The following is a 72,089-nucleotide window of genomic DNA, read 5'->3' as shown; positions in this document are numbered from 1 at the left end:
CCAGGCTAGATGGAAGATACGACCACTGACCTCCATTAAAAAGGCTGGACGGCGCATCCCCGCTCTGCGAGGCGGGCGCTTGTGAAGCCACCGGAAGGTGCCCTTTTTGTCCCGGAAGCCGGCGTCTTCTGTGCGTCTCAGTCGCGCAATTCAAATATTCTCGGGTGGCAGCTGTTGTTATGATCGTTTTTATGTTTTATTTTTTCAAACTATGCGATTACGCGTCGCTTTAGACGCCGACGAACGCTACACGAAAGATGACAGACGCCGTGCCGACACCGTCCGAATACGGCGGAGTGCTGCAACGTACAAAATGCGTAAAAAGTAATGCAACTTCGAGGTACTTACGCGTGAAATGTCTTCCCTGACGACTTTTCCGGTCGATTCGTACAGTTTACTGCGCTACAAGCAGGTATTTCTTTTAAAAAAAGAAGAGAAAAGCTCTTTTCCGGGACAAAAACGGCGGCTTCCGGTGGCTTCACGCCCGCGTGCTGGATGGATGGATGCTATGAGCGTCCCCTTTATAACGGGGCGGTGACATGTCTGCCACCAGGCTCGAAGGATAAAAAAAGAAAAAAAAGAAAAAAAAACTTCCTTGTTTCATGTTGTCCTAATGCCTTATCTACATTGATTAAATCTATGTTATTATAACAAAAAATACAAATTCACAGTCCATCTCTCTGCCTCTTAAGGCAGAATAACCTTTTTTCCCCCAATTATTTATTTTTGTACTTTATCTCTACTTTTCTGCCACCAATACTCTAACCGTCTCTTACTTATTTCTATCGCGGGCGTGTTCAGCTTTCCATTGTTGTCCCTAAAACCCAAGGCTTCATGTAGACTCGTGCCCACACGTATACCTGGGTGAATATCGCCACATTCAATCAGTACATGTTCCATCGTTTCCTTAGTTCCCCCGCAGCATGTACATAGTTCTTCTTCGTTACTGAACCTCGCTTTATAACTACGCGTTCTCAGGCAGCCCGACCTTGCTTCAAACAGTAAAGCGCTTCCCCTTGAATTATCATAAAACCTTTCCCTCCTTATTTCGTTTTTTTCCTTTTCGGTAGTTACTCAGAGCCGGCTTCTTTTCCATCGCTGTCATCCAATAAGTCCTCTCCGCCTCTCTGACCTTCCGCTTAATGCTCCTTGTTGTCATATCGCCCGCACTGCCAGCCGTATATTTACTGGTGAGCCTCCTAGTTCTTTTTCTCCACTGCGTGTCAACGCTTTTTCTATACAAATACCTGAAAACCTTCTCTGCCCATCTACTCTTCTTCATTTTCCTCAGCCTCTCTTCGAATCTCATTTTGCTCTGCGCTTCCCTCACTTCAAAGCCTGTCCATCCCATATCACCCTTCACCGCCTCATTTGTCGTCTTCCCGTGAGCGCCCAAGGCGAGGCGGCCCACCGTCCTTTGATTTACATCCATTCCTGATTGCACCTCTGACTTCATGCACACCACTGAGTTCCCAAATGTAAGCCCCGGAACCATCACACCCTTCCACAGCCCTCGAAGCACCTCGTACCTATTGTATCCCCATAAAGCTCTGTGCTTCATAATTGCAGCATTCCTCTTTCCCTTTGCTACCGATGCTTTCTCTTGTACCTCCATATATCTATCCCCCTCATTTACCCATACTCCGAGGTACTTGTACTCGCTTACCCTCGGTATTTTTTGGCCCTGTATTAAGACCGTATGGTCTCCGTGATCATTGAATATCATCAATCCACATTTTGTTGCACTAAATCCTAGTCCTAGAGCCTCACACTCCCTTCCGCATATATCTGCCAGTCGCTGTATATCATCTTGACTGTCCGCAAATAAGACAATATCATCAGCATAAAATAGACCTGGAAGCTTCTGCTCAACCATCGCTCCGACCTGTTTGTGTGACAAATTAAATCCAATGTTGCTACCTTCTAGCGCTTTTTCCATCCTCGCCATGTACAGCATGAATAACAGCAGGGACAAAGGGCATCCCTGTCTCAGCCCCTTGCTAATTTCAACGCTGTCCTTGCTACTTATTCCTTCCCATTCTATACAAACTGTATTTTCTCGGTATATTTCTCTTAAAAGCTGTACACAGTCGTCACCTAAGCCCACTTCCTTCAATATATCCCACAAAATTTCCTGATTAACGTTGTCATACGCCCCGGTGATATCTAGATAAGCTACGTATAAGGGCCTGTTTTCTATTTTAGATATTTCTATACACTGGGTAAGAACAAACAGATTATCGTCTAACCGCCTGTCGATTCGAAATCCATTCTGAAGTTCTCCCAAAATATCATTTTGTTCTACCCACGCTTCTATTTTTAATTTTACTGCCTGCATCGCCAACCTGTATAGCACCGATGTAATTGTTAGGGGTCTATACGAGCGAATGTTATCTTTTTCTCCCTTGCCTTTATAGATTAAGTTCATTCTACTTTTTCGCCAACTGTCTGGTATTTCCCTCTCCTGTAAGCACTTTTCTACGGCTTTCAGCAGTGCTTCTTTAGTGTTATGTCCGAGTTCGTTAATGAGGCTGACGGGAACCCCATCTAAGCCCGGAGTAGTGCGCTTAGGAATTTTTCCTTCGGTCTTCTTCCAATTGAAATTCTCTAGTACTACATCTTCGTCGGTTGCTCTCCTTTGCGTACTTTTACTCACCGGGGGAATCCCCTGGGGGACCTTTTTAAACGAATCGGCTGTTATCTTTCGAATGTAACCTAGCGCTTCATATCCTTCGAATTTATTTCCTCCTTCATCTACCATATGTGGTTGCATTGTGACAGACTTCCTACCCAGCGCTTTTAGGTGGCTCCAAAATATCCTAGGCGCGGCCTTCTTCTTTTCGCGAATCTCTGTCATCCAGCGTTCACTTTCACCTTTAATTTTTGCCTCGACTAATTTCTGCACAATGGATTTTTGCTCTAAATATATTTCCCATATTTGGTTAACTTCGTCCTGTGGCCGCTTCTCCTTTTTTGCCTGTCTGTGCTCCCGTGATGCCTGACGTCGCATCTCGATCGCTTCCCGGATTTCTTTGTTCCACCAACTTTTTGGCTTTTTCTTTCCTTTCCAACAAATAGTTTTCTTCTCTATTTCCATTTCTTTCGTGATTACATGTAGCAGCTCACTATACTTCCAGTCTTTGCCTGGTAGTTCGTCTACTTTTTCCTCGACTCTTGCGGCTATATTTGTTATTTGTTTGTCATTTAGATACGAGCTGCCAAACTTTGATTCTATGTTCTTATTTTCAGTTTTATATCCCATTTGTAATATTATGCGTTTATGATCACTACCCAAGCTGTTAATGCCTTCTTCGTCTATTCTCATGTCTCTAAGTTTGTCATATATTCCTTCTGTCATGAGACAGTAATCAATGCTCGATTGCCTGTTTCCGACTTCCCACGTGATCTGCCCCTCACACTTAGGCCCCACGTTAACTATCTCAAGACTATGTTGCTCGCAGAGATCTAGCAATAACTTGCCATTGGTGTCTGAATATCCGTCAAGGTCATGAATGTGAGCGTTCATGTCCCCTAGAAGGATTATTTCGGCATCATGACCAAATTCTTTAATATCGGTGCTTATGCATTTCACTATCTCAAGATTCTTTTCTCTGCAGTTATTCCCCGTCCACAAGTAAGCTACACCTAGCCACGTTTTCTTTCCACCTACTGTGCCCGAAACCCATATGTGCTCTGAACACGTTTGTTTCACTCTCTCCCATTTTGTTCTGCTATGAATTAGCATTCCAACCCCCCCACCTCTCCTTTCTGATGTGATCCTGTTACATCCTTCCCAAACATAATTTTCAATATGTGGTGGCTCTTCCAAGTCTCTAAGGTGTGTTTCTGTAACCGCATAAACACCTATCTGTTCCTTGTTTAACTGTCTCTCAATCTCTAACCATTTTGCCTTTTTTCTGCCACCCTGCATGTTAATGTAACTAATTGCAACACGCGCCTTCTCCCTTCTTTTACCTTTTCTCTGTTTTTTCGCTATACTACCTGTCAAAGAGTCCCCCTGGTTGTTTTCCTCATTACAAGCTACCTTGGGCACCGAAGGGCCCGCGTGCCCCCCAAAAAAGCTACTGCGCGTCCTGCAAGACGCCAACCCACCTCATGGCCAAGCCTCCTATCGAAGTGTATTCCGTCTCTTCGAAAACCACCCCACCTGTGCACCTCTCTGTTTATTTCCACTACCTCGATGCCTTTCTCTCGACTAATTCGCCATATCTCTTTGTTTGCGACGACAACCGCTCTTTGCAAGCTGATATTTCGCACTGGTACTTCCGGTATTGTGCATACCACTATCTGCACCTGAGGGGAAATGGCGCGCATGTCATCGACCCCTTTCGCCAATGTGGTCGCTAGTTCGGCTGATTCTTCATTCAAGACGTCGTTTAGACCTCCCGCGATTATCACGAGGTTACGTCCATTAGACTTAGTTGCGAGTTCTGCGCTAGCTTGTCTCATCACTGATCCCAGCCTATGTCCCGGGAACTTCCCTATTAAAACTCGTTTGTCGCCTCTCACCCTTTCCTCGATTGCTTCTGCGCATGTAGCTAAATTCGAGTCCCCGGCGATTATCACGTGATCCGACTTTTCTGCTGGACTCTCCCGCACCTGGCCACTGCCCCCGTTACTAGCGCGTGCTACTGCTGTTGTTTTGTCCCCTCCCGTTCCCAAGACTACTTCGCGGAAAGTGGGTCCTGTGACCCTTGCACCTGTCTTTTCCAAACCTGTTTCCCCCTTCGCGCCTACCACTGTCGGGGTCGATGCCCCATTGTTGCCGCTGTCGCTTGCTACCTTTGCTGGCATGGCTACCTTTGCTAATCCCTCCTCGGCTGACTTAAGCCTTTCCGCCATAGCCATCGTTTTTTCCCGCTCTGTCGCTACCGCTTTCTCCAGCTCGGAGATTCTCACCATGAGCTCATTCTGGGCGGCCATCATTATTTCCATTTTCGCCTCTAACTCGCATTGCTTACACTTGGCGTCAGCTGTCTCTGTCGTCTCATCCTCACAAACCTCTATTTTCCGCCCCATTCCGCATCCTGAACACTTTACGGTCTTTTTGACCATGGCTATAGATCGTTCACACGGTGGATTAGATACACTTAAAGCCAAATGATATCACAAAACTCCGCAAGTACGTTACACGTCAAAGCACCTGTGCACCTTTCAGCCACGTGGTGGCCGAACAAACAAATATTAAAAAAAAAAAACACCCGAGGCGACTGTCACACCACTTTGTACCAACAGTACAAAGTTGTAAGCTCTATTAAGCTGCAATCTAGTGGATTAACTAAAAAAAACCAAGCTCGAATCATGCAAAAAAAAAAAAAACACTTATCTGACGCTGTCATTCCGGAGCCCACGAAAAACACGTCCGTCCTCTAGCAGCACCAAACACAGCCCACTAGGAGTAGAGTGCCTCGATGCGCGCGCCCCCGCTTAGAGTGGTGTCAGCTTTTGAAAGGGCAGGTGCCGCCTCCTCGGCCTTGGCGGCAGCGTGGCCGCCATTTTGAATCCCCCGCCCGGTGACTTGTGCGTGGCGCGCGTGCTGTTATTAGGTCGGTGCTCGTTTCTCTCCAGTTTTATGCGCTCGCTACTGTCACCATGGCCGGGTGTTGCGTGCCGCAGTGCACCAATCATTCCAGAAACGCTGGGAGCTGTATGGTTTAGAAGATACGAGGTTTCTTTGGACAGTAAAAATCAAACGTGACAAGCGGCATCCGAAGAACACATTATGCACTTGCAGCGTAAGTTTCCGGCCGGTATTTCGAATGCACATGCAAGGATAACTTATGCCGGTGTTAACCTTGCGTAATAAATGGACACACTGATATCAGCTACATGCTTAAAATGCTTTGGTTCACGTGTGCATGAATCCTGCATTTTTCTTCGCAAACATTCTTTACTTGGTTGGTCCTGTAGCTGCCTTTGATTTTTGCTTTCGCTATTGTTGTGTTGTGAAATGTATCATGGAATACATTATGCGTGTTTGTCTGCAGATCAGATCCTTCTTTTTTCCTAATAATAATTATTTGTGAGAATTTCACTATATACGGCACCTCACAAATAATAATAATTATTTGTGAGGTGCCGTATATAGTGGAAGGCTCCCGAAATTTTGACCATATGTTGTTCTTTAACGTACACCTAAATCTAAGTACGCGGGCCACTGTCATTTCACCTCCATCGAAATGGGGCCGCTGATTCCATCCCGCAACCTTCGGGTCACCAGTCAAGCACCATAACTAAAACCACGGCTGGTTCTTGCTTTTTATATTCCTTTCCGTGTTTCAAGTACGCCTTCTGTGCTGGTCTGATCGTCGGCGTCCCGTAGACGCGGGACGCCGACGGTCAAATTTCGCGCTCGATGAGGCATTTAAGTCTTTCGCCTTAAAAAATACGTCCGCCATGGTGGTATAGTGGTGACGGAGCTCGGCTGCTGACCCGAAAGTCACGGATTCGATCCCGGCCGCGGCGGTCGCATTTAGGTGGAGGCGAAATGCTAGGGGCCCGTGTACTTTGCGATGTCAGTGCAGGTTACAGAACACCAGATGGTCAAAATTCATGGAGCCCTCCACTACGGCGTGCCTCATAATCATATCGTGGTTCTGGCAAGTAAAACCCTAGATATTATTACTTAAAGATACAAATAAACGACGCCGTGAATCTGCCGCACAAAGTGTAAAACAGTATTGGAAACACTCAATAATATGTGCATGCAATTGGGCATGCGAGAGAATCTGCAGATACAGAAAAAGAAACTGCAGATACAAAAAGAAGAGCAAAAACGCACTAATACTGCGCGCATGCAAAGTTTTACGGCATACTACTCAACGACGCATTCATCGTTTTGATAAGGACTCAAGGTGCAACTCGAGTGCCGATACAATAGCGACTACATATTGTGAGGAAGAAATGTCAGCAATAATAATGATAAAGAAGCTTTCGTTTCATTTTAGCAGGATATTCGCACCATACTGCCCCTCGGCCCCTTATTCTGTGTACAATATGTGAGATGCCATTTATAATAAAAGAGTAAATTGTTTGCAAACTTAGCAAAATGAGCCACCTTAATCGCGCTTAGGTAGCTTCGCAACACTAAATTGTGTGTGTTCAGATACATATACTGCTGCTGCTGCTGGCATGTATACAAATACTTTAAACGATTATTTGTGTATTTGGAATGCAGAGCTTACGAGAAAATTAAGTAAGAATTTAGACTTTGTCGTTTCCGGCGTAAGGAGGAGGATTCGTTTTCAACATAACACAGTTTACGTCTACTTCTAGCGCATAACACATGCACAGGCCGTCAGCTTACACGAATTACATGCTTCCTTAATAAACATTTAGGCAACAACAGCAATAAAAGCTGCCCAAGGTTCAAAAAGGAAAAGAAAAAGAGAAAGCTCATAAGCGTGCACTTATTTCCGGACGTATCCGCGCAACGCAAGCGCTTTGTGTAGCGCGTTTCGCATGCTGCCGAGCTGCGGCGGGATTCGCAATGGCGGCCGTCGTAGCAGACGACGCGCCTGTCCTCACCCTCAGCGGAGCGCGCGGGCATCAAGGCACCCTAACTAGGAGGAGCTGGATGCGCCATCCAGCTCCTCCTAGTGGAGATCAGTGGATACGACGCGCGTAGCGTCCCTCTTCGCGTTCCACGACGCGAGGTCGGTAGCATGCCCAACGAACGCCAACGGAACGCGATCATGCAAGTGCTCCGGCTTCGCATCGCCTCATGGTCCTCCTACGGTACCCCCCCCCCCTATCTTGCCTCGCGGCGCAGCGGCGCCGACGCAGGCAGCGTCGCGAGGCAGCGTCGCGGCAGCGTCTTGATTGAAAAAACCGACCGCTCGCGCTGCACAACCGTTCACTGACCACCCCGTATATATAGGCACTGGATTTTGACCTCCAGGGTAGTGCGTTTCTGCGATTTCTCCTGTGCGTGATTAAACAATGAAAATTCACAGCGTACATGTAAAATTACAGTGAGCTGCAAGTCGTCATAACTCTCATCGAACCTTTAGTATAAACGCGCCCGATCTCACGTCGGTGATGATGTACTGGGCAGAATTCACGGAAGATTCACGGTTTACCGATGAACCTCCGCAGCTTCGCCCACTCATCATAATTCACTCCGTGGATATGCTGTGATTTTTTTTTATTTGGCCGAACTTGTGGCCGGGAAACTGAAAGTCAAACTACAGCAATACGCTGATAGCGGCGAACAGAGCATCGACCGTCGAAAAAACTGAGAAGCGGTCAAGCGCGTCGGCTTTTATACAGGCGCTATCGAACTTTCCAGCAATATCGCTGGTGGCGGCATTATCTCTCGACAAAGCTAGAACATTCACGGACGGCGCGCAATCTTAACAAAACGATCTACTACAATCGAGAAACTTCTCGAACACTGCTTTGCGGGCAGCGTCGATCGTTGATAAACGTCCTTGCTGGTCAAACCCGAATAATTGAAAATAAAACAAGAAGTGGGTGTGGCATTGCCCCCCTCTGAAAAAGCATCGTCCCGATGCTTGTGAAAGAACAAAGAAGAGAGAAAAAACACAAGTGCATACATAAATAAATTACAATAACAAAGGAAAAGTAGAGTCCCCAGGTTCGCTAACGCGCAAAAAACGGCTTAAGGCGCACGACATGGACGACTTCAGGTTGTGCGCGGCGTCGCTGGGAGTTCGTAATGCCGCCCGGGATGACATCGTAGTCAAGTGCGCCGAGGCGTCGAAAAACCTTGTATGGCCCGAAGTATCGCTGAAGGAGTTTTTCGCTAATCCCACGTCGGCGTATCGGTGTCCAAACCCAAACACGGTCGCCGGGCTGGTATTCCAGGAAGCGTCGTCGAAGATTATAGTGACGGCTGTCGGCCCTCTGCTGGGTCTTGATGCGCAGGCGGGCGAGCTGTCGAGCTTCTTCGGCGCGTTGTAAGTAAGCGGCAGCGTCGAGGTTTTCTTCGTCGGTGACATTCGGTAGCATGGCGTCGAGCGTCGTCGCCGGGCTCCTTCCGTAGACCAACTTGTACGGCGTCATGTGCGTTGTTTCTTGGACGGCCGTGCTGTAAGCGAAGGTCACGTACGGAAGGACGGCGTCCCACGTCTTGTGCTCAACGTCGAGGTACGTGGCCAGCATGTCGGCGATGGTCTTATTTAGACGCCCGGTGAGGCCATTGGTCTGCGGGTGGTAGGCGGTGGTGCGTCGGTGGCTCGTCTCGCTGTATTTGAAGATCGCCTGAGTTAAGTCCGCAGTAAAGGCGGTACCTCTGTCTGTGATGAGGACCTCTGGGGCGTCATGACGCAAGACGACGTTCTCCACGAAGAACTTGGCTACCTCGGCGGCGCTGCATTTGGGCAAGGCCTTTGTCTCGGCGTAGCGGGTGAGGCAGTCACTTGCTACGACGATCCACTTGTTGCCGAAAGTCGACGTCGGGAACGGCCCCAGTAGGTCCATCCCGATTTGCTGGAACGGCCGGTGAGGTGGTTCGATTGGCTGCAGAAGTCCCGCTGGCCTAGTCGGCGGTGTGGCAGTCCTCGATTGAATACCTTCGGAACAACGGCGTTCTTGCACTCGAGGTACTCAATAAGGCCCCCCAGTTCCGCGTCGGCCCGTTGCCTTTCGGCGAAGTCGTCAGCACTTATAGTTTCGAGGTAGCAGTCATTGTCGTCGTCTTGCGGCGTCCGTCGACGGGGGCACGAGACAGGCAGTCGGCGTCAGAGTGTTTTCGTCCGGACGGTAATATCGAATTCTTGAAGCCTCAGACTCCATCGTGCGAGACGACCTGAAGGGTCCTTCAAGTTAGCTAGCCAACATAAGGCGTGATGGTCACTGACAACTTTGAAGGGCCTGCCATAGAGGTAGGGGGAAACTTTGACGTAGCCCAGAGAATGGCAAGGCATTCTTTTTCTGTTGTGGAATAGTTTGCTTCTGCCTTGGATAGTGACCGGCTAGCATAACTGATAACCCTTTCAAGCCCGTCAGTCTTTTGCACAAGGACGGCACCGAGTCCTACGCTGCTTGCATCGGTGTGTGTTTCTGTATCGGCGCAATCGTTGAAATGCGCAAGTATGGGTGGCGTCTGCAGGCGTCGTTTAAGTTCTTGAAAGACTTGCACTTGCGCCGTTTCCCACCTGAATTCCACGTTATTCTTCGTGAGAAGCGTCAGTGGTTCGGCGATCCGTGAAAAGTTTTTGACGAAGCGTCTGTAATAGGCACATAAGCCGAGAAATCGGCGCACGGCCTTCTTGTCGGTGGGTGGCGCGAAGTCGGCGATGGCAGATGTGTTCCGCGGGTCTGGGCGCACTCCAGACTTGCTGATCACATGACCCAGAAAGAAGAGCTCGTCGTACGCGAATCGGCACTTTTCTGGCTTCAGGGTCAGTCCAGAGGCCTTGATTGCTTGAAGTACTGCCTCAAGCTGCCGGAGATGTTCGTCGAAGGTCGAGGAAAACACGACGACGTCGTCCAAATACACAAGGCACGTCTGCCACTTCAATCCGGCCAGTACGGTGTCTATGACACGCTGGAACGTCGCAGGTGCCGAGCAAAGACCGAAAGGCATGACCTTGAACTCAAAGAGGCCGTCGGGTGTTATAAAGGCAGTCTTTTCTCGGTCTCTCTCGTCGACTTCGATTTGCCAGTAGCCGGTCTTGAGGTCCATCGACGAAAAGTACGTCGCGTTGTGAAGTCGATCCAGGGTTTCGTCTATTCGTGGGAGGGGGCACACGTCCTTCTTCGTGATTTTGTTCAGGCGCCGATAATCAACGCAGAAGCGCAGTGTCCCGTCCTTCTTCTTCACTAACACCACGGGTGACGCCCACGGACTCTTGGACGGCTGGATGATGTTGTCGCACAGCATCTCGTCGACTTGTTTCTTAATCGCGTCGCGCTCTCGAGTAGAAACTCTGTAGGGGCTCTGACGGAGTGGTCGAGAATTTTCTTCTTTTATAATGCGGTGCTTCGCAAGGGGCGTTTGCGGGACCCGCGATGATGACGAGAAACAGTCCTTGTATTGCAGGAGCAGGGTTTTGAGCTGGTCTTGCTTGGCCTTCGGAAGGCTCGGGTTGACGTCAAAATCCGGTTCGGGACCTCTATTCGTTGAAGCAGGTTAGGCAGCATCTAAGAGGGCGAAAGCATCGCTGGCGGCTACACATTCGTCGATGTAGGCAACCGTCGTACCAAAGTTGAGGTGCCTATATTCGTCGCTGAAGTTTGTCAGCACTACCTTTGCTTTACCGTCACGCAGCTCGGCTATACATCGTGCGACGCAAATTTGACGGTTAAGGAGTAGGTGCTGATCGCCCTCGATGACGCCTTCAAGGTTCGCAGGTTTTTCGGTGCCGACGGAAATAATGACGCTGGAGCGCGGCGGAATGGTCACCTGCTCTTCTATCACATTCAATGCATGGTTGCCTGGCATCACGTGGGGCGGGAGCGCTTTGTCTGAGTTCAGTGTTATCGACTCAGACCTCAGGTCGATGACGGCGCCGTGGTCACTTAGGAAGTCCATTCCAAGTATCACATTCCTGGAGCTGTTTTGTAGGATTACAAAGCTCGCAGGATAAGTCCGGTTATTGATGGTGACTCGCGCCGTGCATACACCAATCGGCGTTATCAGATGGCCTCCAGCGGTCCGGATCTCAGGACCTTCCCAAGCAGTCCTAACTTTCTTCAACTGTGCTGCGAACGGCCCACTGATGACGGAATAGTCGGCTCCAGTATCGACGAGAGCGGAGACGTTGTGGCCGTCGATCAGAACGTCGAGGTCGCTAGTCCGCCGTCTTGCGTTGCGGTTACGTCGCGGCGTTGGATCACGGCTACGTCGGTTTGCACCGCTGCTTCCGCGGTGCGTCGTCAGGTCTGCTTCCGGTCGCAAGGTTTCGTCTTCAGGACGTCGTTCAGCGTGCGGCGGGGGCTCGGAACTTCGTCGCGGCGTCGTCGTCGACGGCGGAGGATCTTCAGCATTTCGTCGTTCAGCAACCGCACCTCCATCGGTTGCTGCCCTTAGTTTTCCGGATACGGGCTAGGCTACCGGCCCCGGTTTGGGCCAGTGTACTGCCGGCGGTGCGGTGACATGTAACGGCCGGGCGCCGGCGAGCGGGAATGTCGTCGTTCTTGCCTCTGTGTTCCGGTGAGGTAGTCGTCGATGTCGCGAGGCCGTTCGCCTGGCTGCGGGCGCGGCGCGTTGACGGCGAATCCGCATAGCCCCATCTGATGGTACTGGCAGCGGCGGTACGTGTGGCCTGCCTCCCCGCAGTGGTAGCAGAGCGGGCGGTTGTCAGGGGCGCGAAAGACATCGGTCTTCCTCGGGGTATAGCGCTGGCCGACAGGTGGGCGGTAGGGCGTCGGTGGCGGCGGTGGCGTCTGGCCGACAGGTGGACGGTAGGGCGTCGGTGGCGGCAGCGGTGTCTGGCGACGGTACTGCGGTGGTGCGACGGCTTGGCGTCGGCGTGGAGGAGCAGCATGACGTTGGGCTGCAGCAGCATAGCTCATAGCTTGCGGCTGCGGCTCTACTAGCTGAGGCGCACCGAGTGAATGCTGGATCTCCTGGCGCACGACGTCGGCGATGGAATCTACTTGAGGTTGCGACGAAGGTAGAAGTTTTCGCAGCTCCTCTTGCACGATTCCTCGAATCGTCTCACGCAGGTCGGCGGATCCTAGTGCTTGAACGTCGGCGTAGCTTGTGGTCGAGAAGCTGTGGTTGTATTGCCGTGTTCGCATCTCAAGCGCTTTCTCGATTGTTGTTGCTTCGGAGACAAATTCTTGGACGGTATTCGGCGGATTCTTCATAAGTCCAGCGAAGAGCTGTTCCTTTACTCCTCGCAAGAGGAAACGAACCTTCTTTTCTTCAGGCATGTTGGGGTCAGCGAGGCGGAACAGCCGGGTCATTTCTTCCGCGAAGATGGTCACGTTTTCGTTCGGGAGCTGAACCCGTGTCTCCAGCAAGGTTGCAGCCCTTTCCTTTCGGACGACGCTCGTGAACGTCTCCAAAAAAGCACTGCGAAAGAGATCCCAGGCTCGAAGTGTGGACTCCCGGTTCTCGAGCCATGTCCTTGCTGCTTCTTCCAGGTAGAAGTACACGTGGCGCAGCTTGTCGTCGGCGTTCCAGTTGTTAAATGTTGCGACCCTTTCGAACGTCTCCAGCCAGGTTTCGGGGTCTTCACATGGAGAACCACGAAATGTTGGCGGCTCCCTGGGCGGCTGCATCACTATCGCGGCAGCGTTCGCTGCGGCCGTCATCGTGCCTGTTGTTCTTGTCGCCGTGGCTTTTGTCTTGTCTGATAGGGGTCCGAATTGGGGGGGTAGTCCTTTCAGTCTGCGGCTGGCTTGACTGTCGCTGATGTTGTCGGTGTCTTCTTCTCGGCGAGGGCTCGGCTCACGGCTGGATGAGGGCGTTCGGTACATGGACCGGGGAGCACCTCCACCAGATGTCACGTGGTCGTGACGTAGATGAAGGCAGTATACAGCGTATCCGAGATGAAACTTTTTATTTGGCCGAACTTGTGGTCGGGAAACTGAAAGTCAAACTACAGCAATACGCTGATAGCGGCGAACAGAGCATCGACCGTCGAAAAAACTGAGAAGCGGTCAAGCGCGTCGGCTTTTATACAGGCGCTATCGAACTTTCCAGCAATATCGCTGGTGGCGGCATTATCTCTCGACAAAGCTAGAACATTCACGGACGGCGCGCAATCTTAACAAAACGATCTACTACAATCGAGAAGCTTCTCGAACACTGCTTTGCGGGCAGCGTCGATCGTTGATAAACGTCCTTGCTGGTCAAACCCGAATAATTCAAAATAAAACAAGAAGTGGGCGTGGCAATATTCCGGTGGTCATCTATGGATGCGAGTTGTGGACTTCGCAAGTGTTGGAAAGCAAGCCGGAGAATCATTTCGGAATATCGCGCTGGTGTTGAGTTTTGAGTATCCCCTGAACTGCAAAACGAGTCGGAACTACGTGATGAAAGATAAATCACCAGTGTTCATTCGAAGCGAAGGACGCGAAACTAATCATTTCTTATATTGGTCACGTTATTAGAGCTATCGGTTCAGTGATGCGAAGATTAATGTTATCCAAATTGGAAGGTTACAGAAAATGGGTTCGCCCTTGTGCAAGATGCTTAGATTGACGCCACATCGGCAGGACAGCAGCATGCACACCCATAGTGTCATCAGACATCGTAAGCGGCTCAGTAGCAGCCTCACTTTAAAAAGTGTCCTCTCTCGCTAGGTGACCGAAAGCGCTAGCTATTTTTTTCCTCGCAATGTCCATCTCTCCATGCATGTCACTGCCCCCCCAAAAAACGTGAAGTAACCGTAACAGACGGCCCGCCATTCGTGAACACATAAGGAAAACGAAATAAATACTTAAAAGTGAAATGTCACGTATTTCTCGCTTTCCTAAATTCAAAAAGGCTGATTCATTAAGAGCGGGAATATCATCATCATCACCATCATCATCATTTTCAGCCTATTTTGGCCCACTGAAGGACCAAGCTCTGTAACAATCTCCAGCTACACCCCATCCTGTACGAGCTGATTGCATTTTATCCTTGCCAAGTTCTTAATTTCGTCACTTCATCTAACTGTCTAGCCTACTCGACGGCATTTCCCATCCCTCGGTAGCCATTCTGTTGCTCTTTCTATCCAGCGTTTGTTCTACGCATTACGTGGCGAGCCCAGGTCCATTTCTTTCGCTTGATGACAACTAGAATATCCGCTAGCCCTGTTTTTTCCTTGATCCATTCTGCCGTCCTCCGGTCTCTTTGTGTTACTCCTACCATTTTGCGTTCCACTGCATGCCGTGTCATCCTCAACTTTTTCTCTAGACTTCCTTTTTGTTAGCCTCCATGTTTCAACCCCATACGCTAGTATACTTTTCACTTTAATGACCGCGGCATATTTCCTGTCAATATTTGGGAGTGCCTGCCGAATGCCCTCCAGCCGAGTTTTATTCGACAGTGAATTTCCTTTCGTGATTAGGTTGCCCTGTTAGTAATAGTCCTAGTATACATATTGTCACGCTGCAGGAGTTTGCTGGAGCCAAGAAGAGAAGGTAGAAGGACGCGCGAGGAGCGAGCCGCTGTGGGGCGGACCGTCCTCTCCCTTGCGCTGTACTACGCATCGCTCACATTGTAAATAAATCCACTCCATCGTTACAGTTTTGGTGGAAGTGCTGGGTACGTCACACTGGACGACCGAGCTGCACCGCCCCCTCGACGCAGTAAACGATTGGCCGGGCTACCACCGGGAGACGCTCCCATGAATGACATGGACGGAGGTTACGACGCTCGCGAAAGAATCGCACAAGAGAGCGCTCGCCCAAGAAAGGCGGCTGCGCACTTTATCGGGAGCCGCGCACGTTCACAGGAAGAGCGGATGAGGACTTCAATATCTTGTTGAGGCACTATCAGAGGGTGAGCCGTCTCAATGAAGAGAGCACCTCTGCACAACTCGCACGTTGTCCTATACCTTGCCGGAACTGCAATTTTGTGGTTCTACCACAACGAGGGTGCACTAACAACTTGGGTGAACTACGTCGACGAGATAAAGAGGTGCTTCGATGATTCACTCTCTAAAGAAAAAGGCCGAGCTGACACTTTCACGGCGAGCACAGTTACCTAGAGACGTGTACGACCTACATGGAAGAGATCCTGAAGCTTTGCGGAATAGTAAATCCAAACATGTCAGACGAGGATAAGGTGGGACACTTACTGAAGGGAATTGCCGAAGATGTTTAAAATTTTCTTATCTCTAAGGAAGATGTTACGACGCCGTTCGACTTGGGGCGTAACTGTCGTGCGTTTGAAGCTCTAAAAACACGGCGGATACTTCCGAAGTTTGGCCGAATGGACAACGTCACGACCGTAGCAAGTGTAGACGTCTCTTCCTCTGTCGACCTCGCCGCTATGATACGACGAGTTTTCCGGGACGAACTGGTCCACTTTCGAGACGGAGATGTCAACCGCGTGTGTCACCAATGTTCATAGGATGAGCGCTATTTGGAAGTACTGGTCTCCTGGTCGCGACCTGCATACGCCAGCCGCCAACTTTGCGATGACGCTCATATTGTCACGTGGTCGTGACGTTCATGAAGGCAGCAGTCGGCGTGTTAGACTAAACTTTTTATGTGGGCGAACGTGTGCCCGGAAAAAGAAAAGTCACAGTGCAAGTAATACACGCTGTAGGCTGATAGCGGCGAACAGAGCGTCGGCCATCGAAAAACTGATCACCGCTGGGACACGCCGTCTTTTATACAACAAGCATCGAACTTTGTAGCCTTATCACTGGTGGTCGCGCAAGCTCTGAAATAATCTTGACTATTCGTGTCCTGCGCGCAATCCTAACAAAGTGATTTATACAATCCCGAAGCTTCTCGAAAACTGCGGCCTGGTCTGCATCGGCCGTCGCTAACCGTCTTTGCGGGTCAAACCAGAATACATCAAAAATAGACACTTGCGGCAATGCCCCCCTCTGAAAACGCATCGCCTTATGGTTAAAACAAAACATTGAATGGAAAACAGGTATTCAACATGATGATGAGCTTAATCTCTGGGTATCTTCTAATAAACTAAAAATAAATGTTAAAAATACAAAGTTCATGCTTTTCTATCCTAAGAATAAAGAAGTAGAATACATTATGAAATTATACTACGGCGATTCGCAACTAGATCTAGTACATAATCATTCATTTCTAGGCGTTTCTTTTCAATCAAACTTAAGTTGGTCAATACACGTGAACAATGTAAGGGTGAAGGTAGTGAACCCTATGGGCATGTTGAACCGTTTACGTAACTTTTTAACAACTAACTTAAATAAGGAATTGTATTTTTCCATAGTCCATTCTCATTTTAGTTACTGTTCGTTAGTGTGGGGAACAGGAATTAAGACCGATAATGAAAAGCTTTCTTCTTTACAGAGGAAAGCAGTTAGACTACTTCATTCGGGCTATAATGTAGATGCATCAGCTCTCATGTTAAAGTATAGAATTCCGCAATACTGCCTTGTTTACAAAATAAAATTGTCGATGTACATATATTGCGAAGTACCGGAAGTTTGGGGTTCATTTAGCCGTCGCTACTTAAGCAGGAACACCGGTCAAGACCTTCTTAAAAACCACATAGTTGTGGATAGAACACGCGCAAACTATGTAATGCAGGCAATAGACTTCCAAATTATGAAATTATGTAATGAGCACCCTGCAATAATTGAACTGGCACGATCGTGCACCAACTCTAAAAATTTCGAAATGAAAATTCGGTCCCTCTTCAACACTTAGGATAAATGCACTTTCTGCACGGTAGGGTGTCATACTATTTGTATGTATATATTTTTGTTATGTATATATGTTTTTTGTATGCGCATTGCCATGATTTCTATTGTTACTACAATGATTTCTCTTGTTCCTTTTTTTATTTGTATGTATATATTTTTGTGTATGTATATATGTGTATGTGTGCGCATTGCAATGATTTCTATTGTTGCTATTGCTACTGTTACGCCCAACGCGAGCAGGACCACGTCAGGGGGCTAATCACCTCCTTTTGTCCTGACCGCGGGCAATGCTTTTGTATTGTTCGAAAAATCAATAAATAAATAAAATAAAAAAAGAACGATACCCAAGCAAAATCAGAGTCCTCAGGCTCCGTAACGCGCATAGAATGGCTTAAGGCGCACGGCATGAACGACTACAGGTTGTGCGCCGCGCCGCTGAGAGTTCGTAATGCCGCCCTGGACATCCTTGTAGTCTAGAGCTCCGAGACGTCGAAGCAGTTTGTATGGCCTGAAGTATCGGCGAAGAAGTTTTTCATTGGGTCCTCGTCGGCCTATTGGTGTCCAAACACAGACACGGTCGCCGGGCTGGTATTCTACTTCGCGTCGTTCAAGGCTGTAGCGACGGCTTTCGGTCTTTTGCTGGCACTGGATGCGCAGACGGGCGAGTTGTCGCGCTTCTTCGGCGCGCTGAAGGATGACGGTGACCTCGTTGTTTTCCTCGTCGGTGACGTTGGGTAGCATGGCGTCGTTGGTTGTTGCCGGGCTCCTTCCCTAGACCATCTTGTATGGCGTCATCTGCGTCGTTTCTTGTACGGCCGTGTTGTATGCGAAGGTCATGAAAGGATCGCATCCCAAGTCTTGTGGTCGACGTCGACATACAGGTTGTTTCATACTTAGGGGAGAACTCGAATCACATTGCGATGCACTCCGAGTTTTCCCCTATGTGTGAAAGAGCCTCTACATGGCCGGCATGTCGGCGATGGTCCTATTTAGACGCTCGGTGAGGCCGTTGGTCTGTGGGTGGTAGGCGGTGGTCTGGCGGTGGTCTGGCGGCGACTTGTCTGGCTGTATCTCAGGATTGCTTGAGTTAGGTCCGCAGTAAAGACCGTACCTCTGTAAGTAATGAGGACCTCTGGGGCGACGTGACGCTGGACGTTGTTCTCAACGTAGAACTTCGCTACCTCGGCGGCACTGCCTTTCGGCAGTGCCCTTGTCTCAACGTAGCGGGTGAGGTAATCGCTAGCCACGACGATCCAGTTGTTTCCGGAAATCGACGTCGGGAACGGCCCTAGTAAGTCCATCCCGATTTGCTAGAAAGGCCGGCGACGTGGCTCGATGGGCTGCAGAAGTAGGGCTGGCCTAGTCGGCGGTGTCTTCCGTCGCTGATCGGCAAGTTTTTACGTAGTGGGTGACGTCCGCAGTGAGACGAGGCCAGTAGTGTTTTTCTTGCATCCTCACGAGCATCCAGGAAAATCCAAGCTGTGCAGCCGACGGATCGTCACGTAGAGGTTCCAGAACCTCTGGACGTAATGCTGAAGGTATAACGATCGATGGTCTGCTCGAAGAGGCGAGAAGTTCTTTTTTAGGAGAACGCCGTTCCACAAGAAAAACGACGCCAATCCTCACTTGAATACGTTTAGAACAACGGTGGCCTTGCCCTCGAGGTATTCCACAAGGGCCTTGAGTTCTGGTTCGGCTCGCTGTCATTCGGCGAAGTCGTTGCCATTTAAGGTCCCTAAAAGCAGTCACCGTCTCGGTTGTCCTGCGGCGGTGCGTCAACAGGGGCACGAGGCAGGCAGTCGGCGTTAAAGTGCTTTCGTCGGGACTTGTAAGGGACCGTAATGTCGAATTCTTGAAGCCTCAGACTCCACCGTGCCAGGAGATTTGAATGGTCCTTGAAGTTAGCTAGCAAACACAAGGTGTAGTGGTCACTCACAACATTGAAAGGCCTGCCTTAAAGGTAGGGGCCAAACTTTGATGTAGCCCAGATGATAGCAAGGCACTCCTTTTCTGTTGTGGAATAAACGTGTTGAGGTCTACTACATTTACTGAAAGCACATATCCAACCGGCTTCTTTTCATTCAATGAAATGAAGCAATCAAATGTAGTGGACATCATCTATTTTATTCCACAGAGCGATTTGTTAGCTACTTTTAGCAGGATTGAAAGTTGGGGAGAGTTGGTTCGGATTCATTGCTTGAAAATGCACGGAAAGGACGGCCACACGAGAGGAGGCGATAAAGACAAGATGACGCGCTACTAACATCTGAAATTTTTTTTATTCAGAACGCACATTTATATAACGCAAACCCGGTGAACCCCGCCATGATGACCGATAACAGGCAGTTACCTAAAGCATAACATCATATGCTCGCACGTGTCGTTGTAGGAACCCTATCTCTTTTTCCTGTAAACTGATCAAGGGATGGCTTACGCACCCCACACCTTGTTGTCTAACGTGAAAGGCCTCAGTAATTTCCCTGCCGGCGGCAAGTTATCTTTTCGTCCACTTTACTTTCTTCACATTTATATCATAATTGCTACAAATAACAGCCCCTACACTTTCCTTTGCTTTCTTGTCTGTTAGTTCTAATGAATGTTGTGTCTAGTAAAGAAAAACGAGCCCTTAAAGTTCCCCTTCTTTCGTTCATTCACCGCAAGGGTCTCGTTCTGGCAGACTGGATTCCTTCAGGCAGTATGCGAGGGATTATTGGTCAGCTGCCAGCTCGTAAAAAAATAGATCACGTGCTACGTGACGTCAACAGGCAGAAAAAAGAGTGTTCCGCACTCGCTGACATGGCTATCGGCTGACTAAAACTACTTGGTTCTAATGCACATACATACACCCATAATGTGGACAGGAGGATGACCGCCACAGTAGCTCAGTGGTAGAGCATCGGACGCGTTATTCGGAGGTCGCAGGTTTGGTCCCTGCCGGCGGCAAGTTATCTTTTCGTCCGCTTTACTTTCTTCGCATTTACATCATAATTACTACCAATACCATCCCCTATACTTTCCTTGGCTTTCTTGTCTGTTAGTTCTAATTACTGCTGCACCCAGTCATTCTTCGTCATGGTGCTCCGCGTGTTGTGACTAGTGACCGGGGACGGCAGTTTACGGCGGATGTTGTTGAGGAAGTACTACGCCTGTGTGGGTCTGACTATCGGCACTCGTCACCTTACCACTCTCAAACAAACGGCCTGACTGAGCGCACAAATCGCACCTTGACCAACACGCTTGCCATGTATGTGTTCAATGACCACAAGAATTGGGACTCTATTTCGCTATTTCTTACGTACGCATACAACACGGCGAAGCATGAAGTCACCGGGTGTGCGCCTTTCTTCTTCCTCTACCCTCGTCATCCCCAAAGCTTTATCGACACCATACTTCCCTGGTCTCAACAGGAACACTTCTGAATAGCCCCGACTTGATGTCGCGCTGAGGAAGCTCGTCGATAGACTCGCCTCAAGACTGTTTCGTGACAAGACCGTGCCAAAACTCCACACATGTCCCTCACATTTGCCCCTGGAGACTTTGTTTTGCTTAGGACGCCTGTGTGGAACGAAGGACTATACACAAAATTTTTCTCCACGTATACAGGATCATACGTCACATTGAGACATTTGAGTAACGTCACGTTCGTCGTCGTTAAAATGACATCTGACAACCGGCGATCACGTAGACCCCAACCACTACATGTTGCCCGGCTGACGCTTTACTACCATTGGGCTACGTAATTTGCTCCGACAGTTTCGTCTGCACCCAGGCCAATTGTTACGCTGCATGACTTCGCTGGAGCCAAGAAGGTAGAAGGACGTGCGAGGAGCAAGCCGTTGTGGGGCTGTTCCTTGCGCTGTACTACGCATTCCTCACCTTGTAAATAAATCAATTCCATCGTTCCAGTATCCTTGTATATCCTCCAATGTATGTTTTCCATACATGAACTCTTTCATTTTCGCCAGGCTATTCAGCATTATTTTTGACTTCATCATATTCATTTTTAGCCCTACTTAAATAATTTCTCAGTTTAATTCCTCATTCTTTTTTAAATGCGAAGCATTTCTTAGTGAACCACTGGCACTTTGAGCGTTTCTATCTACGTATCTATCTATCTATCTATCTATCTTATCTATCTAGACGCCTACGTCGAGATGCTCTCACGATCGCCTCCTTAAGTTGGTGTAGACCAAAATTTGCATGGGAGGATAAGAGGATTTGACGAATATGATTGCTGGGTCATTACAAGAATAACTTTAAAATCCTGTCGCATACGTCCTCAAACCCTTCCCACTAGGCACGTGTGGGACATACCCGTTTACTGCGGGCCGTGGTGTACGGCTATGCGCCACAGGTGATTGACAGTTTATATCTACCCAGGAACGGCGAGAACAGACATTGGTAACTTAATGCGAGAGCGTTAAGGAAAACCGACATCGGCAGCGTTGACTAGACGAACGTAAAGAATGAAAATTACGAACGCAGCAGGAATCGAACCCAAGCATTCTGCGTGGCAATCAGGTATTCTACCAATGAGCCACGCCAGGTCTATAAACTGGTTTTGAAAAACAGCCTACGCAGGCGTGATGTCAGTGCAACGTCTATTGTGGTTGTGGTGCTGGCTATATAATTTTACAAGAAAGCAATAAACACTACATGATACTCCTACAATGTGTACTCCTACGATACAGGCGTCATATCAGGTTAAAGTCTGTAGTTCCAGTGTTGGCTCGGCTTTTATAGCAGTCTAATGAACATTACATTTGTATTCCTATGATTCAGCAAGCTATATTGTAGCATTGCTCGACCCCTGTGGAATACATTAAGGAAAGTTGCATATGATATCCACATCACCGCACCGTAACATGCACTTCGTGCACCAGAACGACGCAGTGTCCTCTTCAATTCTTACGAGGCTGGGCGATGGCCTCATGCTGACCGAGGATGATGCCAGATTGATTGACAGCCGCTTTGTAGAATAGGCTACGTAGGCCACATACGCCCAGGTAGTCTAGAAATACGACAAACACCATCCACTGATGTTGGTCTACGTAGCACTGTCCAGGCCTACCAGCCTCGACGGCCTATACCTCACCAAAGCGAAGGGTGGCTTCAGGTTCCGACATGTCACCGGCTCTGTCGTCAGACAATTTGTCGACGAAATGACCGAGGCATCCACGAATTCCAACAGCTCTACTATACCACATACTTCACTACACATGGACTCCTCGTCACCACGATCACGACCGGATCCTATAACATGTCATGACCAGCTGCTGGTGCTCACTGATCACGGTGATGATGCCCTTGTTCAAGAACTGTCAAGAACTTCTTGCACACATGCACACGGGTTCGTGAAACGTGCGTGCGTTCTCGGGACACGTATAAGCACTACATATCAGCTTACCGCTTCTCGTCTTGGTAATACCCACGTTGCCGTTGGCAGCGTTACCCAACCGTAAACAACTGGTTATATAACACATATGCGGCTCTTCAACATATTGCTACGAAGCGCTACCCTTTTTCTCCCCGTAACAATATATATGTGTGCGTATAAAATTTATACAAATCATTAGCGTCATTCTTTAACGTGTCGCTCAGTAAAAAAAGTTAGGCCACAGTCACCTACCCACCGCATGGTTCGCATAACATCGACTCCCACGGTACGTGGGATCTGCCGAATTTTTTTTAGCTAATTGTTGCCATTGTTACTGAAGAGCACAGTGTCGTCTGCAAATCGCAGCTTGCTCAGATATTTTCTTTGATTCCTGCTTCTTTCGAGTGTAGCTTTTTTTATATACTTCTTCTAAGCATGCAGTTAACAACATTGGCGAGATTGTACCTCTTTATCTGACTCCTTTGGCTCCAGCTACACTCCCTGCTGATGAATTCTTCATCTCTTCAAACTTCCATCTTCTCCTGAACACCTGCCTTTTTTAGATTTCCTTTTTGTGTCGTAATTTTATCTCTTTTTTGTGGAGAAGCAAGGTAGCTGTGGAGCCTTTGTAAATGTCGGCTGAAGGTATTCATGTATGTTTTCGGTACTCCTTGTAGACTTACTGCTTTTGAGCCTGCTGACATCTCTACCGAGTCGAAGCTCTTTTCGTAGTCCATGAAAGCTAAATAAAGGAGTTTGTTGTATTCAGCAGATTTCTCCCTCACCTGATTGATCACACGAATGTGATCCTTCGTAGAACATGCTTTCCTGAAACTGGCTTGTCCTCTTGGTTGATTGAAGTCAAGTGTTTCTCTTGTACTGTTTGAAATTGGCTTCGTAAATATTTCGGGCAGCACTGAAAGTAAGCTCATAGGCTTATAATTTTTCAAGTCCTTTATGTCTCCTTGAAAGGGACACTAAAGAGAAAAATGATTTTTCTCGTATTAGTAAGCTACTCTTCCACAATACCAGAATCACCAAGCTTGCCGCTAGAAGACGCTTCGTGAGCGAGAAAATGGGCAAAAGCGAAATGCGGGTGGCGACCTCACCTTGGAACTCCCGTACCAATCACCGTGACGTCATACATTTTGACGGCGTGTACTGCGGCCTACAGCGATCTTAACTGTTAAAAATTAGGTGCATTGTCCTCTGAAGGGACCAGAGACTTAAGATACAAAGTTTCGATTAATTTCTCTGAGCCAATGTCGCAAAATATGAAGATTTTCACTTTGAAATCCGTGACGTGACGCGCGGATATTTCGGCGTGAAATTTAAAAATGAAACATTTACCTTGATTTTGTCATCTATTAATATGCCTATGATGGCGAAATTCACGACATTGGTGTTTTCAGAATATGAATTATCAATCTAAACCGACTCATTTTTCCCATCAGTGTCCCTATTATAATGCTGGCATTTTTCCAGCTCATTGTAACTGTTGTTCCTTAGGCACAGAAAATGTAGCCAGTTTCTTCCAAGTAAAGCCTCCTCCGTGTTTAATCTGATCGGCTGCTCTTCCATATGTGACTGAAACGCTTTTTCCGCAAGCTTGCCATGGTGCAATAGTATTTATTTTTCCTGTTGTGCAACGTCAGCAGATTGCCTGTAGCAGTTATCTTTTAATCTCCGTCATGTCGTCATTCGGACGAATGTTGTCAGCGGGGTGACGCCCGGAAAATATCAAACACCACTAACTGTAATTCTAAGTGAAAGAACATTGTCCGCTTATAAGCAAGATCCCTGCTGACTTACAAATGGTTTACTGCTACAATATAATATGTAATTGTTCGGGTCTGACGTCCCAAACCTCGATATAATTATGAGGGACACCGTAGTAAAGAGCTCCATAAATTTCGACCACCTGGGGTTCATTAACGGGTTTACTACTACAGAAAGTTCCCAGTACGCATGAATGACAAAAAAAAAGATAAATTCTTGTTTAGCCCGAGAACACAGTCTCTAGGTAATATCAGCAAAGCCGCCATAGAGACTTGCACGGATAATTGTTACATCAGCAGGATCTTGTATTAAGAGATGAGAAATTCGCATTTGCCATGGATCCCCTGTATATAAGGCAAGTCCACAGAAATGCCTACACCTGCTTTTCTGACATGCTACCTGCGTGATGAAAGCAGTTATTTGCATATGTAGGCATGTGGCGTAATTGTTTTCAACAAAGTATTCGAAAAACTTTGGAGCTAATAATCATGAGCGGAAAATTGCAATGAAGCTGGGTGTTCTTACCGGCAGTGGATGTCTTCTCCAATGCTGAATGGAAGCACAAAATGACAGATGTGATTACTTTTATAGGGATATGGCACAAAGACAAAGGAAACAAAGTAGGTACTGACTCAAACTTAGAGGCCTACTGACAATACGTGAAGCTAGTCACAAAGATAAATTGATGAAGAGTAAAAACAAACCAAGATTACCATATTTGGGCATATATATAGTCGTGCCATAGATGTTGCCGTTTTTTTTTATTCGTGAGTGCTTTCTCTGTTTGCAAAAAATTATTTCGTTTGTGTCTGATCTTGTGTGCGCTGTGCGTACAAGTTTCACTCTAGCCACTGGCAATACAGCAAACCATCAGTCAGTGCGTCAGCTGCTCTTCACAGCCATAAATAACGCGCATACCTGCATGAATGCAGACATGGCAGTCATCTGGCCGACTTTTGGAGAATGAGTCGGCTGCATTTGGCTACCCAGAAGTCCTTTGGCAAAATTTCGCGTGTATTTTACGCGAACGCATGCGCTGAACAACATTAAGAAAAGTCAGGCTGCGCCTTTTCATCATGCTTCAGTATCTGGCCGCTCTGTTCGCTTGCGCGATCATACCCTGGCGCCGACTGTGCATTTTGGCAAAACATATCAAATGGACATCATATCGCGAACATAAAAGCACTAAGCATGCCTACCGGAACGTTGCCGGTGGATTGTCGCCGGGATCATGTGGCGCGTTGCTGCGGATGGCACCTGGTGCGGTACTGCCAACATCGCTCTGTCCTTTTGGAATAATCTTACTGATATTGAGCCCTTGGGCGCTTCCAGTTGCCACGTTTATGACTCGTTCACGGGAAAACTGGCGCGAACCCACTATTTAGGCAGGTAGCTAGCAATGCGGTGACGCACCTTCGGAAGCTAACGCAAAATAAAATGTTGAAAGAGAACTCATGGAAAGCGTGTCGTGAAAAACTATCATGCTCCTATACAAACACATGAGGATTTAAAGTTCTCATTTTGGTTTGTCATGTACTTTGCCTTATTTGAATAACTCATTCATGCAGCGGGCAGTGGAGCGCCCCCTTTGTGGCTTCATTCGCATAACTCGCCAGCAAAGCACCGTTGGCGCTGCAGCCACTTATGGCCACCCGTTAGCCCTACGAATATGCGGCGCTTTGATACGACGCCACATAAGCTGTCCGCAGTCGAGTTCGAAATTAGGCATTCGGCAACAACAGAAGCGGCGGTACGGTATATCAGCTGTTAAAAACTCGCTGCAAACAACTCGATGACAGCGGAGCTCGCTACTATGCGTTATTTTTATTTATTGACTGCGAAGCTGTTCTAGCTCGGCGTAAAGTGTGTGCAGTGTGTGACTGTGCCCGAAAACTACCATCATCATGAACAAGCATGTGCCACAGTATTGGGAAATCACACTACTCACTACTACGTCGTGGTCTGTAAAACCCTGAGATCGAGTACAGAGAGCGAGAGAGAAACAGAGACGGGAAAAAAGGTATAAAGAAAGACAGAAAAAAATTCTTGCTGAAAAAGATTCTTCAGCGAGGCGGCACGTGAACCCGCGTACCCTCAATCCGAAGGCGAGCCTCCTAACCACTCGGCAATCCAGGCACGCTAGCAGAGCATAACGCAGCCTTGTATAGTATTGTCACACTCGCTCCTTTCTTTCTATGTTTTATATCACCGCCCCCTTACTCGTGTTACTACTGCCTTGCGAAAGCCGCGCCAGAATGTCTGGGAACGTTCCAGATTATCTTAGGATCATCTGTTAAGATTGAGCGTGGAAACGCGAACAGCTGAGTCTATTCTGAAACTAACGCGGCCACTAGCGATAAGGCTGAATGTTCGATGTCGCATGTACAAATGCCGACGCGCCTTACCGCAGAGCAGATTACCGATGGCCGATGCTCTGTTCGCCGCTGTCAGTGTAAGCGTGTATCGCTTCTAGTTTGACTTCTCGTTTACCGGGCACAGGTTCGTCCAAATGTTAAGTCTTGAACAATCCGACTGCTGCCTGCGTCCACGTCACGACCCCGTGACATCTGGTGGAGGTGCTGTTTTTCATGTTCCGGACGCCCCCGTCAAGCCGTGAACCCAGTCCAAGTCGCGAAGAAGAAATTGACATCATCAAGGAGGGTCGAGCTAGCCGCAGCCTACAAGGATTGCCACCACAATACGGACCCCTGCCTGACAAGCCAAGCGCCACGACCACAAAGACTACAGGCACAAAGAGTCGTCATGAATCAGCCCAGGGAACCGCCGACTTTCCGTGGATCACTATGTGAAGACCCGGAAAGCTCATTGCAAAAATACGACCGGGCTGCCCAATTCAATAACTGGGACTGCGACGAGAAGCTTCGCCACGTAAACTTCGCTTTTGAAGGTAGGGCCAGGACCTGGTTCGAGAACAGAGAGGCTACCCTGACGACCTCGGAACCTTCACAAGTGTCGTGCGTAAGGAAAGGGAAGAATATCTGCTGGAAAGATATGTACAGCTCCCAAATGAGAACGTCGGGATGTACACTGAAGAAATCACCCGTCTCATCCGTCATGCCAACCCCGCCATGTCTGAGGAGAACAAGCTCCGGTTCCTAATGCGAGGAGTCAAGCGAGAGCTGTTTGCAGGACTTGTTCGCAACTCGCCCAAGAGTGTCAACGAATTCCTTACAGAGGCCACAAAAATAGAAAAGGCGCTTGAGATGCGGACAAGGCAGTACAACCGCCGCTCACGAACAACCGACTACGCCGACGTTCAAGACCTCAGCACCGACGACCTGCGCGAGACCATCCGAGCGGTCGTGCGTGAAGATCTGCGTAAGATGTTTCCGGAATCGCAGGCTCGAGTGGATTCGATCACCGAAATTATTCGTGAAGTCTAGCAAGCGTTGGCCATTCCCGAAAGAGAGTTGTACGAACAAAAGGTGTGTGTGTGAGCCATGAAAAAGCCAAACAAGTATGTCAGCACACCCTGATTCAAAATTGCACAATATGGCACTGTGAGAGACGAAAAAGGATAACTGGAAGTGTTTGCCGTAAGCTCTATTCACTCAACGAAACTGAAAAATACACATGGGAACCAAAACTAAACAAGATGTACTGCCAAGACTCCTTTGTAGAAAACAAGGCAACTGCACATGGCAAGCCAGTGGCACTTCAGGAGTATCAAGCCACTCATCAAGCAAAAGTCAGGCGACTGGGCATTGTCATTTCACCAGAGGTTCCTTAGTTAGGCTACAGCCTTGATGGCATAAGCAGCCAGAGAAACATGAAAATTCTCCTCGAAGTCAAATATCCTGTACTTGGGAAGGATCACAGCATTGCGAATTTGGTCAAGGAAAAAAAGTTGCCGTATATTGTCCTTGACGGTGAGAAGTACGTGTTGAAGCGTGCCCACAAGTACTGTTCTCAAATGCAGCTTGGAATGTTCGTCCTGAACATGGACATTTGCCACTTCGTGGTGTTTCCCATAGTAAGCAGCTTGGTGATTGAGGTACCACGAGACCGTAAGCACATGAGGGATCTTTTGAGCAGGCTCCAATTTGTTTATTTTAAGAAAATTCTTCCCAAGCTTGTCAGTATTGCTGCTGTGTGATGTCTCTTATACTACGAGATTTCCCACAAGATAGTGGGAATAAAACTGTGCATAAAAGAATGATCGGGTCAGGTCATTTTATATTCTTCAAGGCTCCTTTATCAGGGAGCGGGGCACATGTAATAGACCATTCAACGTAACAACTAATGGTACATTTGAAAAAAAGGTACATACACGGTACAAACATATATACAATAAATCTATTTCTACAAAGGGTAACTGATGTGGCAAAACAGAAAAAAAACATAAGCACTCAGCTTGGGGCGCATATTTGTAAATACAACATTGTGGGGAAGGACCTTTCAGCCTAACGCTGTTACAGAGAAATGAAGCAAATAAAGCACTTGTGCATGAACATGGCTTGAAAACTTGGTGCGGATGAGCAGTGCATTGTGATATCCTTGCTCACAAATGCTAGCTGGCTCGGGGTCAAGTAGACTACAGTGGAGCACAAAACAAGGAGAGACCGTGCCTATTCCCCATTTTCTGACAGGCGCGGGTCATTTGCGAGTGTACGATTGTGGTGGTGTCACTTCTGCTATGCTGAAATGGCACACATGGACAATGCAATGAATCGCATCTTGCGTACACAGCATCCTAGTGCTTCGCAACCATGCTGCACAATTTTATTCTCAAAATGAAAGAGTGAACAGTCAGTTTTATGCGTTACCTAACCGGTAAGTGTGACAATCCACAACAATTCAATTCAGATGCTCATCAGCCTCTTTTACGTCCACCGCAGGACAAAGCCTCTGCCAATGATCTCCAACGCACACTGTCTGTGCGAGCTGATTCCATTTTATACCAACAAGTTTCTTAATTCCTCGCTTCACCTAACACACTGCCATTCTCGGGCATGCTTCACGTCTTGCTATGGATTCCTATGTCCTGGCCATTTTTTATCTGCCCTTCTCATGACGTGACCTGTCGAAAATGTCTGAGGCACGTGTACTTAAATTTAGGCGCACGTTACAGAACCCCAGATGGTCGAAATTTCCAGAGCGCTCCGCTACGGCGTCTCTCATAATCATATCGTGGTTTTAGGACGTTAAACCCCAACAAGTATTATTATCGAGGCTTTCTTCAATTTTTCGATAACTTTTTTGTTATTCGTCGCTGTATTGCTGAACAGTGCGGTGTCGTCTGCAAACCGCAAGTTATTAAAGGGACTGTCTACCGCTCGGAAAGATTTTTTCTGATTGTGGTGAAAATGAGAAGATCGTTCGTCACATCGGCGGCAACGAGCATGCTTTTGCCCCATAAAAAAGGAATTTGATTTGATTTTGATTTGATGTTGAAAATCGTGAAAGAATGACCGCTAGGGTCACCCAACAGCGATGGGGTCAATCTACTGGTAGGACAAGACATCCTCGCAGGTAGACTTATTTTGATTAAAAACAAACGTATAACATGAAACTGTATTTTACGCACTTGAGGCAGCTTTCGGTTGCGTCAAAGAGTAATTTTTTGCTTTTTTTTCTCACGCATCCAAAAAGACGCCGGGTGGCGCTGCTTGCGGCGCCGTCTTCGATTGCGTCTGCTTCAGCTCATGCGCTATGCCATACGGCCCTCCGCGCTGGTCGTACTGTGGCGCTATATTGTTGTTAGGATGTCTCACATGTGCAGCGCTGTGCAGGCATGCATTTATTGTCTCTATTTGATTAACCAACTTGGCTTGGATTGTGCCAGCAGGGCTAAAATAAACGCATAGACTGCGATTACAGCAAAACAAGTGTTCTGTAATCGTATATTAAGGCTTCATTTAGGCGCTAGCGCGCTGAAAATGACTGTTACATCCATTACAATAGTGTTCAGCGAAAATAAAGTAATCCTACAGAAATCACATGTGCGTTCCGTTTTAATTTTTACCGGCACTACAATGGTCATCGCGTCCACGAACCAGTGTTGTGGGCATGTTTCACGCCAATGGATGAAAACCGAACGCAGATAGAAAAATTCCGTTTTAAAAATTTCTACTCACTTTCCAAAGAAACCTCTGCAAGGTTGGACACTTCAGACGGTACGCTTTCTATTGCGGTACAAAACAGAAAAGCCATGAAGGACGGTAGAGAGTCCCTTTAAGATACTGTCCTTTCCTGTGTCGTGCTAATCTTTCCATCATCACAATATTTCTAAGACATTTTGTTTACTTTTGTTGCACTTTCACAAAAATTTATCATCAGCAAGTATAGGTGCACACAAGTTGGTAAGGCCACATGCATTAAAAGGTGATTGATGTATGGCAACATTCCCCAGTTCACAGTAGTGCGAAATATTTTAAATATCTGAATGCGCTGGATAGCCCGCTCCACATGTACCCTTGCTCGTGCTATGTCATTTGTCTTGGTGGCATCACTGTCTTTAAATTGCCCATCTTTCTTTGAAAATAGGGGCCTGATTATACCAACTGCACAACATATACACAAGTCATCAATACAAAAAGCCCGGTCAACCATGATATAATCAACTATGACTGCTCTCACTGCCCACACTGCTCTGTTATTGCCTTATCAGATGCACGACCCCCATACAAGGAGGTTTAAAAAAAACTTCTGGAGTGGAGGTCCCCTATGCGCGCCCACGCGAGCGGGTGAAGCCTGGGAAACCGGTCGGCAGCCATCTTGCTCCAGTCAAGAGGCAGCGCAGCTTGAGCGCGGACAGCGTAATTGTGAACTTCCGCGGGGGCATTTCAGCATGAGAACTGGATAGTTAGTGTCACTTATTTGGCCTAATTTTTTTGTTCTGCAAGATTGAAGAAGGCAGTTTTTTAAGCCATAATACATGGGCTGAAGCGTGTGTGATAACACGTACAATTCGCTTCCAGCATTCCCGAAATGAAGCACATGGTGGAGTTAATAAGTGGTACATAAAATTTTATTCATACCCGGCTTTTATACAATTTCAAAAGAAAAAGAAGCATATACATTGTGTTTTATACGTGAATCGATAACGCAATAAATTCAAAATAACTTCAAAATGCATCATAATGCAGACAGTCACCAAACTAACCGTATGAAACACGCGCCCTTAAAAACTAAACACAGCAAAAGAAAAGATACAAAAGCAGACTAGTTGACCAGTTTGCTGCAGCTCTTATTTACGCATAATGCAGAAAATCACGAAACTAACGCTATGAAACACGCGCCCTTAAAAAGTAAACACAGCAAAAGAAGAGATACGAAAGCAGATGAATTGACTAGCTTGCTGCAGCTCTTGTTTACGCTTGTCTACAAATTTTTAAAAATAACAGTCCTTGTCAGCCGCGTTCTTACTCCGCACTGGGAGTTTTAAATGCGAAGCATTTCTTAGCGAACCTTTGGCGCATTCAGCGTTTCTATCTACGAATCTATCTACCTAGCCGCCTACGCCTGGGTGCTCTCATGATCGCCTCCTTAACTTGGTGTAGACCAAAATCGGCATGGGAGGGTAAGAGGTTTTGACGAATATGGCTGTCGGACCATGGCATGAATAACGGGAAAATCATGTCGCGTACGTCGTCAAACCCTTTCCTCCAGACACGTGTGGCACATAGCCGTTTACCACTGGCCGCGGTGTATGGTTATGCACCACAGGTGACTGACAGTTTATATCTACCCAGGAACGGCGAGGACAGACATTAGTAATTTAAATGCGAGAGCGTTAAGAAAAACCGACATCGGCAGCGTTGACCCGACTAATGGAAAGAATAAATATTAGGATCACAGCAGGAATCGAACCCAAGCATTCTGCGTGGCAATCAAGTATTCTACCACAGAGGTACGTCGGGTATATAGACTGGTTTGGAAAAACAGCCTATGCAGGCGTAATTCGGTGCAAAGTCAAGTGTGGTTGTGGTACTGGCTATCTAATTTTGCAAGAAAGCAATGCACAGTACGTATGTACTTCTACGATACCGCGGCCTCATATCAGATTAACGTCTGTGGTTCCAGTGTTGGCTCCGCTTTTATAGCAGTGTAATAAATATTACATTTGTATTCCTAGGTTTCAGCAAGCTTTATTGAAACATTGCTCGACCCCAGAGGAATACATTAACGACAGTTACGTATGATATCCACATGGTTGCACCATAATGTGCACTTAGTTTCGGTAATATTGACGTGAGGGCTGGCGTTACATTGCACCATAAAGTTACCCTTTAAACGCCAGTGTTGTCGACGTGCCTGGTAAGCCCACGATGTGCACACAGCTACTACACTTACAAAAACACATTGATCCATCCACCTCGTAACGCTTGGCTCAAAGCCATAAAATACAGCATAGAAGTACTCGCTGACTGCTTCATATGAAGCAGATTCCCAAAACGCGTGAGATCTGCCGAATTTTTTTTCGGTTGATTTCTTTTGAAATGTGGTGAAGCCTGATTTTACAGCGAAAGCTGTTTTCAGATGACAACGGCAGTGGGGTAGTTGTCCGCTGCCGCCGCCGGTGCCCGTAACTACTATCGCGCGACATAAGAAAAAATGTAATAAATAGGCTCAGATGGGATTTGAACCCGGGTCCTCTGCGTGGCAGTCGAGTATTCTACCACAGAGCCACGCTAGTGACTGGAACTCCTTTGCAAAAACATCCTCACAGGCGTCATGTCGGGTAAGGAATCGCGTTAAATGTGTAATGTAGCGTGTCAAAAGAGTGAAATAACGACCAGGCGTTACACAATGGTAATTGCGCAACGAGTGACCAGATCGTTAATTGCTTCAAATCTATTACAAATCCATTACGTTCGTTGGGCATGCTACCGACCTCGCGTCGTGGAACGCGAACAGGAACGCTACGAGCGTCTTGTCTTCCCTCTAGCCGCCTGGCCGTTAATTCTCACAGGGCGAGCGGGGAAGGCGGTCGACAGGCGTGCGAGAGGGGGGCAGCGTAGGAGAGGAGAGAGAGGGGGAGGAGACGCGCATGCGCTGGCGCTCATTGCGGCATTGCGCAGGGGAGAATTTCGGCATGTCTAGCCCGCGTTTCAGAGGAAGAGTGGAGAGGGGGAGGGGAGAGTGGAAGTGGAGAGGGGTAGTAGAGGGGGTAGAGGGAAAGTAGAGAGGGTGAGTGGAGAGGGGAGAAGGGGAGATGGGAAGAGGACAGGGGAAGTGGAGAGGAGGTGTGTGGTGAGGGTATGCGCATGCGCAGTAAGGGTGGTCACGCTGCACACGACCACCACCGGTTTCAACTCCGCTATAAGATGCATCGCATCTAAAATTGGTGCGTTGGGATGCCAGTGAACGTGTTGAGCTGGGCGTCAGTCACAATAAGCTCGGAGATGCGAAACTTTGTCAGACATTTATGCTGTGTATAACTTAGGTGGCCTTGTTTGACTTTGAAGTCATACCCAACTCCTGGAACAGAAGGAGATCCTCAGCTGCTGTGTGTTCTGAAATCACAAAATACATTCAAACACATTGTATACAGTAATTAGGGTTGCACATATACAACCAAGAATTTACCTGATGAAGCTCCCACGTGGGGCGAGCGCGAAGCTGCACGGGAGCTTGCAGAAGTGATCCATTCATCAAAGGATGGTTCTGTAAGTTTTGATTTCAATTTATTTGCCGCATGATATGCCGAATCATGATGGTTGAACTAAAGGTAAAATATACACATGTGTCACTTAACAGGCCCACAGCCTCATATTTAAGTACATTTTGACAGCAGCAAATAGAGGAGAAAAGGGACAGAAAGCCAGTAGGAAGAAAAAAAGTTTATAGCCAAAACAGGCTCATACAGTTCTCTCATATACACCTTAGCGGGGCCAGTTGGGTAAATAAAATTGAGTTCCCTAGTCAGCAGTCAATCACTTAAGTTGAATCACTGAAGAACAGATCAGTGAAAGCCCGGGGCGTAGCCAGAAATTTTTTTCGGGGGGGGGGGGGGGGGGGGGGGGGGTTCAACCATACATTATGTATGTTCGTGCGTGCGTTTGTATGTATATACGCAAGCAAAACTGAAAAACTTCGGGGGGGGAGGGGATTTGAACCCCCCAAGCACGTGCTGTGCCTGTCCCGTGTGGAAATGTTACGAGACAGTCTGTCCAGCTATGTAGTATTTGTACAGTGAGGCCATGCCAGCTAAACTTGATCATCTTTTAAATTTTGCATTCGAGAAAGGATGCCAGAAAATGTAACACGTAATGTTTCAGAAGCGCGCAAAAATAGAAATAGAGAAGCTATGAAACACTAAAATATAATTTCATGAACGTACTTTCTTCTAATTTATAACTGCTTTTAGAAAGGTAAGCTCACTGCAGTCTCCACGTTCGTCTTGGTCGGGTGAAGGGGTGCATAAGCGCTGTTCGGGTCCCTCACTGGGTGTAACCGTTTTTAGGTCTGCGCTTCCTGCAACAGCGACAAGGTGGTGATCTTGCACAATATTAAAATAACAAACTGATATATGACATTACCCCAGTAATGTTTGTAACATCCTTTCAACCAGTATTGTTCTAACATCACTGGCTGAAATTGCGGGAATTGCCGTAGATACATTTAGGCAACATCAACTCGCCAAATGTACATGAAACAAAACGGGCTGACAACATCGAGTTCAAGTAATTCACAATGAAATCGGCTGAAAATAACACATACCTCATGACTGTAGATGCCGTTGTTTGAGGAAAACATGCACGCAGAACCTATTGCCCATTTCTATTTTTTTTTTAAATTCTCACTATGCACTTTCATTCAATCTTCTATGTTAAATCCCACTTACTAGTGAGATTCAACGTTCACTAATTAAAATAAACAGTCACGTACATGACAACTGATGTGAAACATTAATAATATTCACATAGCACCAACCCCAAAAAAATGCAGCCACAAGGGGCGATTTCACGTATGTCTCCTCCCCTGCTGATTAATGTGAGTGAGCAGTTGCTGCAACAGTGTTGCATCAATCAACGACAAGGCGCTGAGCCGTGCTCCCAATTAGGGTTGCAGAAGTTGCGCCTTTTCCTTTCCTCAACCTCTCCTCAATCAACGACAACCATCATGTTTGAACGAAGAAACACTGCTAGTACAGGACGAAGACGAGAGGACACAAATATGGCGCTGTTTCTTCGTTCAAAAATCAGTATGTACCTACCAGCCCAATTTAAGGCCCTCATACAGTTCATCCTCCCGTTAAATCATCAAGCCACTTGCGCCAATCGCTCTCTCATTTTAGATACGAGTACTAACAGTTCGTTAATTCTGTTCGGTTTTCGTGCCCACCCAAGGAAGTTCACCACACTAAATACTTAAATTTTGGCCACCACGAAGCAGACATGTCATAAATGCGCATCAATGCAAGAAATAAGCGTCGAAGGCATACCTCGGTCTCCCGTAGCGTAACTTCTGCTGGTCCTTCTCGCCTTCGCTAGGACGTCGTGAGTGCGCACAGAGATTTTGCGGGACGGCAGAACACCGTTCTTCAGACGCTGGCGCATCGGCTCGAAACCACCTTGATAAACGAGTTAGGTTCTATAAATGAGCCAGGCAACAGGTGCAACTAGCCACCGAATTCCAAAACGTACCAACGTTGCTCCAAAAGAAGTCGTCTTTCTCAGAGTGGTCGCTGCCAACCACTATTGTGTCACTCACAGGCTTTCCTATTCGGAGCTTTATAGTCCACAATTTTCTCTCCTTCTTGTCTTTGGGAAAGCAATGAAGACTTGTCGTGCCAGGAATCCACGATTTCTGCACTGTCGGACGCAGCACGTTCGATTGCTCCTCTGTTTCAGCGGTTTGCTTTCGTCAACCTCCATGCTTCTCAACGGTCCGGCCGCCCGCTCTTGAAAGGCGGTTCATCGGTGAAGTTTTTTCGCGGCGGCCCGCGTGGAGACGACACCGTAGCTGGAAAGAGCGAATACCCTGAGAACACGACGCAAACCAGACGGAGCCCTGACGACGAAAGGTCGCGGCCTGAAGAACTGTAGACACGACGTACAAGCTGCGGGAAAAGCCGACCTAACAATGACCAAACGCCACGACTTAACCCTGACGCAAATCGACAAACCACCGACCTTGACGTCCTTATTGACGGCCGCAACTTCACCGGACTGTTCGGCACCGGAGCCTACGACTCCATCGTCAGTGGCCCGTTCACCGCCAAGCTGAAAAAAGTAAAGACCGCTTGGGAAGGACCCGAAATCCGGACAGCTGGAGGCCACCTGATAACACCAACTGGAATCTGCACGGCAAGAATCACGATTGACGGCAAGACTTATCCGGTGAGCTTCGTGGTCCTGCAGCGTTGCTCAAGAGATGTCATTTTTGGTATGGACTTCTTAAGCCCACACGGTGAAGTCATCGACCTGAGATCTGAGTCGATAACACTATCCACAGACAAAGCACTAGCGCCGCACACGCCGCCAGGAAAGCACACCTTGAATGTTCTGGAAGACCAGGTCACCATTCCCCCTCGCTTCAGTGTCATCATTTCCGTCGGCACTCAGAAATCGGCAGACATGGAAGGCTTCGTTTTGGTGAACAGCACGAGATTTGCGTCGCAAGAGGAATAGCCGAACTGCGGAGAGGGAAAGCAACAGTGACGCTCACAAATTTCAGCAACGAGTACAAGCACGTGAACAAAGGCAGGACGGCCGCCTACATCGAAGAAATTGTGGAAGCCACCAATGCTTTCGCCCTCCCCGATTCTTCCGAGCCTACTCCGACGAACCAAGCTCCTCGACCAGCTTTCGACGTCAATCCCAGCCTTCCGAAGCATAAGCAAGAACAGCTTAGAACCCTGCTTTTACAATATAAGGACCGCTTTTCATCGTCGTCAAGAATTTGTCAGACCCCAGTGGCAAAATATTGCCACGTGCCATGCCGTTCTGCGCAGCTGCCACTATAGAGCGACAGCCGTCGCGTCATTTAGATAGGCTAGAGCGGACTGCGATTAACTTCCGATGGGCCCATCGTATCAGACAGTGCAGTATCTGATGATAGGTGTGCGCATGTTCTGTGTTGTCTTCTCAGCGCTTAAATAACTGGCAGCACGTAAGCTGTGGGTTGTTCTTTGGTGGAACGGCAGCTGTGCATGGGCACGCCGCTCCGATCCAGTTAGTGTTCCTTTTGTGTCCTAAGTGAGAGGCACAAGTACGCCTCCTTACTAATAAACCTTGTCTGCCGCACCCTCGTCTTCTGTGGATTCCAGTGACGACGACGCACGTGACATCTGGTGGAGGCGCTGGGTATGTTCAGTAACCCCTCGTGCAGCCGTGACACCAGTCCTCACCAAGCAAAGGAAGACGACCAGAGAAGAAGCTGCCGACAGCTAGGACTTCCCCCGGAGCACGGCCTCCTTCCAGAAAAACCACCCGCCACGAAAGAAGCCAGGCCTGTCAAGATGAGTGAAGCCCAGTTGCCAACAGCCGTCGTATTGCAGCAACCCCGTGAACCCCCTAAATTCCGCGGAACGCCGTGCGACGACCCTGAGGACTGGCTGGAACAGTTCGAGCGCGTGGCGACCATCAACAAGTGGAATGACGAAGCGAAGTTGCAGTGGGTCTACTTTACACTGGAAGAGTCTGCGCGTACCTGGTTCATCAACCACGAATCCGTGCTTAGGACGTGGGAGGATTTCAAAGGCAGCCTTCTTCGGACGTTTTCAAGCGTCGCTCGCAAGGAACGGGCGGAGAGGCAGCTGCATTCACGCTTCCAGCTCCCTAACGAGAGCGTCGCTGTCTTCGTCGAAGAAATGAAGCATCTATTTGGTCGAGCAGATCCGGAAATGCCAGAGGAAAAAAAACTCGGATTCCTTATCAGAGGAGTGAAGGAAGAACTTTTTGCTGGATTAATGCGCAATCCACCGCAAACTGTCTCCCAATTTGTAACGGAAGCTGCCGCCATGGAAAAGATTCTCGATGTGCGGCGGAGACAGTATGGACGCCCTGCTCTGGTAGGCGGTACGTCGCCGGCCGAGCTTAATGCTGTAACCGTCAGCAACCTTCGGGACACCATAAAGGCTGTTGTGCAAGAGGAACTACGGAAGATGTTCCCGAGTTCTTGTCCTCAAGTCGCGACGTTGAGCGATGTCGTCAGACAAGAAGTTCAGCAGGCGCTGGGGACCGGACCATTAGTTCCACCAAGCCAGGAGCCTGAGTGGGCTCCACGAGGACCGCAAATTATGTCGTACGCCGCGGCCGCGCGCCACCCGGTGCGCCCCGCCCAACCGACGTACTCTCCACCGCCACGCCCACAACCAAATGTCTACCGACCTCCTGCCGAAAGAGCCGTCCCTAGAAAGTCCGACGTGTGGAGGACTGACGACCATCGCCCGCTGTGTTTCCACTGCGGCGAACCTGGCCACTTGTACCGTAACTGTTTCTATAGGAACCTCGGAATACGTGGATTTCACGTCGGCGCTTCACGTCCGCAACCTGGTCAAAGGCCAGCTGAGATTGAAGACTATTTGCAGCGACAAAGTTCGCCAGCGGGCCGCTACAGGTCACCATCGCCTTCCTCTCGCCGTTGCCCATCACCACACCCTGCCAACACAGGAGCATCACGGGGAAGGTCCCCTAGCCCTCATTTGGGAAACTAAAGACGGCAACCAATGGAGGTGTGGTTGCTGCCCGGCGCACCCCTGAAGACCCTCCCCCGCCCGAAAGTCCCAGTGGAGCAACACTACCTGCAGCGTGTGAGAGACACGAGCGACATTTCAGCACTAAGTTCCGTCCAAGCCGCAACAGTACACCACGACAGACCTGCAACGCCAAGGTAAAATCGACCGATCTGGCAGTGAAAATCGACAACCGGGACGTAATTGCGTTGGTTGATACCGGTGCTGACTTCTCCGTCATGAGTGCGGTGTTCGCCGATCAGTTGAAGAAGGTGCTGACTTCGTGGGAAGGCCCGCGGGTACGAACAGCAGGCGGTCACGTCATAACACCAAAGGTAAGATGCACAGCTCGTGTGGATGTGGAAGGGCATACGTACCCTACTGTTTTCGTCGTCCTGGACCAGTGCTCTCGGAACGTCATTCTCGGTGCGGACTTCCTTTCGGCAAACAAAGCAATCATAGATCTTCGAGCGCAAACAATCACCCTGTCACCAGATACGGGCGTCACGCGAAATCCAAGTCCTGCATTATCAGCGGCGCTAATGATTCTCGATGAGACGTCCGGATCCATCCGGACGTCTCGCAAGGTGGAGCTTGCGGCTCCAGGAGTTCGACATATCGGTAGTGCACAAGAACGGAAGAAAGCATTCCGACGCAGATTGTCTGTCTCGAGCCCCGGTTGAGCAACCACCACCGTGTGCAGACGACGACGCCAGTTTTCTGGGCATGATCACCGCTTCCGACTTAGCCGCCCAACAACGGGCCGACCCTGAACTGAACTGTCTCATTGAACATCTTGAAGGAAAACGTACGGAGATACCCAAAACTTTCAGGCGTGCTCTTCACACATTCTGCTTAAAAGACGGTGTCCTTGTGAAAAAGAACTTCGACTCTAGGAAGAGCACCTACCTTCTCGTCGTGCCGTCGTCATTGCGTCAGGAAATCTTGCAGGCGTCACATGACGAACCAACCTCCGGGCATCTTGGGTGTACACGAACGCTTTCGCGGATCCGTGAGCGTTACTACTGGCCGCGCATCCTAGAAGATGTCAAGCATTACGTACGGACGTGCCGAGAGTGTCAACGCCGCAAGAGACCGCCAACAAAACCCGCTGGACTACTCCAGCCACTTCAACCCTCAACAAGGCCCTTCGAACAAATCGGAATGGACTTTCTGGGACCCTTCCCGACGTCTACCGCAGGAAATAAGTGGATCATTGTAGCGACAGATTACCTGACTCGCTACGCAGAAACCCGCGCCCTTGCTCGAGCCACTGCTGAAGAAGCCGCCAGATTCTTCGTCCACCAAATTGTCCTGCGCCACGGTGCACCTCAGGTCGTTATCACTGACAGAGGGACAGCCTTCTGTTGCGAACTGATGCAAGCCATTTTGCGGTACAGCCACACCACCCATCGCCGAACTACCGCATACCACCCGCAAACTAACGGTCTCACAGAACGGCTCAACAAGACCCTGGCGGACATGATGTCGATGTACTGTCGGCCGCAAAAGATTGCGGGATGTGCAGCGTGTGGCGGAGCGACAGAAAACTGCATTGCTGCGTCACCTACCGTGATGCGGCGGGTGTTGAGGCTATCAGCCACAGCCTCCGCGATTATATGCGGCAACGGCACGTTGTCTAAGCGCGCCGTCGCTAATCGCCGAGGCCGATAGCCTCAACACCCGCCGCATCACGGTAGGTGACGCAGCAATGCAGTTTTCTGGCGCTCCGCCACGCGCTGCACATCCCGCAAACTTTTGCGGTCGAGAGTACGTCGATGTTGAACACAAAACATGGGATGAAGTGCTCCCATATGTCACCTTCGCATATAATACGGCCGCCCAGGAGACAACCGGGCTGACACCATTCGCTCTTGTTTACGGACGGGAAGCGACAACGACTCTGGACGCAATGTTGCCGCATGTAAACGAAGGCGACCCGAACCCGGACGTAGCGATATTTCAACAACGCGCTGAAGAGGCCAGGCAGCTGGCTCGACTGCGAACGGCAACCAAGCAAGCGACGGATGCCCGACACTACAACCTGCGACACCGCCATCAGGAATACACACCCGGCGAACAAGTTTGGCTATGGGCACCAGTTCGCCGACGAGGCCTCAGCGAAAAGCTTCTGCGGCGTTATTTTGGCCCCTACAAAAGTGTTCGTCGCGTAGGGCCACTGAACTATGAAATCGTCCCGGATGGTGTGACAGACTCCCAGCGTCGACGTGTGCGGTCTGAAATTGTTCACGTCGTGCGTTTGAAAACTTATTATGCGCGCTAGCAGACATTATGTGCCCTTGTTCCTCTATCTTTTTTGTGAAAACTTCAGTGCCTTATGACTTCAGTGCTTGCTTTCAACATCGAGGCGATGTTTTTGAAGGGGGGAGCAATGCCACGTGCCATGCCGTTCTGCGCAGCTGCCACTATAGAGCGACAGCCGTCGCGTCATTTAGATAGGCTAGAGCGGACTGCGATTAACTTCCGATGGGCCCATCGTATCAGACAGTGCAGTATCTGATGATAGGTGTGCGCATGTTCTGTGTTGTCTTCTCAGCGCTTAAATAACTGGCAGCACGTAAGCTGTGGGTTGTTCTTTGGTGGAACGGCAGCTGTGCATGGGCACGCCGCTCCGATCCAGTTAGTGTTCCTTTTGTGTCCTAAGTGAGAGGCACAAGTACGCCTCCTTACTAATAAACCTTGTCTGCCGCACCCTCGTCTTCTGTGGATTCCAGTGACGACGACGCACGTGACAATATCGCGTCATTACAGAGGAAAGTGTCAGACCACACCGTCAGAACCCCTACACAGTTTCGACGCGAGAACGCAAGGCCTAAAAAAACAAGTCGACGAAATGCTACGCGACGACATCATCCATCCATCCAAGAGCCTGTGGGCGTCACCTGTAGGATTAGTGAAGAAGGAGGACGGAACCCAACGCTTCTGCGTCGATTATCGCCACCTCAACCAGATCACGAAAAAAAAAATCACGCCATCTCCCGCTAAATGGGACCATGAGGCGATGCGAAGCAGCGTTTAGGCATGTCGAGCCCAAGTTTCAGAGGGGGAGTGGAGAGAAGGATGGGAAAGTGGAGTGGAGTGGAGATTATATGTGTGGAGAGGGTTTGCGCATGCGCAGTGAGGGTGCTCACGTCGCACACCACCGGTTTGAACTCCGCCATAAGATGCTTCGCATCTATAGCTGTATTCCCCCGACGGACGTGATCGCGGACGGATCAGTCACGTGACATGTGACGTGATTCGGATCTCTCCGCAGCCAGCATTCACACGACAAAGGAGAATTCACGCTACAAGCGAGGCGATGCCAAGCAGCGTTTCGGCATGTCGAGCCCGCGTTTCATCCGTAGCAGTTTCCCACCGCCGACGCCGTTTGAGCTGGGCTTCCCTAGCCCGGAGCTCGGGGTCCGCTTGCCGACGTTTACGTTGCGCTTCGGCGCGTCGAGCCTTCCTCTGTTCCACCCGCTGCTCCGCGATCTGTGCAAAAGGATGTGTACCCTCTCCCACGGATAGAAGACATCCTAGATCGACTCCACAACGCGAGATATTTTTCTTCGGTGGACCTCAAGACCGGCTATTGGCAAATCGAAGTCCGTGATAGAGGCCGAGAGACTGGCTTTATAACACCAGATGGCCTCTTCGAGTTCAAGGTCATTCCCTTTGGCCTTTCATTGGCACCTGCGACTTTCCAACGCGTTATGGATAGAGTACTGGCAGGACTGAAGTGGCAGACTTGCCTCGTGTACTTGGCCGACGTCTTTGTGTTTGCCTCAAACTTCAACGAACACCTCCCGCGCCTTGACGCTGTTCTTCAAGCAACCAAGACGCCTCACCTTGAAGCCTGAAAAGTGCCGCTTTGCATACGAGGAGTTATTGTTCTTGGGTCACGTGATCAGCAAGTCCGGAGTGCGCTCATACACGCAGGAAACAGCTGCCATCGCTGTCTTCCCGCCACTCACTGACAAGAAGGCCAATTTCTCGGCGTGTGCGCCTATAGAGGATGGATGGATGGATGGATGGATGCTATGAGCGTCCCCTTTATAACGGGGCAATGACAAATGTGCCACCAGGCTCTAAAAAAAAACCCTTTACTCTTCTTTTTCTTAGCGTTGGCCTAGTGTCTTTACTTCAATTAAAACTATTTTACTCCAGAAAAAAAAAACAAGTTTTCAGCTCCGTTCTCTGCCCTTTACGGCACAATGTCCTTATTTTTTCCCAATATTTATTTTTGTCCTTTCTCTCTAGTTTTCTGCCGCCAATACTCTAACTGTCTCTTACCTATTTCAATCGTGGGTGTGTTCAGCTTTCCATTGCCTCTAAAACCCAAGGCATCATGTAGGCTCGTGCCCAAACGTACACCTGGGTGGATGTCTCCACATTCAATCAGAACACGCTCCGCCGTTTTCTCATCTTCCCCGCAGCACGTGCATTGTTGTTCTTCTTTACTGAATCTCGCTTTATAATTACCCGTTCTAAGGCAACCCGATCTCGCTTGAATTATCGTAAAATGCCTCCCTCCTTATTTCATTATTGCCCTTTCGGTAGTTACTCAAAGCCGGTTTTTTCTCCATAGCTGCGTCCAGTAAATCCTCTCCGCCTCTCTGACTTTTCGCTTAACGCTCTTTGTTGAAATACTACTTACACTACCAGCCGTATATTTACTAGTGAGCCTCCTAGTTATTTCCTCCACTGTGTGTCCACGCTCTTCCTATACAAGTAACGGAGCACCTTCTCTGCCCATCTACTCTCCTTCATATTCCTTAGCCTTTCTTCGAACCTTATTTTTCTCTGAGCCTCCCTCGCCTCAAAACCTAGCTGCCCATCAAGGATGGACGGATAGATGCTATGAGCGTCCCCTTTATAACGGGGCGGTGACATGTGTTCCACCAGGCACGAAAAAAGAAAAAAAAAAAACTTCCTTGTTTTATGTTGGCCTAATACCTTATCTACATTGATTAAATCTATGTTATTATACCAAGGAAATTATAAATTCACGGTCTATCTCTCTGCCTCTTAAGGCAGAATGACCTTATTTTCCCCTTTATTTTTGTACTTTATCTCTACATTTCTGCCAACAGTACTCTAACCGTCTCTTACTTATTTCTATCGCGGACGTGTTCAGCTTTCCATTGTTGTCCCTAAAACCCAAGGCTTCATGTAGACTCGTGCCCACACGTATACATGGGCGAATATCGCCACATTCAATCAGTACATGTTCCATCGTTTCCTTAGTTCCCCCGCAGCATCTACATTGTTCTTCTTCGTTACTGAATCTCGCTTTATAACTACGCGTTCTAAGGCAGCCCGACCTTGCTTCAAACAGTAAAGCGCTTCCCCTTGAAGTATCATAAAACCTTTCCCTCCTTATTTCGTTTTTTCCCTTTCGGTAGTTACTCAGAGCCGGCTTCTTTTCCATCGCTGCCATCGAATAAGTCCTCCCCGCCTCTCTGACCTTCCGCTTAATGCTCCTTGTTGCCGTATCGCCCTTACTGCTAGCCGTATATTTACAGGTGAGCCTCCTAGTTATTTTTCTCCACTGCGTGTCAACGCTTTTCCTATACAAATACCTGAAAACCTTCTGTGCCCCATCTACTCTTCTTCATTTTCCTCAGCCTCTCTTCGAATCTCATTTTGCTCTGAGCTTCCCTCACTTCAAAGCCTGTCCATCCCATGTCACCTTTACAGCCTCATTTGTCGTCTTCCCGTGAGCGCCCAACGCGAAGCGGCCCACCGTCCTTTGATTTACATCCATTCCTGATTGTACCTCTGACTTCATGCACACCACTGAGTTCCCAAATGTAAGCCCCGGGACCATCACACCCTTCCACAGCCCTCGAAGCACCTCGTACCTATTGTATCCCCATAAAGCTCTGTGCTTCATAATCGCAGCATTCCTCTTTCCATTTGCTACCGATGCTTTCTTTTGTACCTCCATATATCTATCCCCCTCATTTACCCATACTCCGAGGTACTTGCACTCGCTTACCCTCGGTATTTTTTGGCCCTGTATTAAGACCGCATGGTCTTCGTGATCATTGAATACCATCAATCCACATTTTGTTGCATTAAATCCTAGTCCTGGAGCCTCACATTCCCTTCCGCATATATCTGCCAGTCGCTGTATATCATCTTGACTGTCCACAAATAAGACAACATCATCAGCATAAAATAGAACTGGAAGCTTCTGCTCAACCATCGTGCCGACCTGTTCGTGTAACAAATTAAATCCAATGTTGCTACCTTCTAGCGCTTTTTCCATCCTCACCATGTACAGCATGAATAACAGCGGGGACAAAGGACATCCCTGTCTCAGCCCCTTGCTAATTTCAACGCTGTCCTTGCTACTTATTCCTTCCCATTCTATACAAACTGTATTTTCTCGGTATATTTCCCTCAAAAGCTGTATACAGTCGTCCCATATGCCCACTTCTTTCAATATATCCCACAAAATTTCCTGATTAACGTTGTCATACGCCCCGGTGATATCTAGAAAAGCTACGTATAAGGGCCTGTTTTCTATTTTAGATATTTCTATACACTGGGTAAGAACAAACAGATTATCGTCTAACCGCCTGTCGATTCGAAATCCATTCTGAAGTTCTCCCAAAATATCATTTTGTTCTACCCACGCTTCTATTTTTAATTTTACTGCCTGCATCGCCAACCTGTATAGCACCGGTGTAATTGTTAGCGGTCTATACGAGCGAATGTTATCCTTTTCTCCCCTGCTTTTATAGATTAAGTTCACTCTACTTTTCCGCCAACTGTCTCGTATTTCGCTCTCCTGTAAGCACTTTTCTACGGCTTTCAGCAGTGCTTCTTTAATGTTATGTCCGAGTTCGTTAATGAGGCTGACGGGAACCCCATCTAAGTCCGGAGTAGTGCGCTTAGGAATTTTTCCTTCGGCCTTCTTCCAATTGAAAATCTCTAGTACTACATCTTCGTCGGTTGCACTCCTTTGCGTACTTTTACTCACCGGGGGAATCCCCTGGGCGACCTTTTTAAACGAATCGGCTGTTATCTTTCGGATGCAACCTAGCGCTTCATACCCTTCCAATTGATTTCCTCCTTCATCTACCAAACGTTGTTGCATTGTGACAGACTTCCTACCCAGCGCTTTTAGGTGGCTCCAAAATATCCTAGGCGCGGCCTTCTTTTCGCGAGTCTCTGTCATCCAGCGTTCACTTTCACCTTTAATTTTTGCCTCGACTAATTTCTGCACAATCGATTTTTGCTCCAAATATATTTCCCATATTTGGTTGACTTCGTCCTGTGGCCGCTTCTCCTTTTTTGCCTGTCTGTGCTCCCGTGATGCCTCACGTCGCTTCTCGATCGCTTCCCGGATTTCCTTGTTCCACCAACTTTTTGGCTTCCTCTTTCCTTTCCAGCAAATAGTTTTCTTCTCTCTCCCTATCTCTTTCGTCATTAGATCTAATAGCTCACTGTACTCCCAGTCCTTGCCTGGTATTTTGCCTACTTCGTCCTCGACTCTTGTGGCTATGTTTATTATTTTTTTGTCATTTAAATACGAGGTGCCAGACTTTGATTCTATGCTCTCATTTCCAGTTTTATATCCCATTTGTAATGTTATTCGTTTATGATCACTACCCAAGCTTTTAATCCCTTCCTCTATTCTCATTTCTCTCAGTTTGTGATAAATTCCTTCAGACATGAGACAATAATCAATACTTGACTGTTTGTTTCCGACTTCCCACGTGATCTGGCCATCACATTTAGGCCCCGTGTTAACTATCTCCAGACTATGTTGCTCACAGAGATCTAGTAATAACTTCCCATTGGTGTCTGAATATCCGCCAAGGTCGTGTATGTGGGCATTCATGTCCCCTAGAAGGATGATTTCGGCCCCATTACCAAATTCCTTAATATCCTCACTCATGCAATCCACTATCTCCTGATTCTTTTCTCTGCAGTTATTTCCCGTCCACAAGTAGGCAACCCCTAGCCACGTTTTCTTTCCGCCTACTGTGCCCAAAACCCAGAGTCCTGTTGCAAATCCTGTTGCACCCTTCCCAAACATAATTTTCAATATGTGGTGGCTCTTCCAAGTCTCTAAGGTGTGTTTCTGTAACCGCATAAACGCCTATCTGTTCTTTGTTTAACTGCTCCTCAATCTCTAACCATTTTGCCTTTTTTCTGCCACCCTGCATGTTTATGTAACTAATTGCAACACGCGCCTTATCCCTTTTTCTTTTACCTTTTTTCTGGTTTTTCGCAATACTACCTGTCAAAGAGTCCTGGTTGTTTTCCCTGTTACTAGCTACCCCGGACTCTGAAGGGCCCGCGTGCCCCCCAAAAAAGCTACTGCGCGTCCTGCCAGTCGCCAGCCCACCTCATGACCAAGCATCTTATCGAAGTGAATTCTGTCTCTTTGGAAACCGCCCCGTCTGTGCACCTCCCTTTTTATATCCACTACCTCGAAACCCTTCTCTCGACTAATTCGCCATATCTCTTTGTTTGCGTCGACAACCGCTCTTTGCAAGTTGATACATGCGCACTGGTACTTCCGGTATTGTGCATACTACAATTTGCACCTGGGGGGACACGGTGTGCATGTTATCGACCCCTTTCACCAAGGTCGTCGCTAGTCCTGACGATTCTTCATTCAACACGTCATTTAGCCCTGCCGCAATTACCACGAGGTTACGTCTGTGAGCTTTAGCTGCGAGTTTTTCACCCGCTTGCCTCATGACTGTCCCCAGCGTATGTCCTGGGAATGTCCTTATCGAGACTCTCTTATCTCTTTTCACCCTTTCTTTGATTGCCTCTGCGCATCGGAGTAAATTTGAGTCACCGGCAATAATGACCCGCTCAGACATTCCTTCTGTATCAAGGAAGCGTAGTAAAAAATTGACATAATGAAGAGTGGCACAGGCAACCAAATTCTTTCTCATGCAGTGCGACTGATGGTTCACTTATACACGTGCCATCCCTAATCGTTATATGGTAGGACTCAGCGATTTCCCTTGTCAATTGGTTAGGATGCTTAAAAATGATGGTGGTCTTGTTAAAAAAGGGATAACAACCGCATGACCTGCAATGCTCCGGTAGATGAAGACGCGCGACCCCTTCGAGTGACAACTCATTAACACATCGCTTCGTTTGTCCCACGTACTCTCTGCCGCAAGATAGCGGAATGAGATACACCACCTGTTTCACACATGCGACGTACTTGTTCCTATGATTGACACCGCGCACTTTCCCCTTACTGCCTTATCCTTCAGCGCTTTATCAACAATCGGGCAAATGCGCCCTATCTTATGTTTAGCGGAAAACAGAACATCGACGCCGTAACTGAAGCCTATACGTTCTTAAGCCCATGCGCCAATTTGTGCACATAAGGAAGAACCGCCCTACTGCTTTTTTCATCACACTTGGTTTTACCAGCTTTGTCTTTCACTTTAGGTACCATAGACTCACACACCGATGAAATTACCACGTCAGGATAACCAGCGCCGTCTTGTCCGATTCCTTCTGTATCCTGCATCTGGCTGCTGTCTGGGTGACTAGCGTGAGTCACGGCTGCGGCTTTGTTCCCTCCCTCCCTCAAAACTACTTCTCGGAAGCTGGGCCCTGTGACCACTGCCCCTGCATTTGTCATGCTTGATGTTCCCTTCGCCTCTCCCGCACGGGGGGTCGTCGCCCTAATGCTTCCACCGTCACCTGCGTCTTCTTTGTTCTCTTTGACGACCTTCGATAGGCCCTCCTCGGCTGACCTGAGCCTTTCTCCCATGGCCTTCGTCTTTTCTCGCTCTGTCGCCAACGCATTCTCCAGCTCCGAGATTCTCGTCATGAGCCCACTCTGGACAGCCATCATGTCCTCCATTTTCTCCTCGAATTCGCATTGTCTACACTTGGCGTCAGCTTCTTCTGCCTTCTCGTCCGCACAAACTTCCATCTTCCAACCTACCCCGCACCCTGAACACTTTACGGTCTTTTTGACCATCGCTAGATCTGTTCACCGATGCCCACGTATTATCACAAATAATCACGGCGTACTAAATACACTGCCCTAAGTGAAAAGGAACCACAAAATCAACGAACACGCTACACTTCAAGGGAGAGAATAAAACGTTTATTTGATGTTCTTGAGAAGATCAGTGAGTGCGACCATTAATCCGGGATCCCATTGGCGCGGGCCGCTGTCCTCGCACTTTTCACGAGGGCCTCTTGGGACTTCGGATCCGAGCTGGACAGAGCTGCCTCCCACCCCTTTATGTTTAATTGTGTCCTGGGTTGCATGGGTGCATTGTGCGGACATTCCCATACCATGTGGTACAGGGTGGCTGTTTTATTGTCGCAGAACCTGCACTGTGGTTTGTGTGCGTCGTGATCTATCTTAGATAGTACGACTATGGATTTGGGTGGGACAGTGTCTGCAGGCGACGCCACGCTACCTGCGATTCCTTACTGAGGTTCGGCCCCGGAGGCGGAAGTTTCCGTCTTTCGAGTCTTTGGTGTTGTAGAATTTCTGTATAGGTGAGAAGCGGGTCCATACGCATAGCCGAGGGTGGGTGCGATATGCCGGGGTCGGAGGTCCGGAAGAGTAATTCTCGGGCCGAGGCGTGGGCGAGCTCGTTGCCTCTAACTCCGCAATCAGCTGTTTCCATTCTCCCTCTGAGCATGGGGACGATAGCTGTGTGAGGATTCGGTGTGCAATGGGGCCAATGTGGCCTTTGCAGAAATTTCGGTAAGCTACTTGTGAGTCTGTCAGAACGAAGGTGAATTCGGAGTTTCGTAGGGCGAGGGCGATTCCTACTTCTTCCATGCTAGTTGCGTCTGTGTCCTGGGCTGATATACAATCTATCTGTTTTCCTTGATGAACGACGCTTGCCGTGTACTTGCCGTTCACTGGTCCAGCTGCATCGACAAAGAAGGCGCCCTCAGTGTCTGAGTATTTGTCGTGAGCCTTGGCCCGTGTCCGACGTCGATGTTCGTGGAACTGTGGATGCATGTTGCGTGTAGTGGTTTGATGGTGAAGTCCTGCCTCCATTCATGTGGGATACGTTGTTTCCCCCTCCTCTGAATGGGGGCTTCGATGCCAAGTTCTGATAGCGTTTTCCGTCCCGTTCTAGTTATGGCCAGGCGCATGACTATACCAAGCACACCACACGAATCAAGTCACGCTAGACTTCAAGGCACGGATGGGTGGATAGATGCTATGCGCGTCCCCTTTGTAACGGGGCGGTGACATGTCTGCCACCATGCTCGAAGAAAAACTTCCTTGTTTCATGCTGGCCTAATACCTTATCTACATTGAATAAATCTATGTTATTATACCAAAGAAATTATAAATTCACGGTCTATCTCTCTGCCTCTTAAGGCAGAATGACCTTATTTTTTTTTCCCGTTATTTATTTTTGTACTTTATCTCTACTTTTCTGCCACCAATACTCTAACCGTCTCTTACTTATTTCTATCGAGGACGTGTTCAGCTTTCCATTGTTGTCCCTAAAGCCCAAGGCTTCCTGTAGACTCGTGCCCACAAGTATACCTGGGTGAATATCGCCACATTCAATCAGTACATGTTCCATCGTTTCCTTAGTTCCCCCGCAGCATGTACATTGTTCTTCTTCGTTACTGAACCTCGCTTTATAACTACGCGTTCTAAGGCAGCCCGACCTTGCTTCAAACAGTAAAGCGCTTCCCCTTGAATTATCATAAAACCTTTCCCTCCTTATTTCGTTTTTTCCCTTTCGGTAGTTACTCAGAGCCGGCTTCTTTTCCATCGCTGTCATCCAATAAGTCCTCTCCGCCTCTCTGACCTTCCGCTTAATGCTCCTTGTTGCCATATCGCCCGCACTGCTAGCCGTATATTTACTGGTGAGCCTCCTAGTTCTTTTTCTCCACTGCGTGTCAACGCTTTTTCTATACAAATACCTGAAAACCTTCTCTGCCCATCTACTCTTCTTCATTTTCCTCAGCCTCTCTTCGAATCCCATTTTGCTCTGAGCTTCCCTCACTTCAAAGCCTGTCCATCCCATATCACCCTTTACAGCCTCATTTGTCGTCTTCCCGTGAGCGCCCAACGCGGGGCGGTCCACAGTCCTTTGATTTACATCCATTCCTGATTGTGCCTCTGACTTCATGCACACCATTGAGTTCCCAAATGTAAGCCCCGGGACCATCACACCCTTCCACAGCCCTCGAAGCACCTCGTACCTATTGTATCCCCATAAAGCTCTGTGCTTCATAATTGCAGCATTCCTCTTTTCCTTTGCTACCGATGCTTTCTCTTGTACCTCCATATATCTATCCCCCTCATTTACCCATACTCCGAGGTACTTGTACTCACTTACCCTCGGTATTTTTTGGCCCTGTATGAAGACCACATGGTCTTCGTGATCATTGAATACCATCAATCCGCATTTTGTTGCACTAAATCCTAGTCCTAGAGCCTCACATTCCCTTCCGCATATATCTGCCAGTCGCTGTATATCATCTTGACTGCCATTGCCACCTTATGCATCTTGACTGCCATTGCCACCTTATGCGAAATTGCTGCCATCTGTCGGAGGTTTGACGAAGGTACCGAATCGGCGCCATGTTGGAGGCTTGTGTCCGAATCGTATTGCTGTCGTTGCTATTTCTTCTTGCTTCTATCTGCTTTGATAGTCGGCAATCGGGGCATAAAAATGTCAGACGAGCCTGTACACGCTACCGGCATTTCTTAGTTTTTACGCTGACAATTATTATGTGTGAAAAACTGCCTCGCAACGAGAAATAAGTACAAGTTTGTCACCGAGTCACATGTAAGCCTGCCGTCGTTGAGAATGAAGCTTTGCACTTGGTTACTAATTTTGTCTGTTTTCAGTGTAGCGATCGAAGCGTTGTTAGCTACCGGAATATCATGCGTGCAGTGTAGCGTAGTTGGGAGGGGCACTAGCGCGCGACGCGGCTAGGCACAGCGATGACGGTAAGACTTCTGTTGACCCATTTCAAAGCGTATTTCATAAGGCACAGCCTTTGTCGACGTAATGTATTGTGCATGAAACGTTGTCCTGTCTTTTTATTTTTGAAACAAGAAATATTTCAATGCTGTAGTCACCGACGTATGTTTTGCATAGAATGACCACACGGTTAAAATGTAAGAAAGGTCCGCTTCTCACGCACGTGACAAGTGAACATTAAAGGCGTTAGTTGCTCCAAGAAGTAGGCGCCGATCAGTTGACATTTTATCGAATATCCTTCCGACGTGTACTCGTAAATGACACTATCCGCCAAGAATATTCGCGTTCACATCGTCGCTTTCGAGGCCTACTGGCGCCTTAAATTTCAGCCCGTTGCAGCGAGACATTTTCGCGTCGCCGAATGAACGCTTGCGAAACCACCTCAACGCGTAACCAACGGTAGCGCACCCACGGTCGAATGTATCACATCTGCGGGAACAGCATTTCGTTCAGTTTCATACAAAAAGTGCCACACACAAGCATCTGTTAACATTTTATAGCACACAAGGGTGGATGCAGGATTTTTCCAAAGGGCGATCAGCGTCAGCTGGGAGAACCTGGTATGTGCTCTTCTTGAGGTACAAATAAAAAAGAAAGTGGGGGGGGGGGGGGGGGAGTCAGGTGGTCCTGGTCTCCCCTCTGCATTAGGCAGTAGTAGCACATGAAATGCTTGAAAAATACGCATAGGGAAGCAGTACGCGCGCAAAGCAACCCACCAAATAAATGCTATCTTGTTAAACTTCACAGTTGAAAACAAACTACGAACAACACGCTCCACCACAATCGGTCCGTTAGCTGAGAATCGATGACACGCGCGAGCTACCTAACATGTAACTCTTATTGCAATGTGATAAACAAGGTAATGGTGTCATCAACTGCGCATGCCTGCGCAGTTGGTGACACCATTAGCCGGTTTGTCTATGCGTGCCGGTTTTTCTATGCGTGCAAGTACACGGCGCGAAAACTGTCTTGTTCCGGCATGACACGAAAGAGTGTTCTCTGATGAGTGTCGACGCTATCACATACCGCATCTATTAGGAACGGCGAACGTAAACACGGCGTTAGCGGTAGCCGGAGCAACGGAACGATCTGCCGCTTCTAGTCGGCCGCAAGGAAATCTAATAACATACGGAAGCTAGTTTCCTGCAAACCTTTTTTCAGCATCCCAATTTCCTCAATCTCAGCAACACGGCACACGAAAATATGTCGGCATTGCCGTTCCCATCAGCCGCCACGCGTCGATACGTATGCACATGCGGAGCGCGCTTAGCCTTCAACATGGCGGAAATGCGCACGGCGGCCGCTAGATGGCAGCATATTTTGCATAAGGTATCGGTGCCACAAGAACAGTATTGGCATGGTACACTTGTACGACAACTATCTTGGCAGCAAGCTACTATTTGAGGCGAGAGCTGGTGTACTCCGCACACTTGTACGCCTTAAAGGGCCCCTCTAACACTCTTCAACCCCCCATTTTTTACTCGTGGATTGCGTAGACTGAAGTACGGACGAACTAGTGCAGCAAGAACGGCAGCGATAGCGGCACGCAGTACGAAGTTATTCAATTTAGAACATTCAAAATACAAGAAAAAAATGCCTGCCCTCAACTCGATTTTCGCGGGGTCACGTGACCACATTTCACTCTCTGCTGTGACGTCGGATGGCGCTCCAATGAAATGGACACGTCACTGGCTACTGCTAGAGGACGGACGTGTTTTTCGTGGGCTCCGGAATGACAGCGTCAGATAAGTGCTTTTTTTTTTTTTTGCATGATTCGAGCTTGTTTCTTTAGTTAAGCCACTAGATTGCAGCTTAATAGAGCTTACAACTTTGTGCTGTTGGTACAAAGTGGTGTGACAGTCGCTTCGGGTGTTTTTTTTTTTTAATATTTGTTTTTTTTTGGCCACCACGTGGCTGAAAGGTGCACAGGTGCTTTGAAGTGTAACATACTTGCGGAGTTTTGTGATATCATTTGGCTTTAAGTGTATCTAATCTGCCGCGTGAATGCTCTATAGCCATGGTCAAAAAGACCGTAAAGTGTTCAGGATGCGGAATGGGGCGGAAAATAGAGGTTTGTGAGGATGAGACGACAGAGAGAGCTGACGCCAAGTGTAAGCAATGCGAGTTAGAGGCGAAGATGGAAATAATGATGGCCGCCCAGAATGAGCTCAAGGTGAGAATCTCCGAGCTGGAGAAAGCGGTAGCGACAGAGCGGGAAAAAACGATGGCTATGGCGGAAAGGCTTAAGTCAGCCGAGGAGGGATTGGCAAAGGTAGCCATGCCAGCAAATGTAGCCATGCCAGCAAATGTAGCCACGGGGAACAGGGAAGCAGGCGACAGCGGGAAAAATGGGGCATCGACCCCCACAGTGGTAGGCGCGAAGGGGGAAACAGGTTTGGAAAAGACAGGTGCAAGGGACACAGGGCCCACCTTCCGCGAAGTAGTCTTGGGAACGGGAGGGGACAAAACAACAGCAGTAGCACGCGCTAGTAACAGGTGCAGTGGCCAGGTGCGGGAGAGCCCACCAGAAAAGTCGGATCACGTGATAATCGCCGGGGACTCGAACTTAGCTACATGCGCAGAAGCAGTCAAGGAAAGGGTGAGAGGCGACAAACGAGTTTTAATAGGAAAATTCCCGGGCCATAGGCTGGGATCAGTGATGAGACAAGCTAACGCAAAACTCGCAGCTAAGTCTAATGGACGTAACCTCGTGATAATCGCGGGAGGTCTAAACGACGTCTTGAGTAACGAATCAGCCGAACTAGCGACCACATTGGCGAAAGGGGTCGATGACATGCGCGCCATTTCCCCTCAGGTGCAGATAGTGGTATGCACAATACCGGAGGTACCGGTGCGTGACGGCAACCTGCAAAGAGCGGTTGTCGACGCAGACAAAGAGATATGGCAGATGAGTAGAGAGAAAGGCATCGAGGTAGTGGAAATAAACAGAGAGGTGCACAGGTGGGGTGGTTTTCGAAGAGACGGAATACACTTTGATAGGAGGCTTGGCCATGAGGTGGGTTGGCGTCTTGCAGGACGCGCAGTAGCTTTTTTGGGGGGCACGCGGGCCCTTCGGTGCCCATGGTAGCTTGTAATGAGGAAAACAACCAGGGGGACTCTTTGACAGGTAGTATAGCGAAAAAACAGAGAAAAGGTAAAAGAAGGGAGAAGGCGCGTGTTGCAATTAGTTACATTAACATGCAGGGTGGCAGAAAAAAGGCAAAATGGTTAGAGATTGAGGGACAGTTAAACAAGGAACAGATAGGTGTTTATGCGGTTACAGAAACACACCTTAGAGACTTGGAAGAGCCACCACATATTGAAAATTATGTTTGGGAAGGATGTAACAGGATCACATCAGAAAGGAGAGGTGGGGGGGTTGGAATGCTAATTCATAGCAGAACAAAATGGGAGAGAGTGAAACAAACGTGTTCAGAGCACATGTGGGTTTCGGGCACAGTAGGTGGAAAGAAAACGTGGCTAGGTGTAGCTTACTTGTGGACAGGCAATAACTGCAGAGAAAAGAATCTGGAGATAGTGAAATGCATAAGCACCGATATTAAAGAATTTGGTCATGATGCCGAGATAATCCTTCTAGGGGACATGAACGCTCACATTCATGACCTTGACGGATATTCAGACACCAATGGCAAGTTATTGCTAGATCTCTGCGAGCAACATAGTCTTGAGATAGTTAACGTGGGGCCTAAGTGTGAGGGGCAGATCACGTGGGAAGTCAGAAACAGGCAATCGAGCATTGATTACTGTCTCATGACAGAAGGAATATATGACAAACTTAGAGAGATGAGAATAGACGAAGAAGGCATTAACAGCTTGGGTAGTGATCATAAACGCATAATATTACAAATGGGATATAAAACTGAAAATAAGAACATAGAATCAAAGTTTGGCAGCTCGTATCTAAATGACAAACAAATAACAAATATAGCCGCAAGAGTCGAGGAAAAAGTAGACGAACTACCAGGCAAAGACTGGAGGTACAGTGAGCTGCTACATGTAATCACGAAAGAAATGGAAATAGAGAAGAAAACTATTTGTTGGAAAGGAAAGAAAAAGCCAAAAAGTTGGTGGAACAAAGAAATCCGGGAAGCGATCGAGATGCGACGTCAGGCATCACGGGAGCACAGACAGGCAAAAAAGGAGAAGCGGCCACAGGACGAAGTCAATCAAATATGGGAAATATATTTAGAGCAAAAATCCATTGTGCAGAAATTAGTCGAGGCAAAAATTAAAGGTGAAAGTGAACGCTGGATGACAGAGATTCGCGAAAAGAAGAAGGCCGCGCCTAGGATATTTTGGAGCCACCTAAAAGCGCTGGGTAGGAAGTCTGTCACAATGCAACAACATATGGTAGATGAAGGAGGAAATAAATTGGAAGGATATGAAGCGCTAGGTTACATCCGAAAGATAACAGCCGATTCGTTTAAAAAGGTCCCCCAGGGGATTCCCCCGGTGAGTAAAAGTACGCAAAGGAGTGCAACCGACGAAGATGTAGTACTAGAGAATTTCAATTGGAAGAAGGCCGAAGGAAAAATTCCTAAGCGCACTACTCCGGGCTTAGATGGGGTTCCCGTCAGCCTCATTAACGAACTCGGACATAACACTAAAGAAGCACTGCTGAAAGCCGTAGAAAAGTGCTTACAGGAGAGGGAAATACCAGACAGTTGGAGAAAAAGTAGAATGAACTTAATCTATAAAGGCAAGGGAGAAAAGGATAACATTCGCTCGTATAGACCGCTAACAATTACACCGGTGCTATACAGGTTGGCGATGCAGGCAGTAAAATTAAAAATAGAAGCGTGGGTAGAACAAAATGATATTTTGGGAGAACTTCAGAATGGATTTCGAATCGACAGGCGGTTAGACGATAATCTGTTTGTTCTTACCCAGTGTATAGAAATATCTAAAATAGAAAACAGGCCCTTATACGTAGCTTATCTAGATATCACCGGGGCGTATGACAACGTTAATCAGGAAATTTTGTGGGATATATTGAAGGAAGTGGGCATAGGTGACGACTGTGTACAGCTTTTGAGGGAAATATACCGAGGAAATACAGTTTGTATAGAATGGGAAGGAATAAGTAGCAAGGACAGCGTTGAAATTAGCAAGGGGCTGAGACAGGGATGCCCTTTGTCCCCGCTGTTATTCATGCTGTACATGGCGAGGATGGAAAAAGCGCTAGAAGGTAGCAACATTGGATTTAATTTGTCACACAGACAGGTCGGAGCGATGGTTGAGCAGAAGCTTCCAGGTCTATTTTATGCTGATGATATTGTCTTATTTGCGGACAGTCAAGATGATATACAGCGACTGGCAGATTTATGCGGAAGGGAGTGTGAGGCTCTAGGACTAGGATTTAGTGCAACAAAATGTGGATTGATGGTATTCAATGATCACGGAGACCATACGGTATTAATACAGGGCCAAAAAATACCGAGGGTAAGCGAGTACAAGTACCTCGGAGTATGGGTAAATGAGGGGGATAGATATATGGAGGTACAAGAGAAAGCATCGGTAGCAAAGGGAAAGAGGAATGCTGCAATTATGAAGCACAGAGCTTTATGGGGATACAATAGGTACGAGGTGCTTCGAGGGCTGTGGAAGGGTGTGATGGTTCCGGGGCTTACATTTGGGAACTCAGTGGTGTGCATGAAGTCAGAGGTGCAATCAGGAATGGATGTAAATCAAAGGACGGTGGGCCGCCTCGCGTTGGGCGCTCACGGGAAGACGACAAATGAGGCGGTAAAGGGTGATATGGGATGGACAGGCTTTGAAGTGAGGGAAGCGCAGAGCAAAATGAGATTCGAAGAGAGGCTGAGGAAAATGAAGGAGAGTAGATGGGCAGAGAAGGTTTTCAGGTATTTGTATAGAAAAAGCGTTGACACGCAGTGGAGAAAAAGAACCAGGAGGCTCACCAGTAAATATACGGCTGGCAGTGCGGGCGATATGGCAACAAGGAGCATTAAGCGGAAGGTCAGAGAGGCGGAGAGGACTTATTGGATGACAGCGATGGAAAAGAAGCCGGCTCTGAGTAACTACCGAAAAGGAAAAAACGAAATAAGGAGGGAAAGGTTTTATGATAATTCAAGGGGAAGCGCTTTACTGTTTGAAGCAAGGTCGGGCTGCCTTAGAACGCGTAGTTATAAAGCGAGATTTAGTAACGAAGAAGAACAATGTACATGCTGCGGGGGAACTAAGGAAACGATGGAACATGTACTGATTGAATGTGGCGATATTCACCCAGGTATACGTGTGGGCACGAGTCTACATGAAGCCTTGGGTTTTAGGGACAACAATGGAAAGCTGAACACGTCCGCGATAGAAATAAGTAAGAGACGGTTAGAGTATTGGTGGCAGAAAAGTAGAGATAAAGAACAAAAATAAATAATGGCGGAAAAATAAGGTCATTCTGCCTTAAGAGGCAGAGAGATGGACCGTGAATTTATATTTTTTGGTAGAATAACATAGATTTAATCAATGTAGATAAGGTATTAGGCCAACATGAAACAAGGAAGCTTTTTTTTTTTTTTTTCTTCGAGCCTGGTGGCAGACATGTCACCGCCCCGTTTTAAAGGGGACGCTCATAGCATCCATCCATCCATCCATCCTGAAAGCTCTTACGTAGGGGAAGCTCGCACACCATTGTTGCTTCTCCTTTCCAACGTATTGTTGACGTCGTTGCCATAGTAACAAACGTGGTTCCTCCTGCTTGTCAGAACTTGAGCGGGCGCTACTGCTTCGTAGCGAGGCTGGGGAGGCCTTGTCTGCTGTTCCTTACAACGACATTCCATGTCATTCCCTCTTCTCATTCTGAGAAGGGAATTTGTGGAGCGGCATGGGCGGTTAAACATGGTCGCCCCTACGCGGGTTGTTCGGTGAGCAGCCCGACGAGTTACAAGTGTGCAGCGACAACAATTCAACGAAGAGGATTGCACCGTTTCAACAACAATCATGAGCCTACCGCACATGCGGAAAGAGGCAGCTCGCAAACGTACAGACGCAAAAAGAAGGAAGAGGGGCAAGCGTTTCATATGGACATCCGACCGGCGCAGGCAAAAAAAAAAAAAAAAGCCAGAGCAACCAGAGGCGAAATGGCAACCGGCGCCTCTGTCGTACTTTGTGGTTGTAGTGATATTTTTTGTTGCGACGGCGGCTATTTGGAGTTCATTGAAAAAGCACAGAAAAGAAAAACGAAACACAATAGTAATCTCAACTTTGATGCAACGCCGTTATTACTTCTAACGTTACATTTATCCAATCATAGGCCAGCGCCCATCTTCGTCATTTCCGCCCGCATTAGTTCTGGCAAGCGCCACTACGCGCTGATGCGGTCAGCAGCGATGTAGCGACTTCAACGCGTGATTAAAATACTAAATAATTTGATATCGGTGCTTAAACTTATGCTAAAATTATCCCCAGCCATCAGTCTACGCAACCCGCAAGTAAAAAATGGGGGGTTGAATAGTGTTGGAGGGCCCCTTTAAGGCTATTAGCAAGGACGTGAGTGATGTGCGGTGTCGTGTGTGTGGTCTACAGGACGAAACTATCGAACATGTGGTACTGCGGTGTGAGGGCATTTGCCAGCGATGACGGATGGTGCCTCTCTGGAAACTGCTCTGGGCTTCGAACAGGCCGGCGGAGACGACAGTCGGCGTAGTGTGGACAGAGCCGCGGTCGCAGCGACAAAGGGCCGCCTCGAATGCTGGCGAGCGGCTGTTGCGGCGAGACATTCTTGACTGCTGCCCAGTCAGAGCGGCTCCTGTTTCTTCCCCTTCCCCCCCCCCTTTTTTTTCTCTTTTTTTTTCTTTTTTTCCTCTTTTTTTTCCCTACCGTTTTACTGAAAAACAGGTAATATGTAGAGCTTCATGTTTGGCTAGGGCGTGGTTTCCACGTCCACCCGTTGCGAAGGGTTGGCCACAAAGTCATCAAGTCATCATCATCATCGTCACCGTCTGACAAAGCGCTGGGGCCGCTTGATAGCGCTATAGTGCCTAGAATATTCTAGGCACTATAATAGCGCTTCTGACTGGCGTTTGCAGGTGGGTAACGCCATGGACAAGGAGAGCGCTCGACGGCGCAGAAGAGCCGAGAAGCTTATCTCATGGGATGCCGAAGTAGTTGCCTGGCAATTAGCGGTTCAGCGTACGAAGAATGAACGGAAGAAGGCTAATAATCCTAGACAATCTGGAAAGCTAAGAATAATCAGCTGAACCTTTGCTAACGCTACGTATATCCTGGCATAGCCGATCGAGCTAAGCCGCTGCAATATTTTTTTCCGCGGTTGTGCTTCTTTGTAGTTAGTCAGCGTCTGCAGTGGTGTACGCGTCTTGACTTCTTCCTTGTGTTCGTGTTTGCACGCCCCGTCTTTTAGAATGAATTCGATGTTCCAGCTCATATTTAATGTATCTTGATGATATCGGCACGCGATAATAGACATGCTGCTTAACTGCTACATCCGATGCATATCCGCTCGGTAATACAGACACTGCACTGTGTTAATCCTTTCGCAGTTTATGCGTAAGATACATGCTGATGCGTCCGGATGTGTACAGTAATTACCGCGTAACAATATTCAAGAAGCGGCGACGTGTTCTTTTCGTTTCGTAGTCCGCCGATATCACGGCGCGAACGAGCAGCAGGCGAGCGCACAGCCGGCTCGCTCGGCGTACACACTTTTCCCATAGTGCACCGCGCGCCCGCGGGGCGCTCTGGGATTGCAGGACGAGTCAGAAGAGAGGAAGGAAGGGGGGAGAGGTTAGGTTGCTTACTGGGTTGTGAACGAAAACTCGAATTTGTCAGATTATGAGCGGGGGGCTTGCACGGGTGGGGGCATCTGATCAGTATTTACGGTAATGTAGAATTTGGCGCAGTGTATTGTGACCGCTTCTAGACGTAGCCATATTTAAACTGCGAGAGTTATTTTACTCTTCCATCGAAATTAAGACGACATTTTTGTGCTCATTTGCCATATCCGGCCCTTGCACAATTACAAGCATGGTGCCGGAACGGAACGAAAACCGAAAACGAAAAAAAAAAACGATATTTTCGACCGGAACGAAAACGTAACCGAAACTTTATCTATTATTTCGTTCCGGAGTGAAACCGAAATTTTTTCAATCGTTTTTCTGTTCACGAGAAAACTTCCCAATCCGGAGCAACTGAGCTCATGCATTGTGAGCATATCTCAGGGTACAGTATTAGCGCGTGCCTCAGGCAGGAATTCCAAAGCAGAGATATGTTGAAATTGTGTGAAAAACAAAACAGTGGCAACCAGAAATGTTTATATTAACGCAAGTGGACTTTTGCGTGCCTGTCACGCAGGCCAAAGTGGAGAGGGCATTGTAGGCGCTGAAGTTTGTTAAAGCGAAAGCTGTTATGAGATCACAACAGCTGATTTTGGCGCCACAGTTGTCCGCCGCCGCCGGTGTCCGTGACCGCCATCGCCTGATATAAGAAAAAATTAAATGAGAAACAAATTTCTAGGATCGGATGGGACTTCAACCCGCGCCCTCTGCATGGCAGTCGGGTCTTCCACCGCAGTTCCACGCTGGTGCTTGTAACTCCTTCGCAAAAATACTCTACATGCATCATGTCGGGCAAGGAATTGTGCTAATATATGTGATATACCCACGTAACACAAAAGAAGCTATTTGCCGTCTAAAAGACGTCTTGAACGGCTACAAAAAGGGCTAATAGACGTCTTGGTCAAGACATTCAAGTAGCCGTTGACGTCTTTAAAAGACGTTTTGAAAAGACCAAGATAAGACGTTTTATAGACGTTCTTGTTTTTTCGCCGTTTTCGAAATTTTGGACTTTCGAAATATAAAATGAACTAATAGAACTGACTTTGCAGCATGTTTGGTCGGCAGCCTGACGGCTACCATATATAGATAGAGATTGAAGGGACCGAAAGAGCTCCCGCAAGAGCACTTTCCTGTTTTTCTCCCACTTCCTATGTCAGTCGTCGAGCAAGTGACCAAACAATCAAGCAAGATCACTAACATACGTACTGTGGCGGTCAAAATTTTGCGGACCACGGGAGCGCGTGGCAGACAGCACCGAGGCGCCTTCTCACGGCTGCTTGCGAAGCTCTAGAGCGCGCACTGCGCACGCGCATCCTTGTTTACCTGCCGGCCTGATCGCTCGCTTCAAGTGCGCGCGCACCAGAACGCCAGAGAAAGTGCAAGGTGCCGCTACTGCAGTCACCGCGGAAGCCGCGAGCGATCTGCCTACAAGACAACTCTTCTACTTGGCGAAAACTTCGTCCTGGTCTTGAGAAATTTTTCGTCAGCTTTCAAGATTTTTCTTCTTCATTTTTTAACCCATGTGGGTTTTTCTTGTAGGTTTGTGCTACAAACCGGTCGAGTTTTTTTCTTTTATAGCGCATATCAACGGGCGTATGATTGTTGCACAGAGCACCACAAAAAAAAAAAGAAAAAATTGCAGCATGCATGAGTTCCGCGAATGGAAGCTGCTTATATATGTCTTATCACACATGTCGATTTGAGACAAACTGACGCAAAGCGTATTTTCCACGCTGCGAAGCGTCTGGGAACAAAGCGCAGAGTGCAGCGCGCACCGAGCACTACCAGTACAAGTTACATATTTTCGTCACGATATCACCGCTCGGTGCTTCCGTGGCGACTGCAGAAGCGGCACCTTCCGATTCCTCTGGCTTTCCGGCACGCGCGCACTTGAAGCGAGCGAACGAGCAGGCTGCCGACCAAACATGCTGCAAAGACAGTTATATTAGTTTATTTTATATTTCGAAAGCCCAAAATTTCGAAAACGGCGAAAAAACAAGAACGTCTATAAAACGTCTTATCTTGGTCTTTTCAAAACGTCTTCTAAAGACGTCAACTAGCGGGACATTAGCACAGCTATCAGACGTCGAAAAGACGTCTACGGCTACGGGAATGTCTTGACCAAGACGTCTATTAGCCCTTTTTGGTAGCCGTTCAAGACGTCTTTTAGACGGCAAATAGCTTCTTTTGTGTTACGTGGGAATTATCCCATGATGTTGTCAAATTGGCTTTATTAATGAATGAAGCACAACCAAATGTGGCACAAAACACGTCGGAAGGTGACCGCACAAGGTGAAGCTGAGTGGCACGGCAGCAACGTAAATAAAATTCTGCATGAATGCACTCCAAGTCTCGTCAAAGAAACTGCACTGGCTTCCGCATTAGCTGGCGTGGTCTCAGGCCCAATATCTTGCACAAACAGCAGTGAAGAAAAGCTGCATACAGAGAAAGCAAATAAGCTACGCAGGATTTACAACAAATAACAGATCATCAAGTCACTCTAAAGAAACATTTCCAATTACAGATATGGTAAAATGCTGTTATGTATTAAGAAACGACAATCAATCATAACCGCACCTACAGGCGAGGCGCCTACGGTAGAAGCTTTGCACTTTGTTAGCGACAAGCCGGCGTAGTTGTAAGCATGCTTGCTTAAACTATGTCGGCCTGTCACTAGCGTGCGTGCGTGGAGCCACGAGCTGTAACGAGCAAAACATAATGACTCAAAATAGGGCGTGTCAGTCTGGCTTACGATTCGCACCGGCGCGTATACTATAGTTTCGCGTTCGACCACGCGGTTCAACCTAGCAAAGAACTGTTCACATTTTATTCACAATTCTAAAACCTTTAAAGGAGTACTGACATGAATTTTAAAATTTTTCGGGTTGTTGCTCTAAATGAAAGCACGGGTGTCGAGAACCCTAAAAAGAGTGTCGCGGTGCCTGGGGATGCCTTGCATATATTTTTAATACCGCTTCTTTCAACCAGCAGTTTCGGTTTCGGTTTCGAGAGGGCGGCTTCGTAGTGACGTGTCAAGTCTGCCCGTGACGTCACGGGCAGACTGCAACCCACGAAATATGCACCTGCTGTCCTTTGCTGTCAGTCGAACGTGGTTCATGATGAGTGAACTGTCGTCCAGTGCCTCCGACAGCGATTTCTGTGATTTAGGCTGCATGCAGAACCCAGACTTCGCAAACCAAGTGAGCTGACTTGAAACGTCATAGGGCTCTCCATGCGGTGAAGCTGACTTGCAGATGCTCAGAGATGAAAACTTTAAAATCAAACTTAAATATTTATACGTGTTTCCCGGATGCGGTGTGGGGATGAGCGTTAACACTACATGCCAAGGAAACCAAAAACGTCCGTTTTGCTGCACTTCAAAATCGTGTCAGTACTCCTTTAAGTAAAAACGACGAGAAGTCAGGTGCACTTACCGAAAAAAGCACTCTATCCGAACGTGCACAAGTTCTTAGCTGTTTGTCTGGCTGCAACGAAGGTGGTGAGCAGAACAATCGCTTCTTGAAACGAACGTACCGACGAACGTACCGTCGCAAAAAGCACAGTAAAGCTTGTTTCACCAAACACTGATGGAAAATATGCGACAGACAGTATGATCACCGTTACTTGATGCCAAACAGCACGTAATCCGTTCATCCGTTCACAAACAAAAGCTGACAACGCTACACAAAACGCAAATGACCGCCGGCCGTCGCCTAGCTCTGCTGCCGATCGAGCCGCCGCGAACTGGCGGCTGGCGCGAACTAGTGGAGGAAGAGGGGAAAGGGGGAGGAAGGAACAAGTATTCTGAAACAAGCCTCACCCTTCACTTGACCGAGCTGAGCACAGCATCACCATCACAGCATCATCAAACAGAAAAGACACAACGGTTCTCACAAAATGATCCCGCTAATTGCTCAATATTTAGTGAGCATTCCTGCCAATGGGTGTGTCTGCCATCGATATTGAGTCAAGGTGGAGCGCCGAGTGAAAAGATGTTCTTGAATGCAGGGGTAAACATGCGCGCTTCGACAACACCCGCTTCGAGCCTCCGACTGCATAGCATCTGTAGCATGCTTGCGTGGCTTGCCTGCGTTTGCTTCTGTTGTCGTTCACTGTTGCGCGAGCGTTGCGCGGCCTTAGCCGCCTTGGCTTGAAAAGAATATACTTAGCAAATTGCTGATAGAAACCCGCGTTGCGGAGCGAAACCAGTTATTTTGAGGGCTTTAATTGTTTTCTGCGTCTCTTCTTTCACTAAAGCGACACCCATGTAACACAAAACCTCTAAAAGACGTCTCGAAACGGCTACGGACGACTATAGACGTCTTGGTATACGAGAAGAGCAAGAATAGACATTTTTGCAAAATAAAGCACTCGCCTCTCAAATATGCCTGCGTACTGTTTATTACCCTTTTCAACAGCTACGACATAGCCAGAGTGTATTCTGCGAAAGAAGTCCACAACGTCTACTTTGAGACATTTTTTAGAGATTGTGGGGGAAAGTGCGCGCGCAACGACCATTTAAATGATTCTTCAAATGTTTTGTCCACGAGCGCAAAGACGCCAAAACGGCATGTCTAAAGAGCGGTGACTGTCGCTTTAGTGAAAGAAGAGACGCAGAAAACAAAGCCCTCAAAATAATTGGTTTCGCTCCGCAACGCGGGTTTCTATCACAGTTTGGTAAGTATATTCTTTTCAAGCCAAGGCGGCTATAAGGCCGCGCAACAGCGAACGACAACAGAAGCAAACGCAGGCAAGCCAGGCAAGCATGCTATTGACACTACTGATGCTACGCAGTCGGAGCGGTGGGAGCGGTCGGAGGCTCGAAGCGGGTGTTGTAGAAGCGCGCATGCCAGCGCATGCTCCTAGTGGAGATCAGTGGTTTACTCCTGCATTCGAGAACATCTTTTCACTCGGCGCTCCACCTTGACTCAATGTCGATGGCAGACACACCTATTGGCAGGAATGTTCACTAAATATTGAGAAATAGGCGGGATTACTTTGTGAAAACCGTTGTGTCTTTTCTGTTGAATGGTGACGCTGTGCTCAGCTCGGTCAAGTGAAGGGTGAGGCTTGTTTCAGAATACTTGTTCCTTCCTCCCCCTTTCCGCTCTTCCTCCTCTAGTTCGCGCCAGCCGCCAGTTCGCGGCGGCTTGATCGGCAGCAGAGCTAGGCCAGCTAGGCGACGGCCGGCGGTCATTTGCGTTTTGTGTAGCGTTGTCAGCTTTTGTTTGTGAACGGATTACGGCCTGTTTGGCATCAAGTAACGGTGATCATACTGTCTGTCGCATATTTTCCATCAGTGTTTGGTGAAACAAGCTTTACGGCTTTACTGTGTGTTTGCGACGGTACGTTCGTCGGTACGTTCGTTTCAAGAAACGATTGTTCTGCTCACCACCTTCGTTGTAGCCAGACAAACAGCTAAGAACGTGTACACGTTCGGATAGAGTGCTTTTTTCGGTAAGTGCACCTGACTTTTCGTCGTTTTTACTGAAAGGTTTTAGAATTGTGATTAAAATGGGAACAGTTCTTTGCTAGGTTGAACCGCGCGGTCGAACGCGAAACTATATATATATACGCGCCGGCACGTGCGACTCGCCCTATTTTGAGTAATTATGTTTTGCGCGTTACAGCTCGTGGCTCCACGCACGCACGAGTGACAGGCAGACATAGTTTAAGCAAGCATGCTTACAACTATGCCGGCCTGTCGCTGATAAAGTGCAAAGCTTCTACCGTATAGGCGCGCCTCGCCTGTGGGTGTGGTTATGATTGATTGTCGTTTCTTAATACATGACAGCATTTTATCATATGTGTAATTTGAAATGTTTCTTTAGAGTGACTTGATGATCTGTTATTTGTTGTAAATCCTGCGTAGCTTACTTGCTTTCTCTGTATGCAGCTTTTCTTCACTGCTGTTTGTGCAAGATATTGGGCCTGAGACCACGCCAGCTAATGCGGAAGCCAGTGCAGTTTCTTTGACGAGACTTGGAGTGCATTCATGCAGAATTTTATTTACGTTGCTGCCGTGCCACTCAGCTTCACCTTGTGCGGTCACCTTCCGACGTGTTTTGTGCCACATTTGGTTGTGCTTTATTCATTATATATAATAAAGCCGATTTGACAACATCATGGGATTATTGTTGCTGAGAAGCACGGTTATTTATTTGCGCGCCATCCGCTAAACGTCATTTATGCATAGTATACGTGTTGATCCCCTGCGTACGTGTTCAAATTTATTATAAACCGATGTCTTTTATATGAAAATTGGATATGTATGGTGTGCTGAAGTAGCCAATAATTCACGCGGCATATATGAGTAACCGCAACAACTTGATTCGGTCTGCAATAAACGCGAGTAAACTCAGCGTCGAAAATTTATATATGCAACAGTGAGGACATGCGTGGGTGAACAGGTATGTACGTATGTTAGTGATCTTGCTTGATTGTTTGGTCACTTGCTCGACGACTGACATAGAAAAACAGGAAAGTGCTCTCGCGGGAGCTCTTTCGGTCCCTTCAATCTCTATCTTCCTATGGTAGCCGTCAGGCGGCCGACCAAACATGCTGCAAAGACAGTTATAATAGTTTATTTTATATTTCGAAAGTCCAAAATTTCGAAAACGCCAAAAAAACAAAAACGTCTAGAAAACGCCTTAACTTGGTCTTGTCAAAACGTCTTTTAAAGACGTCAACTAGCGGGACATTAGCACAGCTATCAGACGTCGAAAAGACGTCTACGGCTACGGGAATGTCTTGACCAAGACGTCTATTAGCCCTTTTTGGTAGCCGTTCAAGACGTCTTTTAGACGGCAAATAGCTTCTTTTGTGTTACATGGGCAGTCACCGCTCTTTAGACATGCCGTTTTGGCGTCTTTGCGCTCGTGGACAAAACATTTGAAGAATCATTTAGATAGTCGTTGCGCGCGCACTTCCCCCACCCACGAAACACGAAACCTCTATAAAACGTTTTATAGAGGTTTATAGAGGTTTTAAACGTTTTAAAGACGTTTTATAGAGGTTTTGTGTTTCATGGGCAGAATGTCTAAAAATGTCTCAAAGTAGACGTTGTGGACTTATTTGGCAGAATACGCTCTGGCTATGTCGTAGCTGTTGAAAACGGTAATAAACAGTACGCAGGCATATTTGAGAGGCAAGTGCTTTATTTTGCGAAAATGTCTATTCTTGATCTTCTCGTAAACCAAGACGTTTATAGCCGTCAGTAGCCGTTTCGAGACGTCTTTTAGAGGTTTTGTGTTACACGGGTAGCGTGCCAGAAGAGTAAAATAACAACCAGTCATCACACAATGCTAATAGCGCAAGGAGTCTGTTGTTTAATGCTTCCCACCAGTGTTGCGGAGTTGCCTCACCAGACTTGGAAAGACTGGTGAGGCAACTCACCAGTCTTTCCACGTTTTCGGAATCATTCCACATTTTCGCGACCCCGGAATGGAATGGGGACAACGCTTGCAGGAATGGAATGGAAACAGAATTAAGCGCCTTTTGCATGGAATGGAATGGGAATGGAATTAAGCCTTTTTCCAAAAATAGAGCACGTTTTCGTCTACGTGCTGTTTTTCAAACTTCAAACATTAGTAAGTCAGCTAGAGCCTCGAAATTAACAATAAAGCAGTATTTTTAAAATGGCTTGGCTGATTACAAGCACGGCACATTTATAAACAACGCGCCTACTACAAACCGAGGCATAAGTTAGTGTACAAACAAATTCATTATCCCAGCAGATACTGAAGGGAGAAACAATTTACCCTTCGCGTTTGTTCGCGTTGATGCCCCCACACGAAAGTGGCGAATACTCTATGCACACCCTGATCTTTATCTCACGAGCAGTTTAGTACCTGACAGACGTAAATACCCTTTGCGACAAGGAAGACATTGCATACCTGCGTACAGGCGAACACATAAAGTTCTCCTCACCCCATCCATGCTTGCGAGGCGCGCTTGAAAAGCGTGAGTGCTGACGAGCACTGCGGTCCAGTGTTCCGTATTCGATACAAAGGCACAAGGTACCCGAGTGGTGCACTGTTCCAACTAATATCAGCAGATCTAGAGGGTCTTATTCCCCATTAACCGAATCTTAGTTTTCCCCATATTCACGACCGCTCCAGTCGCGTGGCAAAACTGCTTAGTCTTCTTGAATACTACTTTTGTCAGCATAAAAATACGCTATGTCGTCATTTTAGCATTAACACATTTAAGCATAAACAATATTAATGGTACATTCGACTGGTCGTTTGAGAGCGCTCTGACTTTGTTTAAAAGTGTTAAATTCAACAGCTTTAAAGCTCTCCAACAAGAATAAACAGGTATGCAAGTCATGTTTCTCCATCCTGATAATATTTTGACCCGATAATGTTAGTAGCAATGGTTAGTTGCTTTTTTACGTAATTTTTTCAGCGTCTGCGGAGCGCTCGAAAACGACCAGTCGAATGTACCATAAAACACCACCATTCGTTCAAGGCAGTGTCTCGTACGCCCAGGGCGCACGAGACAAAATGTGGCAAAAGCGTTCGGCGCACCCATATAGCCGCTTAAAACTGGCTTGACTTGGCTTGAAGCGTATAAGTAGGTGGCGGCAAAGTAGCTCGGCTGGAAATTTTTTTAGGCGGCTTAGGTAGTGTGGTTACCGTAGAGTTTCTCACTAACTTGTGAAAACTCTATGGTGGCTTGTTCTCCGTGGTGGATGTTGGTTATGACCGTGAGCTGTGTGCGTTAGCGAGAACCGCCTCTGCCCGTGGGGACGTGGTCGACGTGGTCGCGTTGTGTAAGAGTAGAAGGTGATTCATATGCAAGTCGTTGTGCCTTTGTTACTTCCTGCGATGTCGTCGTGTTCAGTAGACGCTTTTATGAGCGGAGGGACCTTCTCCGCGGTGCTTATATTAGGTAACGCCCAACGTTACTTGTTGGTAACGTCAATCTCCCGAAGTGTTGGCCGATTGATAATGAGCTGTGCGAACATGAAATAAAAGCCATGTGTTATGCGATTTTGCGTGGATGTGTGGTAAGTGCGTGTGTTGCGTGATCGAGGATCGATCGCTATCAGTTGGACTGTCATTTGGGCGAACTTGTCTTGCGTAACTGCGCGCGACCGATATGGAATGCGCAAGTTGGCAGCGACGGTATATGAACAGGCGTTCGCCCGACGTTATTGACAGAGTGGCTGTTTAACGATGCTGTCGCCGATGATGACAATCGTTTTTCTAAGCAGTGTCTGTTTAGCTAGTTGTGTACAAATGAAAAGGGAAATAAAATAGATATTTTATTGCAAGGAGCATTGTCTAGCTTACATTCACAACACCTAAACTTCTTTCTAAATGTCAACATTGCCGCAACACAGTTGTGTCATGCGGTGAAGTGCACGGAATGTATTGCAGTGAAGCATACATAGTACGCGCGCGCGTGTGTGTGCCTTAATTGTACACGCGCCGTCCTCTGTCTCATTAATTAGTGCTGACGCGGTGGCCAGCATCACCACCAACTCCAGCCTCTGTAACGAGCCCATATCAATTTACTTTTTTTAAAAATGTGGCAAGCGATTCGCAAGGCAGTAATTCTGCTAACTTATTGCAGGATTAATTCAAAATTATTGCATCGCACCCTTAAAGAAGTGCGAAATGCCTATGACAGACCCCAGTGGTACTTCAGATTTCGTGCCTTCACATATATATGCTCCAAAATGAAAATGATTATTAAGGAAGTATATACTCAGGCTAGGTATAGGAGATGATTACCAATATTTCATTAATTTTCTCTGAAAAGTAGTAGCTTATGGTTCACATTATTGCGTTCTTTCGAGTAATCAAGAAAAATAGATATTGAAGCATGGTCAAAAATTATGGGTGCAGTTGGTCAAGGAAGCAAGTTGAGCTTTGCAAGAAAATGATTTATGAAAACTATGCTGTGCCAGAACTAACAGCAAGGTGGTATCAGGAAACTTATGGTGACCTGCGATTATAGCATGCGTTGAAGCATCTTACGGGGGCTGCTTCTTGGAAATAAGGGGTGGTAATTAGGCAAGTGCCTGTTATCAGATAGGGAGATGCATCATCAAATCTTCAAAAAATAGCTATCAAGGGGATGCTAAAAATTTCTTGAAGGAATTAACACAACGCAGTACTTATTAAAGCCTCCAATTTAATGAGGTTAGCACTGGGGCTAGCAGGTATCTTAAATGAGCTGGCCACTTTAATAATACCCCTCGTAGGTCAATAATTATTGGATTCACAGCATGGTATGGATGAGATAGGATTATGCAAATGGGACAATTAGAAGTAATGAAATTATTGAATATACTTTGTTAATAATGCCTGGACAGTCTTAATGCAGAATGAGGTTTCTATCAGGGTGAATTTACTTTTGCTAATGCTTTTGGTGGCATCATTGCAGTTTATATTCACTGGCTTCATGCACTGTATATCAAGCACCACTGATGACACTCTGGTTTTTGCAAAGTTATTGTACTGTTTAAAAAAAATAACATCAAGAAACTACATGCTTTCTTACACTTTAATCAGGCATATGATTTGGGACTCTTTAGTGAATTGTATAGGGGAGGTCTGTGTACAGAATATCCATGGTAATCATTTAAAGCAGGTAGTAAGAGCAAGCTCAATCACAAGCCGTTCAGGAGCACCACTGAAGAAACTAATACCTAGAGGGCAAAACTTCCAGTGCACCAAGAAGGGGATGGGAGGAGGGTGCAGGTTAACGTTTCAAGAGGGCATCTCCTCACCATCATCCTTCCCCAGCCACGAACTTGTACTGTCTACGTTTATCAGACTCCTACTAACACAAGACAGACTAGGTATAAAAGTTGCTTCTTTATTGCAAGATGGCACATCAGACCTTTTCAGAATTCCCTCACCGCAAGCCGTTAAAATTGCCTAAAAGCCTTTCCTTGTGCGGTGTCCTTTTTTGTTCCCACACAGTTATCGCAAGCAAAAGTATGCAGCTTGTCACAGGCTAGCTGGTGCCACACAGGGATGGCTCCAGCCATCGTGATGTGTATTCCACTGGAGCTGTCAGACACTGTACATTCATGGTCTGGTGTGCTTGTTTAGGACTTTAAAGATGTAAACAGTGACCACTTCTGTTTTGTCCCTTGCACACTTGCACAAGAATTTGACACAGACGTTAGTTCTGGCAATACTGCCACATGTGGTAAGAGGTACCTTG

Source organism: Rhipicephalus sanguineus, chromosome 3 (genome assembly GCF_013339695.2).
Source record: "Rhipicephalus sanguineus isolate Rsan-2018 chromosome 3, BIME_Rsan_1.4, whole genome shotgun sequence".
Taxonomy (NCBI): Eukaryota; Metazoa; Arthropoda; class Arachnida; order Ixodida; family Ixodidae; genus Rhipicephalus; species Rhipicephalus sanguineus.
This window is presented reverse-complemented; position numbering follows the sequence as displayed.